This window comes from Columba livia, chromosome 1, assembly GCF_036013475.1.
Source record: "Columba livia isolate bColLiv1 breed racing homer chromosome 1, bColLiv1.pat.W.v2, whole genome shotgun sequence".
Lineage (NCBI taxonomy): Eukaryota > Metazoa > Chordata > Aves > Columbiformes > Columbidae > Columba > Columba livia.
In genome coordinates, this window is record NC_088602.1 from 164,189,801 (window position 1) to 164,257,667 (window position 67,867).

At 38.0% G+C, this 67,867-nt stretch overlaps 2 protein-coding genes across 9 annotated transcripts; both read right to left on the minus strand.

Annotated features, from left to right (window-relative positions):
- Positions 1–4,801: 4,801 nt before the first annotated feature.
- POC1B (POC1 centriolar protein B) lies at positions 4,802–60,183 on the minus strand. 8 transcript variants are annotated; one of them, XR_010468266.1, is made up of 13 exons: positions 60,022–60,183; positions 59,776–59,860; positions 50,680–50,851; positions 49,707–49,886; positions 48,306–48,413; positions 47,307–47,422; positions 46,795–46,928; positions 45,976–46,044; positions 41,468–41,620; positions 35,443–35,521; positions 34,394–34,480; positions 7,106–7,288; positions 4,802–5,868 (listed from the first exon to the last, which is right to left on the minus strand). XR_010468266.1 is itself a non-coding variant. In XM_065042373.1 (13 exons), the coding sequence occupies exons 1-12, from the start codon at positions 60,034–60,036 to the stop codon at positions 5,764–5,766; spliced, it is 1,407 nt and encodes a 468-aa protein (XP_064898445.1). In that variant the 5' UTR covers positions 60,037–60,183; the 3' UTR covers positions 4,802–4,971; positions 5,747–5,763. The 8 variants fall into 8 exon arrangements, 7 of the variants coding, with proteins under 7 accessions (XP_064898445.1, XP_064898458.1, XP_064898438.1 ...); XM_065042373.1 differs by lacking the exon at positions 35,443–35,521 and having other exon boundaries at positions 4,802–4,971; positions 5,747–5,868; XM_065042386.1 differs by lacking the exons at positions 34,394–34,480; positions 35,443–35,521 and having other exon boundaries at positions 4,802–4,971; positions 5,747–5,868.
- GALNT4 (polypeptide N-acetylgalactosaminyltransferase 4) lies at positions 54,724–59,533 on the minus strand. The gene has a single exon (XM_005508310.3). The coding sequence runs from the start codon at positions 59,319–59,321 to the stop codon at positions 57,570–57,572; it is 1,752 nt and encodes a 583-aa protein (XP_005508367.1). The 5' UTR covers positions 59,322–59,533; the 3' UTR covers positions 54,724–57,569.
- Positions 60,184–67,867: the final 7,684 nt, after the last annotated feature.

A 67,867-nucleotide genomic window follows, 5' to 3' on the forward strand; every position in this document is an offset into this window, starting at 1 on the left:
TAGGTGTAGCGTCACTCGATTTTAACAGAATAGCCCCACTAATCAGTGCAGAACTTGGACATAGTCAGAAACCATCAACAACCATCTCATCTTTCTCTTTCAAGTTGCTCTTTTTAGGCTCTAACAAATATCCCGGGTCTTGTGCTCCCAGCATGTATCACAGGGTGAAAATATTAAAAAAAAGAATGATTAAAAATGTTCAACAAGTGCACTTATGAGGAAGAATTGCTGCCAGGAGCACTCTGTCCTTTTCACCACCAGAGTGTACTGCATCTTAAATGTTTCTTTTTGCGATGTGTGAGATTAAAGGCAGCATGAAGCAGCAAGACCTTTTGCACGTGGCTCACCTGGATCTTTCTTAGAAGAAAGCAGAGAAAGGATTTTACTGCTTTGACCTTCCCTAACTTCTGTCTTTATGACACTTGTTCCTGACGTTCAAATAAACAGCACACCGCTGCAAACATGCTTTGCTTATCAATCTTATAAATCTTCTTCTGAATCTTACAAGAGAATTGATATTTGATACAGGTGTTGCAAAAGCGCAGTGAGCCTTTGGCTTCCACTGCGGCCAGAAAAGGCTCCAGGGACACCCTTCAGCACAGAAACTGGCAGTTCCTGCTACTTTCTCTTTGTCCTAGTGTTTTATCTCTCTAAAAGGAGCAGAGATTTCCTCTGGAGACCAGGAGGAGCTAAAAAAAAATCAAGACAGAGGTATTATTTCATTACAATACAAAGCACAAAGGGATGAAAAAGATGGCTAATAGTTGTCTTTTCTTCTTCTCTTCTGGCAATCGCTTCTTCTTTAGCAGCTTTGAAGAAGTTTTGAAGAAGCTTTGAAGTTGGGTCCCTCTGTTTTATCTAGGTCCATAAGGGCGCAGGACATAAAAGGACTTAAAAACCAAACAACTACTACCCTGAGTTCCAGAATCCTTTTTTTAGATGGCATCAATACCCTCAGCATTTCTCAGCCCACTCCTGCCTGTGCGAGTGCACTGAGCCCCCTTGATGACCAAGTCCACGCTATAGGCGTGTGAAAACGGTGTGATCCCCATCACCAGCAGACTCAGTACTCCTGTTAATGCCAAATTTTCTGTGGGATTCCTAAATTAGATATTCCTGCACTGGTTTAGACCATTTCTGCTTCCCAGACAGCCAAATTTCACATTCAGCTCTCTTCAGGTGCGGGAGAGGGAGTTTTGAAGGAGGTCAGGTTGGGCACATGGACCCAAACCCTGCTACAGGTAGCCTAGAAATTCTCAGAACCCTTTGGAATTACACTATCAAACAGCAGCTTTTCTGATCCTGACACACCCAGATATTTTTTTTTTCCTGTTTTTAATTAATTTTTGCTGCTGAAGACAGGGAAGATGAAGGGGAGCAAGGTGAAGAGCTTAATCTGATTGTGTAGCTTCGTGGCAGGAAATGTGTTAGTGAAAATAAGCAGTTTTTCTGCTTTAAGTTGCATTTACAAATACACTGGTGGTACCTTCTCTAGAACTGCTGACTCTCTTACAAAATAAACATTTTTGAACAGAAGACATGCTTTGTCTTCTGTAAGATTCCCCAGAGCTCACCAGGAAAATTCTTCAACACTGATAAATAAAGGCCTTACTTTCATATTATTACAACATTTAAATGTAAGTACAATACTAAGTTATAAATATGCTCTGTAACAGGTAATAAATGCAGCTTACCACTCACCGACTAGTTTAGAAGGTCTATTTTTTTCTGCTAGATTTAAAATTTCTGGTGAAATTGGTGAGGAGTGCACTCAGCACATCTTGTTAGCTGAGTCAATTGAAATTGCACCTGTTCTTGGATGCAAGTCACAACAAATGCAACCCATATACAATGTAAAGAAAAGGACTTGTGTGCACTTTTTCCAATTAACATCTGCCTTTTGGCAAGTCATTAACCTATTTTCTCACAAAGGAACGGCTTCAATTGTATTATGCATCCGAAGCGTGCAAAAGTCCCTGAGGGGGCACTCTGACAAAAACATACTGTTCCTGGATCCAATGTGAACATACATATTCATTAATTGTTTGGAGCAAAGAGTACAGAATTTCTGATTTTTACAAGCCTTACAAGGCAAACAGGTTACATAAAGCTGTGTCCTTGGAAATACATTCAGATCCTGGCTACCCTCATTCAGTAGAAAATGCAAGAGCAGTTTTGTGCTGTGATATGGCAATGAAAATAATTCAGCAATGTTCTAATAAGACTTTTAGGAAGAAAAAAAGGAAACTTGTTTACCCTAAAAATAGTACAGGATATTTATTTAAAGAAATGTTAACAAACAAAGGTGGGAATTTGTATTTCTCATATCTCTCATGCTACAGGGACCTGTTCAGGCCATCCTAAAATGGTGAGAAGAAGCTATTCTACCACTATTTCTGCAGCTAGAAGATTAATCAGAATTTAAAGCTACAGTTAAGTTTCTCATCTTAAAGATGATGATGATAAAACAATGAGTTATTATCTTACACCCATAAAAGCAAGAAAAAAGAATCCCCCAAAGATGGGAAAGTTGTTCAGACACATTTGCCTCCAGAAAATGTTTGTCCAAAACTTTAAGTTTATAAAAAATGTGTCAGCTATATGTTCAGATCAAAAGAAAAATTGACACGCCTTAAGGTTTGATGTTGCAACCAGGGGAGGTTTAGATTGGATATTAGGAAAAATTTCTTCCTGGAAAGGGTTGTCAGGCATTGGAACAGGCTGCCCAGGGAAGTGGAGGAATCACCATCCCTGGAGGTGTTTCAAAGGTGTATAGACATGGCACTTAGGGACATGGTTTAGGGGCGGCCTTGGCAGTGTTAGGTTTATGGTTTGACTCAATCTTAAGGGTCTTTTCCAACCTAAATAATTGTATGAAATAAGATATAAGACACAGTATTAACTGACAGCATTTCTTTCGGTTTGGAAGAGCATTTCTGTTTGGAAATGGCTGTAGAAGCCCATACAATGAGTTACTGGGCTACCGCATAACACTTTGAAGTTTAAGGAATTAGAAGGTGGGTTCCTCCAGCAACAGTGTCCCAGCGACACCAGGAGAGGTTATTCCTGCTGCGACCTTCTCTCTCTCCCTCACAAACCTCGGGGATCTACTGCTTGTCATTCAGACATGGGTGTTAGTGTTGTTAATAAGTAATTGATGCATTTTTGCCATAGCTGGCCTAGATGCCGGAAGTAGTCTTTCTCCAACAGGACAGCCTGTTTACATTTACTATCAGAGGGATAACTTAGCTTGAGGAAAGCTCAACTGCATCAGGTACGTGGTTCAGCTTCTTCAGAACACATATGGATTTTCAGTACTTCACTGCAGTCTGCAATACAGATATACTTTTCATAATCATTTAAAGACCTGTGCAATTATTTTTTCACATGGTGCAGAAGCACAACTAAGGCTAAACAGCTCTAGCTCTATAAGATAATTCAAATTAGTCAAGTTACCAGTTATTTGCCAGAGCACAAACCTTGGAGTAAGTGTATCTAAGACTTTAAGCAGCTTCTTCAGGTACTTTCAAGGGAAGTTTCTCTGTTCCATAGCTTTATTTGAAATTATATGGATCAAGAGAATGAGATAACTAACCCACATCAAAGTTCCTTTAAATGAAACACAATGTGAACTGGTTGCGGTTGTGTTTTAGGAGAGCAATGACAGCTTGAAAAAAAAAAAAATACCTCCATCCTTTCCTCAAAAAAACATCTCAAGTTATACAGACATCCCAAATGTCACGCATGTCGAGTTTCAATGTCAAGAGGCCATCTGACAGAATGGAAAGAACACATCTTAACTTGGAAATGTTATTTTACCAGATTTACAAACAACAGAGGAATAAACTGGATTAAGTAGTTAATGCTCCAGGTCATAGGTACTGAAAAGGAAGGATTAGTGATAGGAACTAAGGCAAACAGGAAAAATTCAGCAGAGATGTTATTAAAAAAAATACAGAAGTAAAACAAAATTCCAAATCTTCTTGATAAATAATCCTGAAAAGCTTAAGAAAGGAAAAAAAAAAAATCTACAGATTTAAAGCACATATACATTCCAATCAGAGAAAACAAGAAACAAGCAAAAGTTTTTAAAAGCTACATGGTATTGTGTCTTCTAATGGAGCAAAGAAAATGCAAAGGCCACAACAACATTTGCAAATGCATAAAGGAAAGTACATCTGACCCAAAAGACAGCATTTACATAACTACAAATTATATAGCATTATAAACAATTGCGTATTCAAAGGTCAGGCTGTATGCATTGAAATATGCTGGACCATCCTTCCACAAAAAAATCTTCAGCTAGAATGTTGCATTGAAATAGTTGCATCTAAAGACACTGCTTCTTTGTGATAAAACAGTGCTACTTAAGACTATGCTGAAAATACACGGTACTTGCTGGTAAAATGAGGGGATATCTGGCTGTCTGAAGGTGATCACTATGAAAGAAAGTTATAAAAGAAAATTTGGCTGCTCGTTGCTTTGACTCAAACCGCAGTAGTATTTGCACAGTGAGCTTCTGTACTTAAGCTGAACTCTCTTGGTGTTAACAAGGTTCAGCCTGGGAAATGCGCTTTACCTATATACAGTCAGTTGCAGAACTGGATTAAGATGCTCCCCCCATTTCAAGTCTCCTGTTTTTCAACATACAAAATGTGAAGTTGCAAAAGTGGATGACTACCAAGTTTTGATTGTGGATTTACAACAGGTGTTCTGCAATTGCAATTTAAAAAAATAGTAGGTACATCTAAAGCAGCATTGATTTATTTTCTATTAATAACACCCACAAGACCTCCAATAATTTTGCTAAAAATTGCATTTTTATTAAAAATAAAACCAAAATCATCATACATTGCAAAGTCTTTCCTCTTTTATAGCTTCATTCATACCGCATTAACTGATGGGGGACATTCATAGCACGAAAAGCTTGAGCACCTGTGGAATTCTTTGGAGAATGAGAATCTTTTGTACCTAGGATATAGATTTCGCATCATTTTATGTTTGGTTCAAACATATTCTTCAGAAGTATGAAGCTGATTTTTATTTTTCTAAATATGAGAAGTGAATTTTGATGGGGATGAGATAAGCAGAAGTGCTCGACTGCATCAGTCTGGCAGCTGAATTCACAAAGATGCAATTACAATTTCAAAGTTTAAGTAACTTCATGTTTATAGCTAAAAGTTTTTACACTACATCTTCTTGCAATCATCACTAAAATATTTAGAAGATAGAGAGTAACTGTTGCTACTGTTTTGTGAAATATCTGAGAGTATATAAGGGACAAAGAAAACCTCTGGCATTCTTGGAATTAGGGCTAATTAGGCATTATATAATGTAGGTGCTTGAGTAATGTGGCCTTAACACGAAGAACGTTTTTTTCACAATGCTTACCTGAATTAAAAAACCTGCATAGTACACTTCCAAAATAATTGCTATTAATCTAAATATACATAGTTTGTTGCTTAGCCATATCTAAAGATGTTATTAGGTTGAAACAAGAGTCCTGTACTGTTCAGTGGGAATGATTTTAGAAAAATATCCATTTTGGCTAGGCTACATTTCATTAAATATAGAGCCAGAATATCTGCCTGCTAACCATGTTTAAAATGTGTTGTATATTTTTTTTCCTCACTTGTTATTACATTGACTTGCTAGAAAAGGAGGACTTTTGTTTTGCTTATAGCAAAATCCAATGAAGTAACCTTTATTATTTCCTTGTGAATATATGAAACATATTCATCAATACCGTTTTGATTTCATCTTTTATTCTTCCCGCCTTCCTTGAAGTAGCATTTGTTGCTGATTTTCTAAGCATTCTTTCAATTTATCTTCAGTCAAAGTCAGACGTTGTTCCAGGATTGAAATAGTCTGCATGAAAAGGACAGTAATTTAAATTTGGTTTTGTACTACTCACAGAGTACTATAAAAGTGTGCAACATAGTAACGTAAGAAAAAACATTTTAACTCAACAGGAAAATATATCCAAAGACAGCTTTTCCTTAGCTATTCCCCTGTTTACAACTGTATTTAAAAATAACGGCTTTGTATCTTTGGAGATTGTCTGCAGCTTTAAAATTGTTTTCACAAATATTTTCTCTAAGACAGTGAAGTGTATATGTGCATACACAAATGACTTTGGGATACTATGCAAAATTTGCGTCCAAATTTCAATAGAAAACCAGCCATCACTGGTGACCCCAAATGACATCTTCCAAAAAAACCTAAAAGAAACTTACAAGGCATCCTCAAAAAAAAGGAAGTGAGAAAAGAAAGTACCATTAAAGGCATTCTCCCAGAGATTACCTTCATCAGTAAATGTAGCTTTCTGGATACAGTCTAGCAGTTTCTTTTTAGTCCAATTTACTACACAAATCATTTTCAACTGATAACTTGACTCCATACTTCTCAAAACTTATTTCTTCAGTTAACATATATATTGGAAAAGAATGCAGAAAAAACCAACCCTCAACCAACCCTCAGCCACTCCCTTTTGATTTAGCTTCATGTTAATATATCACAGACTACAGAGTAGTATCTTAAAATATAGGTTGGCTAAATCTGGATTACTAAAAACTGTCGAGCATTTGTAAACAAGTGATTCAGGGTTGCTGACTGAGACTAGTATTTATGCATTTTCACTGACACTGGGAATTATTCCACTGCTTAGTTTCTTACCTAAGCCAACACCTTGAACACTAACTTTGAAAAGGAATTTAATGGTACACTGCCTATTTAGTTTGTTCATCCCTGGCTAATACATGACTGTTCAAGGTGGAACCTGATGTCTGCTCAGTAACTGGCTTCTGGTAAATCTACGCTAGATCTCACTACTGAAAAATGGTGACTCTTTTCCTCCAGAGTTACAAAGACAACAATTATCTTTATGATTATGTAGCAGGAAGCTTTCATTTAGCAAACACAATACATGTGATCAACATTTGCTGAAAGGAAAAAAAAACAAAACAGTCACTTAACTATACAAGTATTCAAAATAACCCCATAGACTTTAGTATTCTGACTTATGAACGTGGCTCTTGGTTTTTTTTTGTCCGTTGACAGCATTATAATTTTCCACTGCAAGTATTACCTGTTATTGCATACTTACTAGAGTTAAAACATCCAGCTGCCCCACAATTTGTTCCAAAGCATTACCCAGGGAGGGGGAGATGCCTGTTTGCTTGTCCATGTCATGCACAGCTGATCTGACCTCATTCTCTGTCTTCCTTTTCGAACTTCTTGGCAAGACTGAAGCAGGGGAATGCTGCAGATCCTCACTGCTGACATCATCCTTGAACACAGAAACACCATTTGAAGATTCAGTTGCCTTTGTTTTCATTGAATTGTAACCACACAATACAGGCAGAAAGGTCTGGCTTTTAACTGAAAAATAAAACTAAAAAATCTATTTATACATCTATGTACATACACAAGGGCCTTCAGATTTGCTTCTTGTACCAGGTCCAATTTCTAACACCTTGATTTGTTATGACCTAAGAGAGAATTTCAGCTATGATGGATGAGGCAATAAGAGAAATCTCAGCAATCTTTAGTTACATGTTTCAGGTGCATATGATTGAGGAGCTACATGCAGTACTACTAGAGTTTGAATTAAAGCTTTGATAAATACTACTGCTGACTGGAGTTTTCTTCAAAAATATAGCTCTAGTTCACAAAGGAATTCATTCACAGCAGTCATATGGACAAAAAAAAAAAAAATCCATATGCAACTAGATGATCACAAGGGTTCCTTCCAGCTTCACAGTATGAAACCTTTGTTTAGTATGAATTAATCTCTTTTTTTCCTATAATAAATTTTTAAATGTCATTTTTAGTTGTTTATTCAGTGGTATTGCTTTTTGAGAAACTGTTTCCTTCTGGAAATGGGAGAAGGAAACAACAGAAAAGACCTGCACAGTGCAACATTCAGAGATAAACAACTTCAGTGTATAAACATTGTTCCAGGGTAACTGAGAAGACATGATCTTCCCAATTACTTCTGGTTTTGTTCATGCCTTGAAGTTCTTAATGGCACTTCTGAGTCACGGAAGGTTAAATAATCACTAATTCATTGGAACGTCCTTCATAACAACTTTACGTGACTTATCAATGACTTTTTGAGTCTTCTTTGAAAACTTCTTATACCTTCAGATAATTTTAGTTTATTTTTATACTAAAATAAACTGAGGTAGCTAAGTTTTATTAACTCTAGTTACATTTCTAATATCCGTTACATTTACAAAATGACACTTTTAAATGGTTATGGTTTAACTGTTTCTCTGAAACATATAGACAGCTGATGAAAATAGCCATTAGCTATGAAAAGGTTAAATTTAGTCTTACCTGATATATTTAAAATACGCAATATTTGCAATGTAGTGAAAAATATATTTATCATGTAAAACTGAACAGTTTTTCAAGAGAAAAAGTCTTGAAATCAAAGTCAGCCATTAAAATAAATTGTCACAAAATAATCTTGTAGAATGTAAATTGCTAGGCAGAATTAGTGACAATCCTTTACAAGATTACCTAGGCATGTTGATGAGTTTCTGTCAAGAATGATTTATGTGTAGTTGACCCTGCCTTTGAATCAATCAGGATCAGAGTGATGGATTAAATACCACTACTATGATAATGTCATGATTTTAAATATAAATAAAATTAAATCGTAACAATATTATCAGGAACTGAAACTGCTGCATTACCCTCAATAACTTTCCTGTGTCTTCAGTTGCATCCTGCACAGTCCTGACCAACTCTCTCTGGACTCACTGTGCTGATTCTCCTAAAACTTCTCTAAGTGTTGGGCTTGTTGCTATCTACATCAATGAAAGAGGACTAAGCAAGAGACAAGTTGTGTCCACCATTTATCTGGAAGGGCTTTTCTTTTTACTAACAAAGCACAAGAGCAAACAAAAAATGCCACACACACAGCCAGTAGAAGACTGTGGGTCTAGGGAGGGGAAGGGCTGAAAGCAGAGATTGTGGTGGGGTAAGAGGGTTTCACATCTTAAGGAAAAAGAAGAAAGTCTCACCACTCTCTCTGGGTTAAAAGCTCCCTCATGCAGTTAAGCTCTGCAAGCACAGGTCTCAGCCCCCAGGTATGAACTCCTGAAGTGCAGAGCATGGGGTTGATAGGCACAGGGGAAGATACCCATGCGTATACTTCAGACCTTCACTTACAATGCTACAAAACCACATGGGACCCTTCTCAAGGTTTGATAGTACCATGGTATTTGATGATATGCCACTTTCATTGATTCCATTATGATGAAAGAAACAGAAAAATTAACTAGAAGATACCTCCGGTTTCCGTTCAGCCCTCTTTTCTGTGCTTGGTGACTGATTTATGCAAACAAACTAAGCATGTCAAGTCATAAATGTCTGATGGAACTAATACTGAAATCCAGTAGTGATTTATCTTGATACTGGGTTGTGTCAAAAAAATAAAAGTGTGCCAGACATCAAACTACTGATTTCAAACATTAAACATCAGAGGCCATTCTACAGAATGTCCTAATGGTTTAAAACATTTGCACTGGACTACACAGAACTGGCCTTCTCAGTCTAGGGTTATCTAAACTCATGGCTCAAAGCACAATGCTTTGTCAGCTATGATGCTGCCTTTAAAAGGCAGGAAACGGTGGCAGATAAGGGTACTCTCTCCAGCCATGCTGACTGAGTCTTGTCACTGGTCAACAGAAAGCAGCTTTAGTTCAGTGGCCAGGATGCTCAGTCAGGAGCAGGTAAGCTCTGTTCCCATGAGAGGCTTTATGTATTTAATATTTAATAGCTAGGGGCTAAAATGAATAAAAACTCCATAGGATAAAGGATTTGGACCCAGAACTTCTCCACTCCTCACTACCTGTGAGGAGTGGAGAATTACATCTTTCTCTCCAGTACCATTGCAATCTCTTCTCAATATGAAAAATCTTGTGATGTCAACTTCAAATTATTCCAAAGAATTGTACCTAGTGAGGGAGTCAGTTGATAGCACAAAATGAACTAGAATACAAACAGTTTGATTTTTCAGACAAGGCAGGCTGTAAAAAAAAAAAAAAAAAAGACAAAAAAGAATTTCCCATTTAATTTTACTTTGCTTTAGCTCCTTGCTTTTTAGTATTAGCAGTCCTCAAAAGAAAGTGTTCCGAATATCTCCGAATATTCTGTCTCACAATGTATTCCATGTACTTTTAGATGAGCATGAAGAATATAGGATTATTGCATCTTAAGACTGTCCATATCTTCCCTTTGCAGATTTCACTATATGAGATACCATTAATTCAATCCTAGAAGAGCTCAGATCCACTGTGTTATTTCTGACTTACCAAGTTGTAGCTGAGGTCCTTGGGAAACAGGATTAACAGAAGCTTTTTGGTACGTTTTCTAACTCACAAGATGGAGACAGTTGCAAATGCTAGTTAACACAGAAATTACTAAGCTCAAGTTGGCGTTCAGACGTTAAAGAAAATACATTGCCATTAAAGATTTGCTGCCTTACAACCAATCATACTATGAAGACAACTATCCTTGTATTTAACTACAACAGGAGAGTCTGTTAGAATAGACTTCTTAGTGAGATTTCTATAGAAAGATGGTGAGATTACAGAAACCTTGCTTCTGTCTGTAAATTTGACTGCTTGCCCAGAAGCTTCCAAACCTCAACCAGGATTAGTTAAAATCTATAGAGAGGTAGGGGGCTCATGGATTATGTTGCAACAAATTTCAGGAAAATTGGAGGCAGAGTAGATAGAACACATTGCAGACAAGATAGAACTCAAATGTTATATATTCTGCATGGCAGCAGTGAACCTGCCAGGTTATCACCTGCCTTACGAACCACAGGCAGTTGATAAGGGAAGTTAAAAGTGTCAGTGATAAACAGCCAGTTGGTGCAGGAACAATTTGCAAAGATTATGCAATTAGTCTCTGTAGACACCTGTATGTGTCCTTTGAAAATTTTGGTACCTTTTGCTGCTTTTAATCAAACCTAATGAAGAGGTGGGGTCTCAGAAGTAACTACGTTTCTGAAAGCTTCAGGAAACAGTTTGCCAGTTTTCCACCTGAGGGTAACGTGGCTGTACAAGTTCACGCTCCTTTGCTTCGAAGGCAAATGAGGATGTGAGTTCCCGAAGTGCGAGAAAGACCCTGACTGGAACCCGCTAATATCAATGAGTGCATTGGAAAGGAATCTAGCATAGTTTGTCTAATATTAATAAAGCTACTTGTACTACTGTTTTGAGAAGTAAATTCATTGTCTTGCAGTTTGAATGATACAAGTAATTAAATAACACAGCCAGGAGAGACGTAACTGGAAACTTCAACTGATACTCTTTGACTTTGCCCACAGCATATTGCTTTGCAAGTTCAGTGTCCTAGGGATAACCTACTAATTGTCAAGTACTTAAAAAAATTAAAAACCAGATTTAACATTCAATGGCACTCAAAGATTTGCTACCTGTGATTTGAAGTTATTCGGATTTAAAATTAATTTACACTAATGGAGCTGGAGAGGAAAACAATCTGAGGTTAATAGGCATTGACAAGTTCTTCTAAAACAGATCTGCTCTGAGGCTGCTGTTTCACAGTTTCTTTTCAAACAAGCCTCCTGTACTTCAGACTGAAAATGAAGTAGAGATTTCAGTGTAAGCTCCCACAAGGTGATTACAAATTTTACTATTACAGCCAATCTAGAAGGATTCTTCCAAGATAAGGAGGAAAGCCGTCAATTCAGGTTAACAGATCAAATGCTAAGCTACCAAAAATCTCACCAAACATTTTTTTCTTACAGTCAAGTTCATCCAAATTTCAATGTTTCAGACAAATAGGCTGTGAAAAATGCTTTGTAGCTCAGTAAATTGCCACTAACATTGCCAAGTCATAGTATGGGAAAAGCGTTCTTGTAAAGTGGGTTAAACAGGAAACTGAGATTCTTTGGTTATATATTCAAAGTCATTTAGGGACAATGCGACACAAAAGTAATAATGTAAATAAGGCAGAGGCCTCGATGTTTATAAAATCTGAAAGGATCACACAAAGTTAAGCAAATAATTGAACTTTCAAAATTTATAAGAGCAATGAAATTACAGAGTTTCAAATTCTCAACTTATCCAAGTTGTGTCAAAATGGCTGTAATTTTTATCCTATCCTGGAAATTTGTACACATTTTTAAAAGCTGTCAGACATCAAGTATACTGTTATATCCATGAGGTGCCTGATTTATATTTTAACTGCTTCTAGTACTCAAATTTACAATCTTGCTCAGCGATGGGGCCAAAACTGCTGAAATCTAATGCAACACCCAAATGCCAAAACGTTACAAAGGAGTGACACTAGTCTTAGTAGATTTCCTTTACTCTTAGATACCAATCAGTTCACGTCCACCACTTCCATTCAATGTAACCTTTTTAATAAAAGGTATTTTTAAAGGAACTCTTTCTAAGCAACAGCCTATTTTACACAAAGTGTTTCAAGAACTAGATGCTCCCTTTCCTTCAAATTAGCCGCTTTCTAAAGTACTTCATGTAATACCAATTCAGGAACAACAATTCTATATGTTGCCAGCAATGTAAAAGTGCCTCATAATTCAAAAAACCACAAACTGTTCCAAAAGACTTCAAAATTATAGCTTATTCTGAGAGAATACATTTCAATAAGGCAATCAATTTTAAATTGTTACTTCTGAAAAAGCTAAAAAGAAGATGAAAGTGTGTACAGTGTTTCCATTCGCAGCCTGTTAGTAATAAAATGGACTGACATTTGGGCAACTTCATGTGTGTTACAAATACGGAGGAGAAGGACCAGATTTAATTAATCAATAGGAAGTTATTACCATGACATTACCAAGCAGATGTTCGGTAGAAAATTAAGTTTAGTTATAAATGATGTCACAAGCAGCAAACCATAATTGCTCATCTTTGTTTCCTGTCAAGCAAAATAGCTAAAACCCTATGGGTGGTACTTAATTGAACTGTGAAAAATCCTTACATATAACCTTATCACCTCTGCCTATTCCCAAATGTTTCCCCATGAAACAGTCACAGATCAGATAGAAAGAAATGCTGCATCTCGGTCTCCTTTCACTTCATGGTGTATAAGAATAGAATCTGAATGAAATGCATCCCTATATAAAGATGCTTGAGGAGTTTTATTTATAGAGAGAAAAAATTCCCTCAAGGAAAACACATGAAAAAATACAAGTCTCTGTTACTTAATTGAAAATCATTAGTCTTCAATCTTCTAAGAGCTTCAAATTCAGAAAATATACACAACAGCTTCCAAATGAATATCTTAATGATCTTATAATTAAGATGGGCTTATATGAAAAAGTGACATTAGTAAGCTTCCTAATGAATCACAAAAATTGGCATGGTCTGCTTTTTAAAAATAATCCTTTTGAATTTTGAACACATGGCACATTTCCCTACTAATATTACAACATTTCTGATACCGTGATTAAAACAACTACAAACAATTAGTCATACATAGGGCATTAAGCTCAAATAGACCCAAGAGCAAAGGCATAACAGAGTAGTTCTTACAAGGCCTTGTTTTCCTATATTTCATGTTTTTATCAAAATCACAAGAAGTTTCTCAGGAGATTAAACAGAACTATCATTATCACCATTTTTTTCCTCCATCTTGTGAATCTGCTCTTGAACTAAAATGGTTCACTGTGGATACGCTAAGTTGTACCGTTTGGGAAATGTTTGGGGTTTTTTAGGCCATATGTATTCACTAATCGCTTCTATTGCTTTGAAAGATTTTTTTGTTTTGTTTTGGTTTTTTTTCAGTCAATGAGTGATCCACATAAAACAGAGCTCTCTGATCTATTAGGCTAACACTGAGTATGTTAAATCACAATCTGTTTTATCAGTTCCTACTGCAGAAAACTTCCCTGTCATTTCGGCTGATGCCAGCACTCTTCATTTCCTCTCCTCTCGCACGCACATGAATCAGCACAGCAAAAACCCACCCTGTGCCAAACTGCAGTTTTCTGCCCTTTGCTATCTGATAAGGTAGCGCTGGTATAATCTAATTGCCAACTTTAATCGAAGTTTCACATTCAAGCAGTAAAATACAGATAAACGATGTTGCGCATCTAAAACAAAGTTCTACCAGGCATTTCTAGCTCAAGCAGATCTCTTTCAGAACAACTCGTAACACAGAATTTCACATTTAATTGAAAGTCTTTCATGGTCTCTTATGCATTTCAGTCTTCTCAATCTCTTAAAAAATGCCCAAGGTAAAAATAAAAATTGAAAACACTTAATGTAAGTGCACCTCTTCCAATCTGACAAGGAAATATTTTGTCTCCCCCTCTCCAGCACGGGTATCGTCACTGAAAGAAACACATTCATCAGTTCAGAACTTGACCACCAGTGGTGGTATCAGGATACAAACTCACAGCTAAAAAACAAAGCCAGATTATCAGGCCGTATTCCTTAGCAAAAAAAGGGCATTTTCACCTAAAATGGAATAGCGCTTTCTTAGTCTTAAAAATAACAAATTCAGCCTTAAGCTAGCTGAGTTTATAGAGGTCACAAGGTCAGTGCAGTACAATGAAAACTACTTGCTCATTTTTTCTTCTTTAAATATCAGTATGAAATTAATGGAAATCCTGATGCATTTACAGCTCGGCCAAATTAATCAGGTTTATTTATTTCTATCAGGATTAGAGCTATGTTAAATTTAGCATTGCTGGGATAACATAAAACAATAAAATATTCTATTCACAGGCACTTCTCAAGATATCCTGAACAGATAATTTTATGTAAAGAAATCTTATCATACAAGTGTTCTTTCACACACATAATGAGAAACTGGATATGTGGTTTTGTTATGTCACCTTTTCCCCAGAAGTTTTATTTGCCTTTGCTGCTGAAGGTCTGAGAAGACACTGTAAAACAGTGCACATCCTATGCACCAAGTATTTTCCAATCCCACATGTACAGAATCTAGTACAGAACAAAAAATTTTCCCCATATTCCATTAATGTCAAGACAACACAGAAAAATAACCAGAAATAAGCCTTGTTTTCTCCAAGAAATATAACAATCTTATTTCCCCAACAAAAAACTAATAGAAGTCCACACATATTTGAGCGCATCCAGTTAGAAATAAATAATATTTCTGAAATATTTTTCTAAACTCTTTGACCATTAGGAATACGTAAGCTTTACTCAAAACCTGAAAAACTGATTATTTAATTTCTAACAGAAATAGTTGCCTGCACAGTCAGAGTCTGATTCAGTAAAGGGATGCACAAAAACTAAATAGTTATGCTCTGTTTCCACTGGATTTAGATATACCTAACGCCTAAAATTAAATACAGTACATACATAGGGTAAACTAAGCAGCTTGTAAAGGAAAAACAAAACAACAAAATGCACAGCCCCCTCAAACATGTTCCAATCAAACCAATACATTTTAAGGATTTAGAGAAAACAGGATTTCCCCCCATAAAGCAAGAAATAGTGCTGAAAAATTAATAAACAAATAAATGTCTTGAACATCCCACTCAAACTAGACAGAAATCATTAAAGGTTCAGTTTCCAAAGGTGAGAAATTCCCTGCCAGGAAGTCAGTTCTAAATATAACAGTTCAGGAAGATCACATTCAAACACTTTCATAAATTATAAAAATATTTGCATCACAGTCTGGTGAAGTTCCCATGGAGTGGAAAAGGGAAAACAAACCCTCCATTTAAAAAAAAAAAGAAAAGGAAGACCTGAGGAACTACAGGCCAGTCAGTCTCTCCTCTGTTCCCAACATGATAATGGACCAGATCCTTCTGGAAACTACGCTAAGTCACATGGAAAATAAGGAGGTGATTGATGACAGCCAACATGGCTTCACTAAGGGCAAATCATACCTGATAAATTCGATGGCCTTCTACAGCAGGGTTAGAGCGCTAGTGATAAAGGAAGATCAACTGATGTCATCTACCTGGAGTGGTGCAAAGCATTTGACACTGTCCCACACAACATCCTTGTCTCTAAATTGGAGAGACACAAGTTCGATGGATGGATCACTCGGTGGATAAGGTATTGGCTGGATGAGCCCACTCAAAGAGTTGTGGTCAACAGCTTGATGTCCAAGTGGAGACCAGTGATGAGTGGTATTACTCAGGGGTTGGTATTGGGACCGGTGCTCTTCAACAACTTTGTTGGCAACGTGGACAGCGGGATCGAGTGCACCCTCAGCAAGTCTGCTGACAACACCAAGCTGTGTAGTGATCAAGGCCAGATTGGATGGGGCTTTGAGCAACCTGGTCTAATGGAAGGTGTCCCTGTACATGGCACAGGGGTTGGAACTAGATGATCTTTGAGGTCCCTTCTAACCCAAACCATTCTATGATTCTACACCCACTAAAAACAATATGTACCCTATGGAATAAATGTAAATTAAGGTAATAAATGATCTTCAATATATCTTCAGCAAGGAAGCTTTGTAAAGCTGAGGACAGGTAACATGAAGCCATAGAATCATTTCTACCTTTCACAGTTACAAAATAACGCAGACAATTTTAATTTAGGGAAATAACTTTGGATTGCATGTGTGCACATCCAAGGGAAAATCTTGTAACTAAAATCAGTGTTAAAATTTCAAGTGATAACTTGGTTTTATCCATATAGAGTCCTAATAAAAATTATATTATGTACTCTGCTTGAACTTCTTATCCATACTAGGGCAGGGAAAATTTGAAGGAGGGCAGGAGGAATACTTGTAACAGAAACTGGAAACACAATTAAATAGATACTAGAAATGACAGCAAATGAACAACCCTATATGGACATGGCCTCCTTTCTAATACTATAAATAGAATATTCTGCTATATTTGAGACTACAATTGCTAATGAATAACGAGAGAAGTAAAAAAGCCTAGGATTTTCCTAGCACACGGGCAAATTCCCTACACACCAAGTAGCAGATTGTGGAGGGTCACAGAGGGCATCAGATGAATGGATCACCAAACACATGGAAGGACAGAGGCAAGGTTACCTCAGAGTGTGAGAGCACAGCATCCTCACCAGGAACATGTCTACTCAAAGAAACAACAGCCATGCCTCTGGATTGCCTGCTTATGACTTCATTCTGTCTTCTTCCCCTTACTGAAGAAACTGACTGACAGTCTCTGCTGTAGACCGATAGCTGGCTAAATCAGTCTAACTGAAGTTTACAAAGAAACAATAACTGGTAACAGTATGATTTATTGTGCAGAGTCTTAAACTATATATAAGGGCCAGCACTTCATTTATCTTATTCAAATGGCTGGCAAAGTCACCTAGTATATTAATTGGTATTGTTCAAAATGAACTGACAATGAAAAGAAATCAGTCAACAAAACCCAAGGAATTTCTTATTCTTGATAGCATATTCACTCCATGGAAAACCAAACCAAAACCATTTTTAAGTTTAATTTTTAAAACTAAATCATATGCTCTACAGTATGTGATTTCTCTAAGATAAGTGTCTCTTATAATTACTTAACTTATTGGGCCAAAACCAATATTGATCAAGTTACACTGTATGTGAATGAGAAGAGCTAAAAGAACAGACTTCTGTCTCCAAACTCCACCTCTCCATAAGAATGAACAAAAAAATTACTGAAGATAAAAGCCTGAAAAGACAGACTCTGCCAGGACTAGAAGGACTGAAGGACACGAGTAACCTCCTCCTAAACCCAGAGGAAAGCTGAGAAGAGCTGCAGTTCCTGTGTACCAGGGGCCTGGTGCTTCAGTGGAGCGGGAGGTCGCTGCACAGGACAACCAACGCAGAGCAGGAGGTAGCTCTCTGTGCTGCAGGGCCTCCCTCCATGCACATACATATACTGCGTTAGCAGAGGCCCCTGCTGTGGAAAGAGCACATAAGATCTTTTTGCCAGCCCATACATAAGCGTATACTCATACATATCTACACAAAACCTTCTCTCAAAGTTACAGGCCTCTCTCAAAGCCAACAGAAGCTCCTTTCAGTTGGCACAGCAGCACCTGTACCAATGGTTTTTGTCAGGGTAACAGTGTCAGTGCTATGGTACAGTTGGGGTGTTTTTTCATACTTAGTACCAACATAACTCATGTCAACAGAACTATTACATAGACCAGGCTGATGTGGCCCCGGGTGAAAATGAGTTTGACACCCCTGGTACAGACAACTCTAGCTTACCTCCCACATTAGGAGATGCTAGGAGGTGCAGGGTGTCCACACAAAGATTTCACGGATAAATCTTCTTGTGTTAGCTGAGATCTGGCAGCTTTGACTTCCCTTCAGAGCAGGGGATAACGACAGATGCATATGCCGCTTCACTGTGTGGCCACTGACAATACCACCGGGATTTTACTCCTACTTCCATGGAGCAAACAATCTCCTTCAATTCAAATTATTTACAAGAAAATATCAAGGAGCAGAAAGTATTAGAAACTATGTTAGCAATCCAGTATAATAGAGTCCAAAGTTAAATCCAACAGGGCCACAGCACAATTTCTTGAAGGCTTTGCCAAAGAGCCAGATGCTACTACTAGAGGGGCGTGGGGGAGAAAAAGCAAAGCTCAAAGTTTCACAGCTCAAAACTCAAATCTCCTGACTATATCCAGGAAAAAAATACCTTACTATGTAATAGAGGAACACTCTTCCTCAGCATTTGACCAAGGCTTCTGTTAATAATGGATGATGAAGAAAGTTTTGACAAGGATGTAAAATATTCTAACTGTAGTGTCACAAAAACAATTCCTCTAACAATGAAATGAAGCTTCAAAATTTTCCTTGAAAAGTCAAATTTAAGTGCTTTTGTTAGGTTTCATTTAACACCTAGAGAAAGAAGCAGAAGTCTACACTGAGCTATTTCAGTGCTCAGCATCAATAATATGCTGAGGATTTGGTCAAGTTGTCCAGTTTCTCCGGGTGAAAACAATACTCAGTGCTGCTGAGCTTAGTTCAGAGGTGGGATTTTCAAAAATTGCTTTAACAGCACTAGAATAACTTTATACTTAAGTCAGTTGAGGTTTAAAATTTACTGTGATAAGAATGAAATTAGAGAACTGTAGAAACTGAGAAATTTGAGAACTGCATACAAATATCCAAGAAATGTTAACTTTGGAGTGGTCTGACATGCCTGTTATACTCTTAAAAATCATTTATTTTAATTAGTGTACTACCACAAATTTCTGTCAAAATACACACAGTGTTCAGCACCAATTAAAACACTAAATGTGTTGGCACATAAGATTGGTAGGTAGATAGGTTCTGCTTGGCTGTATTAAAAAAGGAATTCAACAACGATAAAAATTACAGGAAAAACATTAAGGTTGCCAATAATAGCTTTATTTTGAAATGCTTCATAATTTTCTCCCACTGTTGGGCTGTGACAGTTGGAACTTTGAGAAAACCAAAATAAACACCTTACTGATTTAAAAATATGTTCTGTAACTCTGCCAGCTCATTAAAATCAGAACTCAATTAAAAAAAAAAAAAATCTGTGATAAACCAAGACAGTGGGTTTCAGTGCTCAAGCAATTCATTAGCTACCAGGCTCTAAAGATTGATCGTCTCCCTATTTGATACTTGGTATTCATATTTTAGCCAATTTCTTCCTACTTTCAGTGACAAAAATTAACAAACCATTGGAGATGACTAACTGTCAGCATGGGGTAAATGGCAGGGTAGGGAAGGGTAGGGATAGTGGCCAACTCAGCAAGTTTCAATTCCAATAACATTTGTTATTCCTAAATTTCGCAGGAATTAGAACTAGGAACTAGAAAAAGGTCTTGGTCACTAAGTCCAGTCTTCAGGTATGAGAAAGAGTTTGCATCTATACCATTCCCACTGAGCAATCTCTTATTTTGGAACTGACAACATTTTCCATGCGGAATTTCTTCAATTATTATTTAATTATTTATTTTAATAAAAAAAAAAAAGAAGAAGAAAAAAAGAAAATAATAAATATAAGGCGAAACTTTTTTATACAGGTTATGCTCTAGCCAAGCAAAAGCATAAAACCTTCCCACTTCTGTCTCAACAGATGCTCTTAATATCACAAAGGTCACATCCACAATCCCATTGACTTTTTAAAAAGTAAATACGGATAAACTATTTTGAAAATAATATGAGTAGTTAGTTAAAATTTAGGGGTGTGTTCTCCACTTCTGCAAACGATGCTGGGAGAAAGTCAGAATACAGAACCCTGAGGCAACAGGAAGGGTGGAGAAGGAAAGCGATGACTTTACAAACGGCTGATCCCATTCTCTCAGTTCTTTGTGTGAGAACATCCTATGGATTAAGATCCCGATTCAAATTATCAGTAATGTGACATGGCTGGCTGCTTTGCAGTCAGCTTTTCCTCCCTGCCAACCTGAAAGGAGAGGGGAACAACAATAACAAAAAAAAACAAACAAAACCAAACTACAACCCCAAACCACTGTTACAAACTCCTGTCTCTCTCAGCAGCAAAGTGCTATGAGACCAACAGCTTGTGCAAGTTCCACTTCATGATCCTTACAGGATCCCATCACCCCCGAGGTGCAGAGAGGCAGTTGGCAAACACAGCAGAAAGGACACAACCTGGTCTACTGTTCATGGCAATTCACAACCTCATGTTCCAAGTTCAGTCACTCTCACACCTTATTACTCTTTCTTGATACAAGAGTAAACTCAGCTTACAATTTCCACTTTCTGTAGCGATGCTCATGTGACAAAACTGAGGTACTACAAGCAGCTCTACAACTTACGAAAAACAAGACCGATTCTTACTCTTTCATTCAGCAAGGTGTAGCATCTATTGCACACAAGAGGTTCTGAGGACCAGGTTCACTCTGCATTGGCATATCTCTCTTCCCTTAATGTACACAAGTTGAAAATAGTAGCGCAATTTGTGTTTTTTAAAAACACATCACACAGGGTAGTAAAATACATACACAAAGAAATACAACTAAGGAAGTGTTGACTGGATGGTCGGGTAGAGAGGTGGACTGTGAACTGACTGAAGGAAAGAAGTCAGAGAGTCACAGTCAATGGGGCAAAGTCTAGTTGGAGGCCTATATCTAGTGGAGTGCCTCAAGGGTCAGTACTGGGACCAGTACTATTCAATATATTCATCAATGATTTGGATGAGGGAATAGAGTGCACTGTCAGCAAGTTTGCTGATGACACCAAACTGGTAGGAGTGGCTGACACGCCAGAAGGCTGTGCTGCCATCCAGAGACCTGGACAGGCTGGAGAATTTGGCAGGGAAAAATTTAATGGAATATAACAAGGGCAAGTGTAGAGTATTGCATCTGGGCAGGGACAACCCCAGGTTTTAGTATAAGTTGGGGAACAACAAGTTAGAGAGCAGTGTAGGGGAAAGGGACCTGGGGGTCCTGGTGGACAGGAGGATGACCATGAGCCAGCACTGTGTCCTTGTGGCCAAGAGGGCCAATGACATCCTAGGGTGTATTAGAAGGGGGGTGGTTAGTAGGTTGAGAGAGGTTCTCCTCCCCCTCTACTCTGCCCTGGTGAGACCACATCTGGAATACTGCATCCAGTTCTGGGCCCCTCAGTTCAAGAAGGACAGGGAACTGCTGGAGAGAGTCCAGTGCAGGGCAACAAAGATGATTAAGGGCGTGGAGCACCTCCCTTATGAAGAAAGGCTGAGGGAGCTGGGTCTCTTTAGCTTGGAGAAGAGGAGACTGAGGGATGACCTCATTCATGTTTACAAATATTAAAGGGTGAGTGTCACGAGGATGGAGCCAGGCTCTTCTCAGTGACAACCACTGATAAGACAAGGGGTAATGGGTACAAACTGGAACAGGGGAGGTTCCACTTAAATATGAGAAGAAAATTCTTCACAGTGAGGGTGACAGAACACCGGAACAGGCTGCCCAGGGAGGTTGTGGAGTCTCCTTCTATGAAGACATTCAAATCTGCCTGGACGCCTTCCTGTGTAACCTGATCTAGGTGTTCCTGCTCCGGCAGGGGGATTGGACTAGATGATCTTCCAAGGTCCCTTCCAACCCCTAACATTCTGTGATTCTGTGAAATATCACACCAGAATATAAGGAAATATAAATATATATACACATACTATATATATACATATATATATATATATACACACACACACAAAGTGGTGATAGCAAGAGTATATGGAATTGTGTCTCCATGCAAAGTACAAGAGAATATATCTTTTCCCATACTCTAATGAAAACACACAGCATCTCTGATCCTCCCTGCCATTTGTGTCTCTGCTTCTTAAGGAAAATAATTTCTAATAATAATAACAGACAACATTAACACAAATATTTTCTACTGATCAGTCAGGTTAAGCACCTGACACACGTAAGGTACTCCTGTTAAGAAGTGCAGCTCATTCTGAAGCGTGCTTGCACTCCCTCATGCTTACGGTCACCTGGCGCTTCCGTTCCAAGTAAAGTACATTTTTCTAAATAGCTTGGTTGTATGGGTTAAGAGTTGAATTAAGGATATAACTGAATTGAAAGAAATATATATAAAGCTATAAATATTTATTAAATACTAAACTAGCATTAATGAAAAACTGCATTAAATAAATACCACTGGGGTATAGAAAAGAAATATAAACACAACTATGCTAAAGGGCATGTAAACCAGAATATCATAGTCTAATGTTCTCTTGATTAATTTCATTTGATTAAGGCTGATTGTGTGCTTACAACTGCACAGGGGAGCTAAACAATGTGTAATCCATTGTACAGTATCAGTTATGACAAGTAGTGGTCTAGTCAAGGTGGGGAGATACCACACTCGGTGGGATATGGAAGGAGGCACATCCCTATTGTGTGCCACATTCCATATTTGATGTTAAAATGGCAATAAAACCAAAAGCAGTTGGCACTATAATCCCAGATCAACAGCTGGCATTCCGGTCCTAAATAACAAATTCCTGTTGGGGACCTGGAGACTTCACAGATAAAATATACTGTTGCTTTTTACAACTGTAAAAGGCAGAATAATACAAATGACCATAAATTAGAAGTGATCAGGATAACTGAAGGCCTCAGCAAAAAACTCTATAGCCATTAGAATTAGGAGCAATAAAAATGACATTTTAGCCCTCTTTCCTAAGGAAACAATGCTGAGACTATCATTTCCACCTGCTTAAGCCCACACCTCACTTTTAAGTTTCAAACTTGTAGCAGATTTAAGAGGGTCTGATGAAGAGATAACCTAGAAAGAACTGATTTTATCTAAGTTTCCTGAGAAGAGATTGCCAGTCAAAGGAGAGAAATCATTAAGAAGCCCCACTGGGTGAAAGGCTCTGGCATAAGTTTACACATTATTGGAGACCAGAGAATACATACAAGAGAAACAGAACTTAGAATTACCTCAAAGCAAGGGAAAAAAGCTTCAAATAAAACATTACAGTCAGCTTTGAAACACAGATTTGTAGGAAGTTAGTCTACATTGTTTCTGTCACTTAAGGATTATTCGTACATTACAAATATAAGGAAAAAGGTAGTCCTAGCAATGGCATACTTATGAGCTAGAAGTGTTAAAGAGTGATGCAGAAAATTTTTGAAGTAGTTAATCAAATATTTTTATCTTCCATTTTGGAAGATAATAAACACTGTAACTATAATTGTAGCAAAATACTTTCTATATTCCAACCACAGAAAAAAAACCAAACTGTTGAACAGTTTACACTGTATGCAAATATTTTAAAATCCTGGGTTACATAGTTTGTACTCAATGGTTCTGAAACAACAACAAAGGTAATGGTACTGATTTTTAATATATCATAGAATAATAAAGAAATACCAGGGGAATGGGAAAGCTGACATTCCATCAGTAGTTAGAAAGGATAAACAGGATAAGGATGTGGTCACAGGTCACAGTCAGCTTGGGAATTGTGTCAGGGAAAAACACTGAGAAGTTGATTTAGGACATATATAGCAAAGATTTAAGGCATAACATCAAGAAATCAATATGGTTTGAGAAATAAATAATCTGTCAAAGTAATAATGAAATATTCAAACTGTTCCTGATAGAAGTACTTTTTAAAAAAACCCACATAATACGCATGCTACAATTTTAATTAACACATTTTAGGTTGTAATGCACTATGAAGTCAATTATCTAGCTAGTGTTCCTTCAAAACCAGTTAAATCAGAAGATTACTACAGAATTATGTTGTTTTTAGTGATTATGCTGAAATCCATTCTTGTTTTAGTCCCATGCAAAACGTACCAGCGATCTGGAAGCTCAAGTTGACGGACAACACAAAAGGCATACTGGAAACTACTAAAATAGTCAGGATTACGTGGAGATCTGACTTCATTCAGCTGTCCAAATGCAACTTTATGTACACATGTAAGATCTCACAAATGAAAACACCCTAGAGTAATATACTATAGAAAGCAGAGGTGTTGAAAAGAATTGAAATAACATAATACATAACTGAGTGAAATGATGAAACTTTGATTTATAAGGTTGAGTGAAGACTTACAGTAACTTCTTACACATAGTTTAACTAGCTGAAAGTACTGAGCAAAAGGTAGTATTACACTGTTACACTACACTGGCAGAAATTGCAAGTATGGACACAGAGAAATGAGGAAACACCTATAAGAATGAATCGTGGCTTGGAAGAGTAATATTTTCAGTGAGGAACATCTGACACTGGTTTATCTAAGAATAGGTTAAAGATGAAGTAATTAATTTTCTTAAATCTGTGCCAAGAAAGGGGGTTTCCTCTAGAATAAAAATACTGCAATAGGCAAAATTCAGAGTAGTATCGCAATGCCTGCACTTCAGGTACCTGATGTGCACTGAGGAAGTGATACCTTCGCGCTCAGGAAGTACAATCACTCAGATCCACCTTTTTCTTTTTTTTTCTCATCCCCCAAACACTGTTTATTGCAAAATGCATAAGGGCGATGGAATCCAGAGTTTCTCCTCCAGAATACCCTAATCACCGACCACGGACTGCTTCTCACTTGCTTTCCTCTGATGCCGCACACTTTGAGCTTTTACTTTACAGTGCTTCAAATTCAAGCACACAGGATGAAGCTGCCTCCATTCAACTTTTGTCGCAGTTACCTGCTGTTTAAGTTACAGCCATGCAGACAGAAGAAAGCAAGCTGAATCCTCTTAGGCTGAAAAACTGAATCCAACACACCTACCACCTGAACAAAAGGAAGCCATTATTACCACCTCCTTAGTTTGTGTTTTTCCATTGCATCTTAAGAAATATGTTCAGATGCATCACGCGTGAAACACATCTGTAGATGTTCCAGGACAATCACATTGGATACACGGGTCCACAGACACTGGTCAACCCCAGTTAGGTTACAGCCAGCACTAGTCTCCTACTTAATGAGAAAACATTATTTGGAGATTATTTCCTTTGTGCTGGTATTAGTGTTCGGATAGCTGAGCAGCTTAGTGAATTGACTTGGATGGAATTAACCAGACAAAAACAGTTGTTAAGTTAAAATGACTACGAAATCATCCTTTAGCATTGTCCTACCTAATTTCTGACTCCCAAACTATTTTGGTGGAATGTACAAACCAAGCTGCTTTCAGAACTTTTCTATATCAAACATCTAACTTATGAAGGAACATTTTTGCCCTTGGTGCTGAATCTTATTTGAAAAGTCTCAGTCTTGTTTTAAGCAACCTATGAAATTTTTGGATCTGCCTCAGAGTTTCCATTATCTCACATGAAGCAAATAACTACATGTCTTACAGCAAACTAGATAGTAACACAGCATGGTTTGCAAGGAGAGATGTGTTGTATTAGAAGAGTTGATATATTTGGAAAACACTCAAACAAGCTTTTAGGCAGAAAGCACCCACTGGGTTTAGATATCACTGTAATCTAAGTGATAAATACAAGCACTGTCACTTAGGAAAAATAAGAAAAGACTTAAACAGTATTGAAGTGTTTTGCTTTTATAACAAACCTGCATTAATCATTTTGAATAACATAAAGTGAAAAATAAATATAACCATTATATTCAAGGTTCTACCACAGTTGCAAGCAGGCTGTGCTAAACTTAGGCTCCAGTAGTATTTAAGAACAGAGGGTAATTCAAGGGCACTATTTTAGCTTTAGTATCTTGTTTTCTGACATGCTTGATCTGTAGCACAGCTCTATTATCCAACCTAAGATAAACAAAAATAAAACGCTGCAACCTTCTCTAAGAGTCAGGCACTGTGAACTAATCCAAACATCTGCTTCTCAGTCTCACAACATGTGCAATTTTAGAAGTATAAAGTCCCATGAATACTAAGAAGTTCAAAATTTAACTTGTGCTACTGCATAAAAAAAATAAAACAGGTGTTTAGAGAGTAACAGAGCTACTGAATGCTAACTTCATTAACTTCCATTAAGCTAAATGACTCACAAATGGCATGTATATCAGTAGTAAATCATCATCTAGGTCAGCAGGAAGCTCATTATGGACTGACAATCCAAGTGACAGAAACACTTTTCTACAAGTGCTACAGTAGTAATTTCCTGTGTGAAAGGCTTGCTGCTGTTCCGGCATTCCTCAGGGGACAGTTCTTCTCAGAGGATGTTACTCTTCCCCAGGAAGAGGAAGGAACCAGTTGTTATTGGATGTGTGGGCTGATAGCTGTCGGGCATTTTCTGCATGCCACAGAATCAGCTGTGAGAACTGTGAATGCAGCTTAGATTCCCACCCAAAGCAGGGGAAAACACTGCTTGGGCAGACAAGGTCAGAGCGTACACTTACAGTATCTCAGGAAGTTGAAAGAGAAATAATACCTGGAACTTCCATCCCTCTAGTTCCCAGAAATGTGCTGATTTGCTACAGGAACAATATACAGACATGGATCAACTTGAAAAGAGTTCCTGAAGCACTGCATTGTTGCTGTAAGATCTTACACAAAGTAAAATATTGCCAGTTCTGAAACTCATCTATAGCAGGACAGTTATCCCACAAAACAGTACCAAAAAATAGTCCAGCAACTGCGTTTGTTAAAAGTGTCACTATTGGCAAAAGCAACAAAATTGAACAAACTGCCTTGTGAGGAAATTAAATATTGAAACTTAATCTTTTACATGGTGAAGGCGGTGGGATATAGATTTTTTTTTCTTTTTTTCCCCTTTTAGGTCCCTCCTCTCCTGAGCTTCCTGTCCTACAGCAACTCAAGTTCCCCCTGTATGTGCTGTGACACTCTTACAGGGCAGGTCACCAGTAGCTGGCCCATGTCTAGTTCACTATCAGTTAATTCAGTGTCACATCCCACTGGCTTTTTCTTCAGTGGCAGCACTAATGTTTCGTTATTTTACTAACTGCTTATCTCCAAACTTAGTTAAAAACAAAACAAACACAAAAAACACACAACAAACCACAACACTGACTATTGGATTAAAATAATATTAGGGAGATAGGACAGAGACAGATAAATAAACAGTGTAATTTCATAAGGTACACTTCCTCAGGAAAGCAGGCTAAATATAGTATAGGAAATATTATATTCTTGCACTCTCTAGTGCCCAAATTGAGAATTCTGTCTCCAATGAAAACCTGACTTTCTCTCAAGCTCCAGTTCACTCAAAGAATATAATGAAACCTATTAAGGAACATCAAGACATGTATTATTACCTAATTATGTAGCAGCACAACACATTTCCTGTTCTCTCCTTGTAAACCAGCAGTTACATGCTGTGTTAGAATAGCACCACTGCAAAACACAAGGGCCATTTGGGTCATATTCTTCTTTTATTACAAATGTTGAGTTCACCTTCATGTTATTTGATGCTAGTGGTATCAAAGCGTATTGCTTTCATGATTAAGCACACAAATCTTTTTAAACATGCCTGCACTTTTAAAGAGGCTCAAAATGCAAGTTTAGAAATTCACTGTTCAATGTGCCAAATGCTTCAATCCCCTTTTGGCACTTGCGACAGAAGATGAGCTGCTTTGTTTGTACACACCACACTTTCGGAAGGCCCCAAGCTGGGCATCAGAACAGTCCATCTCTGCGGCCTCATGGTTGTTCCAGGTGGATGAGGTGCAGCCTTTGGGAGGAATGGGAGACTTTCCTTCCCTAAGAGCAGCTGAACCTGTTTAGCTGCAGAGCTGTGGGGAGAAGGCAGCTCATCCTCTTCCCCCAGTCCCACACACTGTACCTGCGTAGCATGTAAAGAGTAGAAAGGTCTGTCTGGAGTGTCCTGTAAGCCAAGATGACACTAAAAATTGCTTGTCTAAAAACAAGATTGGACAGAGAAAGATTAATTTGCAAAGACACTAGAGTGGAGTTTACAAATTTTTATTTTACCACACTGAACACTTTGAGCTCCTCTATTTATATTAATAGAATTTATTCTATGTTTTTATAAGATCTAGCATAAGAGATTCAGAGCCTGTTTGAGAGCTCTTGCTATGCTCATCGACAGAAAAGGTGTAAACAGTTTTATGCCAAAACTTTGGAGGAAGACTATTCCCTATTTCGTTTGGAGTTCAGATCACAGAGTTGGCAGTTTATTCAAATATGCATTTGCTGGTTATCAGAAGAATAGCAGCACATGAAAAAAAAATCTACAGCTACTCAGGGAGTGGCCTTTCTTATTTCTGTCTCTGGGAGCAAGGAAGGTAAGGAAATGGGAAAGGCTGGGAACTGTCAATTTTTATCAAAGCCCTTCTACTGGTGGGACCACTCCTAAATGCAGAATTCAGTTTAATTGGCAACTGAGTTTTGGACAAGAAACACAAACAGGACAATTTTATCTTTTTCTTAGAGGACAATGATTCCAGTCTTCCTTTCAAAGGGATAGCACGAGAACGTTCCTTCAGTGGAGAAAAATGTATTAATATCACGCAATGATCAGAGTTTAAAGTGAAGGGCTGAATGTCTGAGGCCTCAAGGAAGTCTGATATCCACGAACCACAGAAAACTGTTGTGCTTTTGGCTGAACTATAACAAAAAACAAGGGCAACTACTGTGCACAGTGAGGTGCCATATAAGTTTTGCTCTACTGGCTGTTCACTTCTGAACTGGACTTGGGCCCCAGAGCAAATGATCTATGTATAAAATTCCTCTTCTTTCCTTTCTTCCCTTTCCCCTCCCCTTAACCTCACTGAAGATAGTTGATATTTATTTCCATGTAAGACTGGAGACGAAAAGATGCAAATCAGAATAAATTTGAAGTTGTATGTTAAGGAAAATATGCAGTGTTTTTAGCTTTTAAGATAAAATTTCTTTTGTCATCTTCTTCTACAGCAATCTGGAGTTGTGCTAAGCCATGCAAGGAAGAGACATTATTCCAAGGTCTTTTCAAATGAAATTCCTGTGACGAAGAACAGTTGTTTAAGCCTTCAGATGTACACAGATGGAATAACTAGATGCAAATTCTGGATTCATAATTGCTGTCTTTGCAAAATATATCGGTTGTTTTCTGGGTTGGGGATTTTTTTTTGTTATACTCAAAATAAAGGCAGAAAAAAAAAAGTCAAAGACATCTAAACCCTGACATACATAGTGCAGAAGCAACATGTATAGGATAAATTGAGAGTACAGATACTTAAATTTTTTGCATCACAACACCTACTACAAATGCAGTTTATACGCTGACTTACTCAGAGGGATAGAAGTTGCACGTACTTTTATTTGCTTTCACTTTTTACAAGTGTGGGGGGTGGAATTTATTTGGTCACTTTATTTTAAAACATAGGATGTTTCTTTTGCCTCAAAGAGGATCAATTCTTATCTTTCCCTTTCCAATAATTAACTTAGTCTTAACTTCGTAGAAATCGTACTGTAAATGAACAATAAACTTGTCTTGTTTTCACTGTTAACTAGCACTGGAAAAGAACAGCAAACATCTCCCAGCCAGTGCAGACATTCTGACTTCCAGATTACAGTACATTGCTTTGCTTCTTCCAAATCCTGTTTACATGAGCAAGGTCATGGGATGGAACATTAGAGAGCCTGTACAGCGATTTCCTGCTGCTATCAGTAAAAACTACCAAGACATCATCAACTTTCTCTTGTTCCCAACATCTTATCAGGGACCAGAGATTACTGATGTATTGCCTTACAGACTTAAAAAACTCAACCTCCCTAAAAACTGTAAGTAAAATCAGAGGATGAAACAAGAGGAAATAGTCCCAAAGGAAAACAAGATTTCCAGTTTCTCCTTTTCAAGAGCCCAAAAAACAAAGGCAACATTAAGCAGCTTGATGCTCTGAGAAGGGGTGGGAGAGAGACAGTAATGTATTTGGGGTCTTCAATGAGATAGAAAGGAGAAACAGCCACTCCACCCCCAAACCCTGACCCCAATTCAGTGAACATTTCCAGAGTGTAAAAGGCTAGAACACGCCTCACTTTTAATAACTGCAACATATGAAGGCTCTTACCATTGTAGAAGTCAGGGCATTACACAAATACCAGTTAGTTAAGCATATATAGCTTGTGTTCATACTGGTTTCAGTAACACACAGGAGAACTGAATAAATGAATCATCAAATTCAAAGCTATTTTTCTGACAGTAATAATACACAGACAGGAATTCTTAAAGTTTTTGTAATTATAGTTCAAAAGAAAGCAGCTCCATACTGAAGATTACACTGAAGTTTTTCCACTGACACAATGATCATATTCCCTTCACTAAGTTTACAACGGAAGTTGCATCAGTGTGAATCTTTGATGAAACCAGGTTTTTCTCTATGTTCAAAAAGAACTGGCTTTACAGCTTTAAGACAGAACACACGCTGAAAAGATAAATTATTAAACTCTCTGAATTCTAAACATGCTAAGTGTTTTCTAGCAAAATCCCTATGAGAACTTCCATATCTCCATATCTTGGCTTAGTCTTTGAAGCAAGAAAAAATGCCTACTTATGTAGGTTTTAAAAATTTAATTACTTTTATTAAGTGTGGAAGTTATGGATTGTTGGCTTTGATGAAGCAACAAATTAAAATTCCTTGAAAAGAAGAGGAGGAGTGGAAGGAAAAGAAAATACCAGTATTTCCTCATATAGATACAGCTCAAAATAAAAATGAATTGCTAAGAAAATATCTAAAAATATATTTTGAATTCCCAATAAAGAATCAACAGTGTTAAATTTTCAAACATTTCTTTTTCAAACCTCCTCCAGGCAGACTGTTGTCAAGAATAGATACAAAGTGATACATCGCTGAACCTTAATTATCTGGAGTTTTGTGTCCTGTTCCAGGCTCCTCAATACAAGAGAGACATTGACATCCTGGAGCAAGTCCAGCAGAGGGTGAGCAAGATGGTGAGGGGGCTAGAACACATGATATACTAGAAGAGGCAGAGAAACAGATTTGTTCAGCCTTAAAATGGAAGGATACAGGGAGATCTTGCTGTCATCTCAAGTATCTAGTGAGTGGACAGAGAGAAGATAGAGCCAGACACTTATTAGGGGACCACTGTGATAGGACTAGAGGCAACACACATGGTAGAACATAGGAAATTCTAGCTATATTTTATATAAAAAGAAAAATTCACCAGTTAAACACCAGAGCAAGCTGCCCAGAAAGGTGGTAGAATCTGCACCCTTACACATATTAACAAATGAAGTGGAGCTGATCCAAGTGGGCCTTGCTTTACAGGGAAGATTAGATGAAATTACTCCAGACATCTCTCCCTACCTATACTGCTCTATCATTTTTATTAACAACGCTTTACAGAAGAAAAGGAATACCTTTTTGCACTGCCACAAAGCATATTATGTTCCAATAGCTGAAGAAAAGATTCTCAGAGAGAATCTTTCTCCTACTTTCTGGAGTAGCTTAAGATCTATGGGAGTTCTCCCGCTTATCATTAGGAATTTTGATAGCCTTTCAACAAAACATTATGAGGTTTTGTATAGACTTCCAATCTCCCTGAAGATCTTCCAGGGGTGGGGGGGGTGGCGCTTCAGGGAACTCATCACTGATCCTACAAAGGCTTCAAAGTCGTTACTTACACCAGTCTTTAAACACTTGAGATGGTGATCCAAGACAGGCTGTGCCACTCTTCTTCAGTGGAAAAAAAAAAAATCAAAGCACATATGTTGATTAGCTACTTCCAGAGGCCCAGGGACTTGACAAAGTGATTTGTAAATAACCCTTAGGGCCTTGTTGTGTTACATGCATGACAGATAAAGACGCTGAACAAGAAACCTAAAAGATATGTAAACGCAGAGTGCATTTTTCTCTCCACACATATCAGAAGGGCAGAACTGTTTAAGCTAGAGAAAGACACTTCAAAAAGAAGAAATAGGTATAGACAGGACATTTGTAAATTAAACTGGCAATCTGATGAAAGATTTGTAGTCATTTGAATAGCATTCTTCCAGTAGAAGTAGGACCAAAAAGCCATAAGCAGCTTTAAGATGGGTCCTGACAAGTTTGCAGGGAAAGAAAAAGAAAAAATAGTACAGTGATATTGTCTTTGATAACTGTTAGAATAAGAGAACCTGGGGGGAGGTAGAATCAAGAGGAAATCCAACAGTGAATGTGGAGTGGGAAGAAATCCAGCATCTTTCTCCCTTTAATTCTTATGAAGAACATATGAAGCCTCAATAGAAAAGGCCTCTATACATTAGGAAAATCAAGGCAGCTTCAGATGGAAAGGTTAAAGTCACGGAGATGCAGAACCTTTGGAAACATGACACAAAGAGGCTAGATGACCAGTCTGATTAAGAAACAAGTCCTAATTTCTCAAACAACAGAAGCTGCTAGTGGAGCAGACAGACACTAGACAGGATGATGACACTAAAAGATGAGCTAACATTAGAAAGTAGAGGGCATCAGACAGGTTGGCTAAGTTAGGGAAAGCATTACTTACTATGGGGAAGGAAGGATGCTAGTGGTAGAGAACACATGGAAATGGTTTCTGGATTTGTGTCAATAGTGGTGCGTTGGACAGGCAAGTTGTCTTTAAGGCTGTAGTCCAAGTAATGAGGATACAGAAAAAGTTACTAGGTGAAAAAAAGATGCAGATAGTGAATGCTGAGATACCAAAAGGTGAGAATCAATGGTGAACAGAAGATCAAGATAACAGAAAGAAAATGTGGTGATTACTGACACAGTCAAAAAGCACGAATCTTGAAGTGAAATTTTTGTAATGAAATGACTGTGAAAAGCCAGCCAGCCAGGACAATGTCTCTAGTGGGCCAACTTATTCCTACTATGAGTTCTAGGCATAAAGTTTTATAAACTTCTTTCATATTAAAAAAAAAATATAATTAAAATTATTGGCAGATTTATAGCTATGTAGCAAAGAATTACAGTGTAATAATAAATTTGAATTCTGTGATCAGTATTGAGAAAGTAATGAACACAGAAGATTTTAGTGGTATGTAGCCAATACATTATACCTACCATAATAAACTGTCAAGCCTACTAAAGAGATTCCTGTAAGCCTGCAAATTACTTTTGACAGAAATTAACTTAAAGAACTATATTTTCATGTTGAAAACACAACTGCTAAACCTTAAAAGATAATAAATTCTTATATCTTAAATATAAGTTATTAGATGATTATTTGCCTTGAAGCAAAAGTTTCTCTTAGACATGGACCACTGTACCATGATCTGCACTAAATGATCTCAAAGAATTTTATAAAATACCTTCACAACATACCTTTTTATAAAGCATTCATGACAAAATAGAACAGTAAAAACCATACCTGCTGCCTATTTATATGTATTAACCCTTCAGCCACACAAACTCTTGTTCTGGTAACTAAAATTGCCCAAGATACAATTTGTGCCTTCACAGGAACAGATTCAGAGCTAAAAGAGAAATTCTCATTTTAACCTAATTCAAGAACAGTACATCTTTTAGATTTCATACCAGGAGAGCATATTTCTCCTCCTACGAAACTACCGCTAAAACACTGCCTTCCTTTCCTCCCACATGCCATACCAATGTCATATGAAAAGCTAACACTAGAAGCATCTAATCATATGATTCTGTCTTAAAATGTGTTACTTTTTTTTTTTCCTCCTCCTAGAGAGCTATTAGATGCCTTAAAAGGAGAAAAAGTAAAACATCGCTTTTGGATTTTTATCAACAAGGCAACTATTCTTTAAGTTTCCCATTATTTGCAGATCAAGACAGAGTTACCAAAAGTGTTTGAGAATAAGCCACAAATTTTTAACAATAATATTTAGCTATATCAATAATTAACATGGGCTTATAATTAGAATGTCTGCTTAGGTATATAGGTTAAATTACTGAAACCTTTGCTATTACACCATCTTCTGGTTAGCCTTGGGAACTGCAAAAGAAAGCTTAAATTGAAAGTCAGGATATCGAGCTCTGTCCAGTTGTCAACTGTTAAAAAAAATATATATTTTATTCATAGAGACAGAAAAGAGCACATTTCCAATAACATGTTAGTTTAAGCTATATCCTGTCTTCCTGCCGCCACCCATCCCTCTCAGAAGGCAACTTACTGGAGTACTGAAAGATGAAGAGGAACTAATCTCGATGACAGGTGGGTCAAGTGTTTGTGTATTAGTCACATCAAAGGTAGGGTTGACCTGTTGAAAATTAATTATAATAATTATTATTTCAGCACCAATGGAGAAAGAGAAATAAGACTGAAATAAAAAGATCGTTTGATACATTAAGGCATCACTCTTCAATAAGGATTGGAAACAGGCTTTAAAATTTGTAAAAATAAAGATAGAACATTACCCCCAACCATGTAAAATGCAATCATAATTCTGAAAAATAATCCAGATACACATTTATTACAGAGATATAATTTATACTTCATAAACATCCATCACCCAAAACTAACTCAGGGATTCCAACCACAAGAGGTACAAGTATTAAGAAGTTCAGTTTTATGGCAAGTCAATAAAAATGAAGTTACAAATAGTACATTCATTTCAAACTAGTAGGACAGCTAACTCAAAACCTCCCCAAAGCTGAAACCATGTAATTAACTGTGACCAATATTGATGAACAGTAGAAAGTATTCAAACTTCCCAACTCTAACTGCCACCTGCAGGTGCTTTATGAAGTTTTTGCATATGTTCCTGCTAAGTTACAGTGCCTCCTACACTTAAATTATAGTCTGTACTATATTAAAATGTAGTACTTAAAGCAGTGAACAACCTCAGGCAGTCAAATCAACACTGGTACCGTAGCACAGAGTGGAAATAGGGTAAAGCTAGAGTTATATGGATTACCAAGCTACCACTGCTAGTGAAGTTTTAGTACTGGACTAAGTTAAATGTTTTCTGTAGCTACAAACAAAAAAATTATGGCAAGCTGTAGCTATCATGTGCTTGCAGCACCCATATTGTCTGCTCTAGCTTGCCTCTAGTTCACAAAAAAAAAATTGTTCCCACTTCAGCTAAAATAGGCTTAAAAACTATTCCACAGATCTTCAAACTTCTCCAAAACACAAGCTTCTAGCATGCACTTGTGTGTAACTACAGCATTCATGTTCCAACCACCCAGCTTCATGATACCAGGATTCAAAGAACCTTACACTTCAATGGCTGGCATGTTTGCAGCATACTATCGGCAGCTGAACCTGAAATCTTTTCCTGACATGCATCGTTTGTGTCCTGAAAAGGAGAGGACAATCAGAATAGTTTGGGTTGGAAGGGACCTTCAAAGGTCATCTAGTCCACCCCCCCTTGCAATAAGCAGGGACATCTTCAACTAGATCAGGTTGCCTACAGCCCCATCCAGCCCGGCCTGGAATGTCTGCAGGGATAGAGCATCTACCACCTCTCTGGGCAACCTGTGCCAGTGTTTCATCACCCTCAATATAAAAAAATTCTTCCTCATGTCTAGCCTGAATCTCCCCTCTTCTAGTTTAAAACCATTACCCCTTGTCCTATTGTAACAGACCTCTCAAAAAGTCTGTCCTCATCTTTCTTATATGCCTCCCTGCACCTACCAGACTAGACAGAACAGGGACAGCAGGTGCCTATCACCTATCAACAATGTAGAGAAGTTACTGCAGTATTATTACCAATAGCTCTTGGATCATCTTCTTTGAGATAATATCTCCTTGTTATACAAATCAGAGATATATTGTAGAATTAGTTAAATATTTTTCTTTATACAGGGCTGCTAAATAAATACATGGTATGATTAATTTCAGAAAATGTGCTCCTCATGGTGAAATGTCATATCCTGAAGCTGTAATGAAAGTCTCCTCTGCATATAGTCCTGCTTAAATCTTTACCAGAGATAAGGGGAATTTGAGGGGTATTGTAAACACTGACTAGGGGTGCAGGAACTGTTATAGGTCATATTAAAATATATATCTCTATATACAGATATGTAAAATCATGAAGCAACAAGTCAGAAATGCCTAAAAAAAAAAGAGAACACAAAATCATGAAAGCTTGTAGCTAAGCCCTTCTTATAAATATTTTTGTTTAATATTGCACTAAAAATTAATGAGGTAGTGAAATGAATCTAAGTGCAAAAGTTCCAAATGACTTGGCATTTCCTGGCAAGGTGATATAGCTAGCTCTCAATCTCACCAAATACATTTGGAAAAAACTTAGCTTTAAAAATGAAGAAAGAAAAACCAGAAGACTAAAAAGCAAGGTAGAGACAACTGTCATATATTACTGATTTTCCATAACACTCTAAGGCTTTCCTTTAACTATCTGGTGAACTGATATATATGTATTTTCATTATCTTCTTCCAGTATGATGATACAATAATCACATTTTAATCCATAACACAAAAAAATATATATTTGAAGGAAGGTTTCTACAGAACCTTTCATTTAAGAAATTAGAGATTTCTAAAGACTGAAGTGAAGCAAAATCAAAATATATTATTTGAAAAAAAGTGAGAGGCAGGAATCAGGATCACTGCTTAGGACAGAGAATTAGGGGAGCAACAAAAGCAGCAGGCCCAGTAATTACATGATTCTCAGCCATATGCTTTAAGTAAATGATTATGCCACTACAGATATCCGTCTGTTGATTTTAATAACGTATATCCAATCTCAACCCCCCATTCACTTTAATTCTATTAAACATTTATTTTTTATATAATACCAATGTCTTACGAAACACATTTATAAAAATTGAAGAGGAAGCTTTAAATGTCTCTCACAAAGTATTTCTAGGATGTAGCTAGCTGTGAAATAGTCTCTCCAAACACACCAAGAAGAAATTCAACTTTCAATTTGATTAAATACTCTTCTTTTTGCTAGACTGGAGCCCTGGAGCCAAGCAAGCTACATATTCTTATTTCTACTGCCACCTAGTGTACGTTTGGATTCCTTCATCTAAGAAAATACAACGAAAGTTACACTGAAAATTTTAAGATGAAACTAAATCAAGAGTAGCTTTTCGTGCTCAGGATATAAACTCTATACATTTTAATGTGTTAAAAACCTCACTGCTATGTTTTCAAATGAAATGTATTTCTATTTTCCATCCACTTCAATGGGGTCTCTAATACATAAAAGATTAATTATGTACAAACATGGGAAATTCAGAAATACAACTGTCACCAAGTGGAATACATTTGTTTTGGTATTACTTACTAAACATAATATTTCCAGATATCCTCAAATGAACCTTATCTCAGAGAAATTACTGGTATTTATCTCAGGTAAATACAGACATACTGCTAGACATCTCTATTTGAGATGGTCACTCAAAATTACCTCTATGGTCAATGGAAAAAAATAGATGCCTTCAGAGAACAAATAATTTACTTAGATTTCTAAATTTTCTAAATAACTGTAGTGATAAGCTTTAAACCTCTACTTACTTGAATATTCAAGAATCACATTGATCAGTGCAGTTGGAGAACAGTTGTAAAGATTTATAAGTCAAGAACATGAAATTCAACAGTTAACATTCAAGTTACTGCTGGTCTGAAGAAGAGGAAACACAAATAAGGAATTTCTTGTAAAAGTTAATTATGCTTCAGAAAGTAGGCAGGGAGAGAGAAAAAAAATAAGAGAAGGTATCTTAGATATTACTGGCTCTGTGTACATCTTTAAAGAGCGAGTAAGGAAAAGTTCTGAGAAGAGGTGAAAGTGCGCTCAAGCTCCATGTTTCAGCTGCTACCCTGAACATAAAATACCAGGTGAAACCTGCAATTCTTAATGCCCTTGTGGGAGCTTTTTCATTGAAAACTGCGATTGCAAGTGGGGATATGTGAAAACACTATAACTGTCTCTCTGAACCCAGCTAAATACATTCTAAGCCAAGCCAGCTCCATTTTGTGAGTACTGTTTTCACAGAACTAAGTTCTGGAATATCAGGGACCTTGTCACATGGAGGCAAGCAGGGATAGAGGAACAACAACTCTCCAAAAGCAGTAAAAAACTTGGAGAGGCATGAAACACTAGGAATTAGAAAAGCATGGATAGAATTACTTCCCTCTTGAGTTTTACCTGTACATCTGTTGAACTTTCTGTGTTCTATCACCTTGAATTTTGTCCTAAGGCAATCCATCTTCACTCCTGCTATAGAGGGGACTAAATTTAAGCAGCTCAGTATAACTCAGGGCAATGTATAACACATCTCAAGTGTATAGATGACATTGTAGTGGCTTGTAGGAAACCTTAAAAGGTCACCTACACTTTTAAATATCCAATATTTGAACTGTCTGCTGTGACTCTTGCACATGTTACCAAGTCTCTTACAAATACTGTTACTTCAATTTAGTCAAGATCAATCATCTTCTCCAGTTTCTCATGAAAAAAAAAACCTAACCAGAAATCAAGCAGTTCTGCATTTTGTCTGAGGTGCAGAACAGGTATTAGGAAAAACTGTGTCATTTTAAATGCTATGCAGTACTGGAACAGATCCCCTAGAGAGACTGGGGAGGCCTTGTCTGTCCTCAAGGGCCCCCTAACTAGACAAAACCATGGCTGACTTGATGTACCACTGGCAACAAGACCAGACCTCCAAAAGCTCCCTCTAACTGACACGTCTGCAATTCAAGTCCTCCTTTCCCTAGTATATTAGAAACACGATGAGCCACAGAAAAGTGAGGGTGATGTTGCAATGGAACTGCCTAGTACTAACATTCTCTCTATTGCCTGTTGCTAGAAAGAACTTGGGATGCTTAAGAAAAAAAAAGTATGTTTGTTTGAACTGAGAAGAGAGACAAAAATATTTTTTTTCATTTCTTCTCCAAACAACAGTATAGTACCATGGAGCTAGAAATGCTGTATTTTTCAGTTACAGGAGGAAATATTTAGGAAGACGCAACGCTGAAAAACTTGAACCATAGCGCTACCAAAGCATGTTACTGCTGGTGGAATTTTTCTAGAAAAATTATGTCTCCATCCAGATGGCGAGGTCCATTCTTCCTCAGCACAACAAAACAACATAATTGTTGCTGAGACAGACAAGAAGGGTAATAAAAAAGGAAAAGAGAAATAACATTTGATCACTTTAACACTGTCTAAACTATTATATTATTACATTAATTCTGAAAATAAGCTGGGATGATCCTAATCATTATTATTTACCTTGGAAATATAAAAATATAGTACATTACAGTAATATCAGTTTTGTTGAAACGATAAGCACTGTTCTGCCTCAAAGAATATAATATACCTCATGTTTATTTGAGACCAAGATATTCTACAGATAACGTGATGTTAATAGCAAACTAAACACAGTAACCTTATTCTTGAAATCCTGAAGTCAGGACAGAAAAGATACCATAGGAGTCCAAAACGTTACTATGACAAACATCAAAGTTATAAAAACCTTTTACTACTAGGGAGCAGCTAACCCAGAAGCCTATAAACTACAAATGTTACAGGCATGCAGAAATGCAAACATTACATTAAGTGAAATCTGTCAAAGCTACCTGATAAATAATTTCTTGACATTCAACCACCAAATTTCCTTTATGTGCCCTTATAGTGTTGGTAATGAGGTGCTTCCTAGACTTAATTTAACTTAAGCCTGAATTAATTAATGCTTTCCAGAGCTCCTCAATTACCTGGGACTGGGGGGGTAGGGCGAGCAGTGGGTAGGCAAAGAAGAAAAACCAAAAACAACTGGAAAATTGCTTTAGAGAATATTCATACCTTCACTAAGCATCTGAGCAGAAGTCTGGAAAAGCTGACCTGAAATGAAAGCAACTAAACCCTACAGCTATAAGCTCCTGTGTTCATTTAGCATGCGTTATAACTGGATGCCATTTGAATGGGTCTTAGAGCAAACTCTTGATGCAGCAAGAGTGGTTTAAATCTGCTGACAAATGCTGCGATTGAGTTTGTTCCAGCACTGACCACCTATACTGAAGGATGCTACCAGTTATTTTCATTCATTGACCTTACAGTGGATGTGATAGTCTGGCAGAGAATTTTGTTTATGAAGCTTCTCATACATGCAATTGTACTGCTCTTGTTCTGACCAAAATAAGCATCAGAAAGCTTCACATCCAACTTGACAACAGAACCAGACACACGAAAATATTAAGTGATGGATTCTATTAAGGCTCCCTTCCTCCACCAAAATATTTTCCATCTTTATACTAAAGTTGCATACACACACACAAAAAGCTTAATATCCTCAAATCTGAACGTTTTAAAAGTCTGCGCAGGAAACAAACGCCATAGCAGCAGTGTCTGCATTTTATATGAACAAAACCAGGCAATGTTGAATTTCTATGGGACTCTTATTAACCTATAACAGCAACTAAAAAGTTCCTAGATTTACATTAGATACAGCTCTTGGACACTAGAGGTACCTGGAGAACATCAAAAAAGAGATAAAAGTACGGGGAACCCCATGTAGAAGCTAGCCAGACCTACCAAGGACAGTCACTGGGGTTTCAGCATAAACGATGGTCTTGTCTAAGGCATAGTACTGTTTAACTTTATAGCATAGCTTTCAGACAACCTGACAAAAACAGAACTTTTCAAATACTGACAGAATATTTGACATTTCACTTCAGTTCCCTAATTCCAAGTACTTCCAAGGGTTGCTGGTAAAAGGTTTGACACCTAAGTAGCTGCAGAATGAAATTATCAGGAAGTCAGATGACACTGACCTACTGCTCTATAGTGCCACAAAATACACTACAAGCCTAGAAAGGTTTTCCAAACTTTTGGTTAGATATCAAGATCTTCTCACAATACCTAAAGGACTTGCAAAGAGGGACAAATAATCAAGTTATTACTTGCAGTAATAATGCCACCTTGTCCAGCTTATAATGATATATTTTGAGTAGCATCCTAAAGCTCACTGAAGATTCATATATCTTCTGCAAGTTTGCCATATTACTTCAGCAGAAACCAGACATAGCCTAGGTTTTGTTTAAATCAGGTGTGGAGTGCAGACTTACACAAGGAGCATTAAAAGAATTCACCAGGATAAATCTGACAGCATCATCGAGCCTAGTAACCTTAATGTGGATTCATAAGCAATTGTCACTTCCAAAATATTACACATAACAAAAAGTTCTCTAGTAAACACAGAACACATTCAACCATAAATGTTAGGCAGTATTTACAAAAACTTCTGGTTTCCTATGTTAGAGTACTTCCTGCACTCACCTCAACTGACTGAAGTTTTTCATCATGGAGATGAGGTGACCTTGGGTAAATATCAAGAAGATGAGGAGGATCATCAATATGTGTTCTTCTAATATGGTGTTTAAGAACTTCTTTATAATCAAGTGAATCAAAGTTGGTTTTCCATAGTAATACCTGTAAAGAAGCCATCATACCGACAACTACTTGAAACCTATTCAGTGCCCAAAACTTAACTATTCAGCAAAGTCTACTATTATACTAATAGATCACAACATCAGAATGAGCCTGCTGTCATCACTTAGTTTGATGTCTACTACAACGCAGGCATTTCCACAGAGTATCTTGTACTTCAAGACTAATGGGAATGGTTCAATCTACTAAAAAAAAAAAAAAGTAGATGTCTCAATAATCATAAAATAAAGCAAACTTCTGTCTCACTGCACTGTACTAAGCTATTTTTCTGCCATACCAAGGGGTCAAATACTAGCAAATTTCTGTTCCCTATAAAGGCTTGCCAGTCAAACAAAAAAGTTTGAGGTGACAAGAGAAATGACAGAGTACCACAGAACTCTGAAGCACCTGGTTCCAGTGCTTTAGCAACAGGAATCTATTTTCTGAACCTTCATCCAATGACATTCAAGTTTGACACAATATACAACAGTCACACCATGGCCAAATGCAGAAGGTAGTAGAATGCAGACGTAAGATAGTTGAAGGTTGTCCATCCCGCCTTATAGATAGACCAGGAAACCAAATCATAATGCACAATATTGATCTTATGTGACAAAATTATATATGTAAGTAATTTAATTAAGTTTACTACAAGTTTACATTATTTGAGTTTTTTGTTATTTTAAGTGCTAACGGAAAAATTAAAATAAAAAAGATGGCAGTTTCCAAAAGTCCACTGTTGATTTTTATAGCTGCTCCCTAAATTAGAAGAAAAAAAGAGGGGACCATGCTCTGACTTAAAATTACTCACCTGTCCAAGCAAAAGTATTTTTGACAAAAAAATATTTTTCAGAAATTAATAAACTATGCATAAGCAGCACAAATCACTTTTTTTTTTTTTTTCCACAGAATTTCAAGCCGACTAAATCGTATTTTTAATATATTCTTAAGTAGTTGCATTGTTACAAGTTCATTTCAGGTTTAACATCTTTCATGACTCTGTTGAGTGGAAGACCCTAAATATACACTGGGAGACACAGTGCACCCATAAAGATAGACCCAAACCAACTCAGACATTAGTAACAGTGAAAACTGGCATACATGGATCTCAGTACAAACTGTATAAACCTGCCTCAGAACCTGGCACTTGCAGGACAGTTAGGTGTTAGATTAGCTGATTCACAACAGCTCACTGTGCTATAAGAAGGAGGTCCTGTTTTCTCTCTCTCGCCTCTTCTCAGTTGTGTAGTTCCACTACCTCCATCCAGCATAAAGTTATTCACATTTTTTATGTGGCTTTTCTCCATTTTTTCAGGCTAATTTTCTACTGGTTTAGCAATTTGACCTGGCTCAAAACTTAGTGTACACAAGGGTATAGGCAGGAGGCAACAGAAGTAGGGCCTTTCATCAGTAGTGATCAATTGAGCTGCTCAAGTTCTAAGTACATTTTATATGGCTCTAAAGTGGAAGGCCATGCTGCTGCAGCTTCATCATTACACGTAATAAAATTAGTAAAACCAGCACAGAAACACCTGTGTATGCCTTGAATATCTCAACTGCAAACAGTGTAAAGGCAATTATGTACAACCCTAGAAAAATACTTATTCCATAAGGAAGTATTTCCCTTTATGTCAAGGCAATCCCCAGAAACAATGACTTGTCTGTTCTACATGGCAAGAACTGAACTAACAGCACAGGCTACTATCTTCCAAAGGCATAGGTATAACTTTGCTCTTTGACTTAAAAATAAGAGTAAAATGTCTTATGTCTTCCATGGAACCAGGTAAATGAAATAATCTGTCATGTGCACATACAGCCAAGAAGTGTGAGGAACACAAACTTCAGAACTACCTGTTCAGGGTTTTTTTGATTGAGGAAAGAAGCAAACAAGAAGAAACAAAAGAAGTATGCAGTGCTTGTTTCAAATACTTGGTATGTTTCTGAACAAAGCCATCAGCTGGCTCTGCATCAACCGGAGAGAAATTTGAAACTAAAAGCAGATATACTGGTTCTCCTTCTTTGATGGAAAAAAAACAGATTTTATCTGTTGTTTGAAAATGTATTGGTCTTGAAATAATACGCGTATAGAGCAAGTGATCTGTGATCACAACTCATGCTGAGGACAGACAGTATCTTTTAGATACTGCATGAGGGACAGAAGATGATCATTTAACGGCCAGTCTCTGTCCATCAGCTTGACATTGCCAATCTGACAGCAGAACTTTTCAAATGAACACACCCTAGAGTAAACCAACTTAATTTTATCACAATCCTCCTGGCAGACCTAGAAGGCAGCTGTGGACAGGATGGCAAACAAGGATGTTTGTGGAGTACATATGCGCATACAACAACAGAAAAAGTACACTGAAGAATAAAGTTACATTTACTGTAGATAAAGATATATACATAGGCAGTTACCACATCATGGTTAGTACTGCACATTTTAAAAACTGGAAATACAAAAGTGGAAGTAACAGCAAAATAATTAGCTCTCTCCCACCAGAACATTCACAAGAAAACGTGAAAAACTTCAGACATAAATGCGCCTTTATGTAAGGTAAATAAAACCAGGTTTCATTACTAGACCTACTAGGACTACTTTTTAAATTCAACATTTACCTAAAAAAGCACTTCCTGATGAAACTGGATACTCACTCATGCATTCAGCATGAAACCACTACACCAAACTGCTGAGAAACTAAATCATCTTAAAGATTTTGCACTATGATACCTACTTATTCCATGACCCCACGTGCCACCAGCCCTACAGCATAGAGGAGAAATGCAATGACCTGGCTGCACTGAACATGAATGTCATTCAGGGGGCCCCAAATTCAAAGGAGCCTTGCAATAAGAAAGGCATTCCCAGGTTATGCTGGCATTTATTTGGGAGGCTGAGTCAGGCTTAATACTATAGGTCCATCATCAGTTTCTCCAATGAAGCTTCTGTCATGTGACCTAGTTTAATATATGCACTTCCCCACAAGTTAAGTACAATATACCAACTGTCATAAAACTCAAAAGAAAGTACTCATGAAAAGTAAGGTCAGCAGTTCAGGATTACCGAAAAATCAAAGTTTCCTCTTGGAACTGAAAAATTATCATTAAATAAACCTTTAATATGGAAAACAAAAGATTAATGGCTCAAAGAATAAGTATCTTTTCCCCATTCTTGGTTGCATTTTTGTTTTGTTTTTCTTGTTTTTTGTTCGGATTTTGTTTGTTCATTTGTTTTGTTGTTGTCCTTTTCTTTTTCCGCTTGTAAAATTAATGTTGGAAGACTGCCAACATTTTAACTTTTCCAATGACTGCAAGTCTTGGCACTGCTACTTACTAATGCCTTGCAATTGAAAGCAATTTTGTTTTGTTTGAGTACTTTCAAGTCATTCTAGAAAGTGTGCTACTTGAAGCATCAAGCAAAAACCAGAAACAGACTGTATTCTTCCCAATGATACTGAATGTTTTTAACTGAAAAGTATTTATTATTTTCCAAGACTGTCTCTGTTACAAGCTGAAACACATTTCTGATGCCACAGAACAGAATATAAATGTGATTTGTGGTAAATTCAAAAGATCTTCATTTCTACAGCACAGCTTTCTGTGTCTACATTGAGCTTTTAGCTTTTTATAACAGGAGACAACAAAAAAGGCAACTACTATTAAGGAACATTTCAGACTGTGAAACTCTAAGCCTTGGGCTACAAAACTTTTTTCTTTTTGGAGAATGTGAAGACCTTATAGTTACAAAAATACTATCAAGCTTGGAATTTATCACAGCAGATGAAGATTAGTTATATAATTTGGTGTTTAATGTCAAACAACTTCTTTGGTTTGAATGCTCAAACAACTCTCTCTTGTATGAAATCCAGTACCTTGCTGTTTCACCAATGTAAACTAGCAAGGCTAATAGAAGATTTTTTTTCCCCCGAAAGTGTTCCCAGTAGTACAGCTTAATTCTTATGATTACAGAGTAGTGACTTCAAGTAAGTGAAAACCTAATGGAGCATGTAGGTGTTAATACTAGTTGCAACACAAATGTTGACACTGAACTACAACACAAACTATTTCTATTTAAATAACTTTCTTTTATTTCAATATGTAAAACAGAAGTGGCTAGTATTGTGGCGTTCTCATCATAACATCCAAGTGAAAGTAGTTAAAATAAAGTTTTAAAATTATGTATTTATCTTCCCCCCCCCCCTCAAATTTAACTTTAGGCTAAACAAAGTCTATATAACACACTCCTAGACAGAATGCATGTCAGCATACTGTAAATACAGTATGTCACAGTAACATGCTAATTAACTCTCATCTACTCTAACAACCATTAAGACATTTGAAGAGAGAATATCACAAACCTGAGCATCTGCTCCACCTGAGGCAAATTTCTCACCACCTTTTGAAAAAGCCACTGAAAGTACGGGTCCCTGAAAGGGAAAAAAAATAGCACACAGTAAAATTGTGCTATTACTGTAATCATGGTATTTTAATGCAATCAAAATGCAACACTTGTGCCATTTCCTAATATAGATTTTTCAATGTTAATAAAATAGGGAACAATTTAACTGCAGTGAAACTTTTGCAAAACAACTTGATTGAAGAACATTGCACACCTTTGTAAGATGCTGCATCAATTATTACAATCAATACTAAGAAAATAGTGGCATTTTCCTTAGATTTTATGTTTTAAGGCTACAATGAAAAAGCAAATATATATTACATTACTCAAGACAATATGTTTCAGTGACTTATTATCAAAAGTAAGGCTTGTTTTGCATTAAGAGGAAAGCGAGAAATTGTCTACCATTCTTAACAAAAGTTATCTTCCATAAGCTTACTCCTCCTTAGAAAGCACCGTTTTTCAATAGACAAAGACTAACATGTCAAATAATTGATTTTGATAATAAAAAGAGCGAATTATTAATTAATTCAGAACATGGTCTATGATGTAGCATTAAGCATGCATACAATATTAACAGATTAACTGCATGGTCATAGGTAAAAAATCGATGCATTTCTTTATCACTTGTGACAAGTTGTATAAATACAACATTTGGCTGTCCTGTAATCTGCAAGTTGCAAGATGCAAGACACAATGGCATTAATGTTACTTTCCCATTGAAAAGATACTGAACAACCTATTAAGATGTTCATTTAAATAAGGTTTTTGTGTATACCTTGTGTCCATGAAGAGTGTAAATAAGTCTTCCTTCTAAGAGGTCCAAAATCTTAAGGGTACCATCAGTAGAAGCAGTGATGAGATAGTTACCAGAAGGGTGGAACGATACACAATTAACCCCTGCTCTGTGAACTAATTTACAGAAGACAATATTCAAAAGACTATAGATATCTACTAATAGGAAATGTACCCTTTATCTCTTCACTCTTTTTTACTTCCCAAACAACAACCTACTTCATTTAAGGGAAAAAACAAACAAAGTGCTAGGACACAGACCACTCTGCAAACTATTTCTATTCTAAAACTTAAGAGAAGCATTGCAAAGGAATAATCAGGATTCAGGTTGGAGTTTTAGAGTTGCTAGACTGTAAAAAGATTACTTTACAAAACACCAACATGACCTGTTTGTACACTTCCCCCAGTAAGGAAAGAAATTGTACAATCTACATAAATCACATTTCATTACAAAGAACTCCATCCTAAAGAAAATACAAACTATGTTGTTTTTACCTTGGTAATGCTGCAGTAACTTTTTCATTCGAATATCCCACAGTTTCACTGTATGATTGGAACCTGCAGAAGCTATACAGGTACCGCTTGGGTTGAAATCCACAAAATTTGCAAATCTAAATAAAATTAATGAGAATAGAATGACTACATGTTTCCACAGAAATTTTTGGAGAGAGATATATCTAGAAAACCTTGTTAACACTGAGTTGCCACAAACTTGTGTGAAATCCACATGTATGGAAACTCATGTAAGGTATTTCAAGCAACTGAAATAAGCAACAGAAAACAAGATGTGCCTGACAGATCAGATTGCATAATCTGGCTTTTGTTAAAAAGATAGTACAACTGCTCTGACTCAAACCTTCACAGCTTGTGTTGGAGTACAAAGTTCCTAGCAAAAAGTGCTGCAAAGAGTTTGTAAGCAGCAAGTAAAATAATTTTGTCTAAGAGCAGAATATCCTGCGATAACCTATTAGCTTGGAAAAAGATAAAGATGGCAGCAACAAAATTAGCAAAGCACATACACAAGATTAATATTCCACTGCATTTCTTAATTAAAACTGCGGCTCCAAGATGTTTAAGAAAACTTCAGATAAGTAAAAGCAAGTATTTTCTAAACCTAAAAAGGCAGGTCACTGAAGTTAACAGAACACTGTTTTCACCAACAAGTGGAGAGTTCTTGAACTTCTTGTTGGAGCATTCAATAACAAACAGCATTACTGAAATGGGGAAAAAAAACATGAAAGCATTCAAAAATCCAAGAGCAATCTGAATTCTCTCTGGCTTATTTCTTGACTAGGGAAAAACTGGATAAGTGCAGCCAGTCAACCTCTTCAGAAAAAAAAAAAGTGAAATTATTTTTGTTTACACAGGTGGTAGAACGAAGTTTGGTCTATTATATTTTCAGATACAACATATATATGTTAACACCGCAAAACATGGATTTCATCTCATTAAAACTACACATTTATATTTCTCCTTTTTTGTAGTAACACTTACCCTTCATAATCTAAGAAGCTATCAATACAAGTTTTATTTCTTGTATCCCAGATCTTAACAGATTTATCCTCACTGCAAGAGGCTATTAGTCTTCCATCAGGGGAATACCTGGAATATGCAAATGAATACATTACTAAACAACGGATGCTACCTGAATGAGCATTAAAGATGTAATTGGCAAAACACCAGAACCAAGAAAGTCTGTTTGGAATTAAAATTTGTAACATTCGAAGAACATTTGAATTTCTCATAGTCTTCACAGAGTAATAAAACCTCCTCCCTCCACTCCTCCCAACACCCTCCTTATCCCCAACCCCATTTCACAATAAACTATGATTTTAAACATCCATAAGCAAGAGAAAGGGGCAGGGGAGGAGGTAACAGGAGGCTAAGGCTATCACTTCAGATGCCAAAGAGATAATTATAAAAAACTATAGGCAAAAAGACAAAGAGGACACAGCAGAAACTTGTGTTCCATACATATACATTAACCTACATATACATTCTCCTGTGAGTTCTCGCTAGACTTACGAACTGTCAGCAAAATATTAATTATTCCTAAACTGGCAAACTAGGTTTTTAAATAGGAAAATTGATTTGTCTATAGTTTCACCAATCCTTATTATTTCTCATATTAAGCAACTGCACAGGGACATTAGAATACTGTACAAGAACTTCCATATACCATTTCCTAGAGCTTTCATTTTTCTTCTCAATGATCAGACATGTCGGAGCTTTGTAGGGCTCTGCACCTCAGCAGTGTTAAAGTTCTTTCTCAAGAGGTTTAAATCAGGCCTCTTAGCTGCAGATTTTCCATTATTATGGAAAGAAAAACAAAACATACACACAGAAAAGAAGAATCTTTTCTTGCCTTTGAAGAGCTGCCCTGCCTTTAAATAGGGTGAGAACCTTAACCTGCAGTACAAAGACCATTTCTTTTACCTTTTCTAATTATGTAAGCTTAACACATTTTGACTCACGACCATTCCTTTATACCGCTTTTGTTCCAAGAATAGTTGACAAAACCCCTACCATGCATAACAAAACTAGAAGCAAGTGAATGCTGTGAAACAAGTTAATACAGCATAAAAACATACAGAATTGGAGAAACAGACAGGATACTGACTGAAAATAAATACAGATGACCTTATTTGTCCTTTAAAGTAAAAGAATTGACACACAGCAACAGATTTTGTATGTACACATGTTAACATAGAGCAAGCTTTCATACTTCAACTAGGAGATTTATATGTAACGTGCGTAAGACTGATTTATTCAATTGCATTATTAGTGATAGATCATTTATGCACAGATTTTTCTTCTCCCAGTTCTGCCCTAAGAACTAAAAACCCTGTGTTAGAAGTTTTGCTTCTTTACAAAGAGAATAAAAACAACACTTACTTGGCACAGCAAACCCAATGAGTGTGTTGGAATAGGGAAAACAAAAGACGCTGATGGCGAACACTCCATATTTTTATTGATTTATCATTGGACGCTGAAACTAGAAAGTGGCCATCATGCGAGAAGTTTACACAACGAACAGATGCTGTATGACCTTTCAGTACCGATGACTCTCCATGACTGCAAGGAAAAAAAAAAAAAACCACAACAAACAAACAACAAAAACCTCACACAATTATATTGAATTGAAAGAGTTTAAAATGCCACAAAACTCAAAGTTAACATATTTGAAATCTTATCCAAATGAAAAAGCAACATATACAGACTAAAATATTAGTGTTGTCAATAATTGTTTGCCTTATTTGTATATTAAATATTAGAGCAACAGATTTTGAAGTAATTGTATTTAATATGACCAATTTTAGAAGAGTGCAATTAACTAGCAGTATTAGCTTCCATAGGGTATTTGAACTAGCATTTACTATGTTTTTTGATATAGTAATCTACAAAACGCTTAAGAGTTAAAGTAACATCAGTCTTTCTAAGTTCATCCTGAATAGCTTGTAATCACTGCAGCTTGAGAGGAGTCTTAAAAGGCAAATTCAAAATATCTTCTTTTGCAAAAATGCTATTGTTTCCTTTATCACTTATCTCCCCAAAATGAAGTGCAGCCATGCAATCCTTATTAAAAGGAATACATCCTTTAGGCCAGAGAAATTGTACCAAGCATAGTTCTACACGCATTAAATTATCACTACTGAATTGCCATATTTTTCTGTGGAAACCATAGAATATTAAATGAAGAACAAAGTAACACAGTAAAGAACTGTGTTGCTTGTACTCTCAGTCTCTATTCCTGTCAATGCCCCGTCAGGGATATGGAAAGCAAAAAGAAACTTTTATTGGGTAAACACTCCAACAGTCAAATTTGCATTAATGAAACACACAGTCAGCATCACCCAGTTGCACTCACATGCAAGGAATCCATAGTCTGACAGTACGATCTTGAGAAGCCGAAGCAAGAAGCTGCCCATCTGGTGAGAACTGGATGCTGGTCACTGCTTCTGCATGGCCTATGAATTTGTAAGCTCTGCACTGTGCCTTCAACTTCCACACCATGAGAAACCTATCCAAAGAGGAGGTAGCTGGCAAGAAATGCAAGATATATCAGAAGTCGGGTCACCACTATTAGAAAAAAAATCGGAGCTAATGACTATGGACTTGGATTCACCAGTGAACTTACTGCACGTCAGTGGGAGGGAGCAGTTATTGGGTTTTAATGAATACTTGGCCAGAGCAGAAGCCTGACAGCCAGCAATGCCAACACCAGGCTTTTGGAAGGACATGAGAAGACTGGGAGGAGTAAAGGATAATTCTGAAAAGGTAGTTCTCCCACATTTTCAGCAAACTGGCTTACAAGTACTTTAAATATCTAGAACAACAACAACAACAAAAATCTAAAGCCAGACATCACACACATGTCATTAAGTATGAATCCAGATCTGGCATTACCAAATCCTGAGAACAGGAGACATCTTCACTTTGATCTCGGAGATGGAATTTGATTAAAGTATGAAGTGTTTAACTCTGATAAGACAGGCCAACTTAAACTCAAAATATAATATCTAACACTTCGGGTATCTAAAGTGAATATCCAAATACGATAATCGTATAATCTTATTTAAGTACCAGTTTTTTAATACTAACATCTATCCAGTTCAAAATGTAAAGTCAAGTTGTCAGTCTGCTAACAGAAAGAGACGAACTTTTTTTTTTTTGCAGTCACTTTACAGGTGGACCTTATTATCTATACTGGAAAAAGCAGACAAGGCTTTTACCAGAGCTTGATCATTTTCAGGGAACTATAAGCAGCAAAAACAACGAGCAGTTGAATTGAACTGACGAGTGTGATATTCCTGCACCCCTATACTCTTCATCTCTGCTAAGTGCTAGCAAGCAGATCATAAATAAAAACAAGGGACTCGCACTCCCACCCCTCATTTATAAAATTCCTACCCCTAGTGCAGCAAGTGAGGGAGAGTAAGAACAGGGACCTCCTGGAAGTAGAAGAGGACATGAAAAGGATGGTTCTTCCCTTCCCAGCCTCTTTCAGGCACCAACATAGTACAGAGGAACTGAGTTTGTTTATTAGCAAGGCAAGCCTCAAGCAAAATATTAGATATTAAACTCTCCTTACTGATTTGGCACAGGAATATTATTTTTACTCCCAAAAGACTAGATTCTGGTAAAAGATGTGGGACCGGACTATCCCCATGCCTATATCAATAGCCTTAAATTTGACACTAAAGTACAGGATATTACTTGCCTCCAACTTTTCAGAACTCTATTTCACAGCAGGCTGTTTCTAATTGTACTTCAATGATTTATTTCTTTCCTTTTGCTACAGAAAAATGTGACCTAGCATGGTATAAAACAGAAAGGAGGAAACAAAATGTAAGCTAAATAGAATTGAAAGCATCACATTGGAAATGTGAAACAGACAAGACTGATGGTTTCTGAAAAAAAAAAAAAAAACAAAAACAAAAAACAAAAACAAAAACAAAACAACAACAACAAAAACCTATCAAGTACCTATGGTACTTTCAGTTCTGAAAAAAATGAAGGAACTATTTCAAAAGATAACACTACAATAAATTCAAAGCCTGGTTTCTTGTAGCTTCCTCTCTCACAAATGGATTATCCTAAGGTTAACGAGACACGCAGGAATCTGAAGTTCTTCTTTCACATGGACATCCACAAGAGTCTTCCTTGTTGTCCCTCTGGACTCCCTGTTGCCTACACTCATCCTCTCTCCATCCTTAGGTAGGTTTCTCTCTTGAAGCCACTCACTTATTACCATGACACTCCAAGGCTATTATTATCACCAATACTGAAGTTTCAGCCCAGCTGACACCACCCCAGGGCTGACCGAGAGGAGAGGTTCAGGACCTGCACAGGAAAGGGTGAGTAACTGACAGATCTATTGCAGAATTATTTTAAGGCACACAGACTGACGTGACTCTATACCTGAGCAGCACAGGAGAGGCATAAACGCAGACAAAAAAGCTCTAAACCAAAATTCTGAAACTTTTTTCAACTTTGGCCCCCATCCTGCCAAGGAATCATAGAATACTTATGGTTGGAAGGGACCTTCAAAGGTCATCTAGTCCAACCCCTCTGCAACAAATAGAGACATCTTCAACTAGGTCAGGTTGCTCAGAGCAATGTCCAGCCTGGCCTTGAATGTTTCCAGGGATGGGGCACCTCCCACCTCTCTGTGCAACCTGTGCCAGTGTTTCACCACCCTCAAAAACCAGGTTTGGTTCCTTTACTGTTAACAACCTCAGCCAAGCCACACTATTCCCTGTTCAAACAGGTTAAAAATCAATTTTTGTGCATATGGCTAACACATAAGCATTTTGCTGTAACAGCAAACATTTTATCTTTGCTAACCACAGGCACTAAATAAGAGTCTACAGGGTAATGATGTTGCCAGCAATAATTTCTACTATCAATACTAATCTTAAACAGTTTTATACATGAAAAACTTACTACTATTATAAAATAAGCTTCTCTAGTTCTCTTTGTATTCCATTTTAAGGGATTTTGCCTATTTCATAACAATGCTTCTCCATTTTACTCAAGCACGGTATCTTAAGGATTGCTTCTTAATCCTTTATGCATTTTGCTTCCCTCAAGTTCATGTTGTCCATGTATTAAAGTGTTCAAAAAGAGGAGAGCGAGAACTTTCCAGGACAGATTACACGAGTTCCTACAGCAACGAAGACCAGACTCAGTTGATGCATTCTGTCAGCACTTAAGTAAGTAAAGGCAGCACTCTACAGTCTGACTTACAGTCACCAGACCACCAGTAAATGGTCCACAGCAGATCTCCAAGGACAAGTTAAAGTACTGTAACTGAAACAAAAGACATATAGAGGGTCCAGAATAATTTGTTAGGATGGGCCATACCACAAACAAGTCTGTTGCATGTGCTCCTCAGAGAAAACACTACATAGCCAGAACCATGTTTAGAGAGGTGAAAGACAAAAATTGTCCTTGCTGTCATAATTAAAATAATTGATCAACTGCAAAATATAACAGAAAGCAAACTGAAAATTCACACTGATCTGACTCCAATATGGAATGTAGTCCGCTTTATAACTTCAGTGGTTTTTTTAAATAATCAGTGCTTTCTGTACCCACCCAAGTAGAGCTGACACATCTCTAGGTAATTTGCTTTTCTGGTGATGAGTCATAACAGAATTAAATACCAAAGAGTGAAGACTTGGCATTATGCAAAGGCCAAGTTTACACACCGCTTTGCTGCAGTTCTCTAAACAGATATCCAGGCTTTACCTATGCCATGAAAAAAATGTTATGGTATTTGCAATGATGCCAAGTTCAGTTTACAAGTTGTGAATATTTATGGTATACATTTTCATATATACACATGTATGTATGAAGACACAAGGTGCCACACTGTAGAATTACTATTACACTCCCATTTCCCAGAATACCACAGTACCGACTACAAGTTGTGCAGAAGATCAGAAGATCCATACTTAGCCAGGCTTTAACATCTAGTTGTACCTCTTGGTCACCCTTTTTTTCCCCTCAAATACTTAGGAATCCCCAATATGATTAATTCAGTGCAAGAATTACAGGTCAGACAGAGTACAGGGCTGTGCGTATGACATGCCTATGAATATTCAGACACCACCCCACCAAAAAACCCACATGCTTCACAGGAACGTTGGAAATTTCAGTGTGATAAGGCACAACGTCACAATACAAACACATTTAACAGTGACTTGCAAGATTTCATTCTTGGAGGAAAACAATTACTAATCAAACATCTTTCAAGGGAACCAATCTGGAATTCTAAGCACAGTGGATGACTTACAAGGAACTTTTAATAACTCCCATAAGTTCAAGTTCGTGGCAGTTTTTTATTTTATGCTGCATATACAGACGCAAGCAGAAGGGACTTAAAGAAGCAGCACACTACCCAACATTTAATTATCATTCTGGATTTTATTTTTTTCAAAATAAATCCCAGAGCCCTCCCACATTTATTCAGTGTTAAGTCTACATTCAATTTCATTTAAGTCACCTAAAATCAGTAGTTTATATACAAGTGCTCCCCAAATTTTCCAAGTCCAACAACATAGAAAGTCTTTCAGAGTTTCAGATTTTCCAGAAATCTGCATGCACTGAAAACCATCTGAATTGGAATATTTCTGAAAAATTCCTGCAACTCAGTTCAAAATCAGGGAAATGTGAAATGGCAAGGTTTTTTTTTTTCCTCTCTATTTAGCTCCTCCCCCAACCTTTTTTATTCCCCTTAGGAATAAATTGAACTTTATTTATTTTAAGGTCCAGGTTATTTACTTTTGCTTGGTTTTTCTTCCTTTTACTTTTGTTATAACTACAAAAATATAATGAGAGGTGACGGGCAAATGGAGTAAGGGTTCAGATACATTAAGTTATTATCCCTGTAAGAGGCAGATTCACTTTGACTTATTGCTTAAATAGATAAGGAACACTTTGTCAGTTTTAACATGAAGGTAGTTCTTTATATGAAATGTAGTTTTTGCCAAGTCCTAGAAAAGTTAATTGTATAAAAGTTGCATAGTCTATATTCACACCATTAAATTACTTTCATCTGAGGAAACATGTATCGCACATAAAACTTGTGCTCTGCCATGTAGGAGAATCCAAGTCTTTTTCTTGTTATTTCTATGGAACATAGCAGTCTACAGCAAGCTTTTCACAAAAGCACATACTTTGTATAATATATTGCCCCAGCACATAATGACTGGCTGCTTTTTGAAATTTGATAAATGGTTCATTACTTTTACATCTACGAAAAGAATTCCTTGCTGCAAAGTGGAATGGAATTTTTCAGGAATGTCTCCCTTATATAGTAAAGAAGTTCCCTTTTTCTAAAAAAAAAAAAAAAAAAATGTCAGCTCAGGGAAAAGAAAAAAAAAATTGCAAGTAACAAGTAACCACCTAAAAATAAGTTAAAGACTTAAACCAACCCATGCCACACAGTGGCAAGCATTCTTAGCATAATTCAACACTACATTACCAGCTCCAAGTTTTCTCTTTCTGTTCCCCTTCTGTCTTAGCCTCCCTCCACCCAGATCGCTCAACTCTTTGAAACCACTAAGATTCAAGAATACACCTTAACTTGCTCTTGTTTCATTTTTGGCAAGTCTTCACTTATTTCAGGACTCACTTGCTCCCTTTTAACCCTTCTTCCTACTAACACCTGCAGCAAAAGTACACCTACTACTTTCTTTAAGTATCCAGACTCTTATTGCTTATTAGCTCAAGTTCCTACCTACCAGCCCCAGGTCAAGAATTACTACACCATGGCTACTGGAAAACATTATCACTTCACTAAAAACAACAACAAAAAAAAGCCAGAATGCCTGACCCATTAAGATAAGTGTTCAATTTAAATCATGTAAAGCTAAAAACATAGATACTAACACAAGATTTTTTTTTTTCAAGTACACAATATATCTATCACATCTACTGTCTATAATCACATTCAAAACAGATTAGTGACAGAATTCAAGGATCAATATTCTTCAAAACTCTACATAATAGGATACAGAAAACACTCTAAGCTGTTCTCTGAACCACCTAACCAACAAATCTTAGTTTCCTCCAAGCAGCCCTTTACTTTGTTAACTCCCTTCACTTCAGGAACTCCAGCTTCGCAACCTTACTCGAGGTCTCCCATGGTACTGTTGTGACTAGAAAGAGGCATCAAATGCTGCATTATCTCAAAACTCTAACTAGGGCTGAGGTATTCCAGCTGTTGCCAAAACACGATGCAAAAGAGACCAAGTTTTTTCCTGTGTCTCCTTCATCTACCCTGCTGGCAGACCTAAAGAAAAAAAAAAAAAAAAAAGGGTACATAGAACAGTCACATTAGCTACATGTCCCTAGGATGCCAGGCTTAACATAGAAAAGCTTACTCAGAGGCAAAATAAAATGTATAGCTAAGAAACAGCAGTAGTTAATGCAATTCTGTGCTGTCTCTCCTCCTCCATTACCTTTAAAACTGATTTTTTTACTTGTAGCCATCCCCATTTCTTCCCATTTGTGGTACTGCCAGCATGTCATTGGTTCAGCTGCTACCACACTCTTCTCTAAATGCATGAGAGCACCTGACTCACCCTCATGAGGTAACTTTGAGACTAGGCACAACACTGCAAAACAATGCCAAAGCCCATCTACTAAAGAAACTTCCTTTTCTTCAATGTAATATAACTGTCACCCCGAAACCCCTAGGAGAATGTAAATGCCCAGAAAACTGCAGACCACTACAAGACTTAAGATTCAACCTGCCACATCAATGTCAATTCAATCACATGCTACTGTACCATTACTTATAGATACATAAGTTATGAAGTACCTGCAATATAGGTCAGTTAATTCCTCTGCAAGAACCTTAACTTTTACTTCTGTAAGTAAAGATTCTTTACTGTCACGTATCATTACCTTGCAGGTCTAATATGTATTTTTTAAAGAAAATAAAATCCCTTCTCAGTCCACTCAAAAGCCTTTGTTTTACCATAATCAAGACAGACCAAAGTAAGAAAATAACAGATCAAAATTTTACAAAAATAAAAGGCATTATATCTGTATTCAATTTTTTAGAAACTAAACCCCAGTATTTACTTTTGCTTTCCATAGAGTTCACCACAGCAGATATACTTTCTACACCACTACAGATGCATCTGAAGACATTCCAAGGTAAACGTCTGCATGTTGCTATCTGCTCACAAATGTAAAAAGCTTGGAGATCTCGGTCCATTAGATTCATACAACCAGCAGTGATTATTTTTCAAATTTCCAAATCTGATTTTTATCTGCAGCATTACAAGTTCTCATTTGCACATCAGCACGTCCCTCAGCTGTACGATAAGCAGTAAGGCACTTTCCTGAATGAGGATGATAAATAGTCCCATCTTCTTTGAAATGCCATATAATAACTTCTGGGATGGGAGATCCATCTTTTGGGCAGTTCCTCATAGTTATGAAGTCTTCATGCTCAGGGACTTCAGCGCATAGCTCAGTTACAGAGTTAAATCGAATCTCCTTATTTGATGTGTATTCAAAAAACTGATTGCCTCCCTGACCATGACATCCAAAGAGAGAAAGGTGAGCCCCAGTAGGATGATTTTCTGGCAAGGCGTAGTCAAGGCACTCTGAAGCTATTCCTGCACTGCGGATAGCACCATGCCAGCCAGGACGATCTTCTGGTACATGCAACTCCGCAAATATGTTTTTTAAATACCAGTTAAAACTCTTGCATTTCAAACGCTCCCTTAGTATCTTCCTTTCAGAAAGATCTCCATAGTTTTCTTTTCTTGCTGAAGGATTCCTGTTGTAAAAGTGCTCTTTGTACTCATCCATCCACACCTCAGCAGCACGTGCCGTGTTCTGAAGGAAATTCGGTCTGGCATAGGGTGCGCGCTTTGGAAACACATGGCCTACGTGGGAGCATGGATGAATTTCCAACATGCCTCCACACTGCCAAACCCTAAATGATAATTCTAAGTTCTCCCCTCCCCAAACATCCATTCCGGTATCATAAGTACCCAAGTACTCAAAATACTTCTTGCTGACAGCAAACAAGCCACCAGCCATAGTTGGGGATCTGATTGGGTCAGTTTCAGATTTGCGCCTAAGACGTTCATGTTTAGGCACTGAGTGCCACTGGAAAGTTAGCCGCCAGTCAAAGCCCCCGATCATGGGTTCTGCTGTTTGCATGTAGTATTCAAACGTTTTCCAGTCAATGGTGTCAATGACAGGACAAACAATAACAGTCTCATTCTCAGCAATCCTCTCAAGCAGTGGTTCCAGCCAGCCAGAGACACATTCACAGTGACAGTCTAGGAATGTGAGGACATCACCGGTGGCAAAAGTAGCGCCAATTAAGCGTGCACGAACCAGTCCTTCTCGTTTGTTGGTTCTTATCAAACGAACTCTTTTCAGACTGCTTATGTATTTTTCAAGATCAGTCTTCAAATATACTTTATCACTCAAGTCATCCACCAGTATAATTTCTTTTAGAAGCACTGAAGGTGATGTCTCAAGAACACTATGTATTGTCCGCAGCAATGTTGACCAAGCTTCATTGTAAAAAGCAATTATTACAGATGTTGTAGGCAGTCTTCTGTAGTTGTAAGACTTAGCTTTACAGCCACTCAGTCGATTATCTTCAATGTGCCGGTGCAGAGAGATTTTATCACTCAAGTAAATGTTTATCGCATACTTCTCAATCAGCTCTTCTTCCTGCTTCTTTTCCTCAGAACTCAGCTGCAGGCGAGAAGGCTTACCCCACTCTCCTGGGGAATAAGGATCAGGCGGGGATTTGTCATAAACTGGACGAGCCAAATCCATAGCTTCTTCTGCTCTGTCAGAAAAGCGCCTCTCCCATTTCCCTTTGGTGATGCTCTCCCCGGCGAGGGAGGCACCGAAGGAAGAAACCGACAGCTCGACCACGAAGTATGCGATCATCAAGAAGCCGAGAAACACACAGCTTTTACGGACCCACGTCCATCTTCTCACCAGACGGATCCTCATCGTAGGCAATTAAAAGCAGCCCCAAGCTGAGAGGAGCTCCCTGACCGTGACCAGGACTGGGGGGCCCAGCTTCGGGCTCGGGTCGCCGGCCGAGTTTGCCGCCAGTCTCTCCGTGGCGGGCCCGGAGGTTTCCCGGGGGGCCGCGGCGCAGCAGCGGCGGCACGAAGCAGCCCCCCGCCCCTCCGGCCTCGGCGCTCCCCTCACTTACTTCCTCCTCCTCCTCCTCTCTCGCCGCGGGACAAACCCCTCCTCCCGCCTCGTGGTTTGCTCAAAAAGTTGTCGCTTAAGGAAGGGGCAGAGACTCCTCGGCCCGCCCGGCCGGCGGGGGAGCCCAGCCCACCCCGCCTCCGCGCCCGGCGGCTCCGCCGGCTGAGGGAGGGAAGGAAGGAAGATAGAAGGGAGGGAGGGAGCCGCCCCGCCCAAAAGCAAACAGCGCCCGGCCCCCGGCACTCACCCAGCCCCGCGCCGTCCGCATTGAAAGCGACGCCCGTCACCGCCGCTCTGTGGCCCCGGAGAGTCCGGATCAAAGCGGGGTCCTCCTGGGAGAGAGGGTGCGCACCGTCAGGCGCCGGGTGGGGGCCCCGCCTTCCCCCCGCCCCTCCGGAGCCGTTAACGTCCCGCACGCGGTGGGGACACGGCCGCTAAAGGGCTCTGCACCCTCCGCCGCCTCGGCTGCCCACGCCCGCCGCCGGGCCCTTACCAGCGCGGAGGCCATGGGCGGAGCGGGACGCCGCGGCAGCGGTTGCCGGAGCGGCGCGGCGGCCCGTCAAACCCCCCGCGCTCTAGTCACGGCCGGTCGAGCCCCGAATTCATCCGCGGCGCCAACAGCGCGTCTTTCGATCCGCCCATTCGCCGGCCGCCGCGGAGAGGCGGTGAGGCTGTGGATCCGCCCCTATCGGTTGTATAGGTGCTCGACTCCCTGTTAAAGGCGCAGAGCCGCAGCGCCCCTTGCGTTGCGTTGGGTACGGCGCGTGCCGTCGTCGGCGCCTCCGTGGGTGCTGGAGAGACGGGGCCTGGGGGTCATTATTTGAAAAAGAGAAGTGGTACTCGGCACTGGTGAGGTCCCACCTTGAACACCGTGTTCAGTTTTGGGCCCCTCATCATAAGAAAGACATTGAGGTACTAGAGAGATTGCAGAGGAGGGTGATGAAGCTGGTGAGGGGTCTAGGGCACTAGTCTGATGAGGAGCAGCTGAGGGAACTGGGGCTGTTTAGCCTGGAGAAAAGGAGGCTGAGGGGAGACCTTATCGCTGTCTACAACTACCTGAAAGGAGGTTGTAGCATGGAGGGTGTTGGTCTCTTCTCACAAGTAGCAAGTGACAAAACAAGGGAAAATGACCTCAAGTTGTGCCGGGGGGGGGGTTAGATTGGATATCAGGGAAAACTTCTTCATGGAAAGGGTTGTCAGGCATTGGAACAGGCTGCCCAGGGAAGTGTGGAGTCACCATCCCTGGAGGTGTTTAAGAGGCATTTAGATGAGATTCTTAGGGACATGGTTTAGTGCTAGAGTTAGATTTGGTTATGGTTGGACTCGATGATCCTGAGGGTCTCTTCCAACTGAAGTGATTCTGTGAAAAAAAGACCAACCCTCAAACCCCATTTTTTTTCTTCCAGCCGGTGAGGGAGCACGCTGGTGCTGGGCTGGTTCTTTGCCGGCATGCAGCACAATGCCCGGAGCTACACTGTCGGTGTTCGGCTGGGCAGCTGGAGGAGGCCGGGGCCATGGGGAGGCTGCGCGGGGCCTGAGGTGCTGCTGCCCTGGCTGCAGATGGAGCGGGCTTTCACCTGCCTGCTTTTGAGGAACTGTTCTTTCAGGTTAGCTGACAGCAAACCTGAAGAAGCGGAATTTACAAAGATAGTGAAGGGCCTGGCCCATGTTACCTCAGTTTTGTGACTTACACATCGGTGCAGGAAAGCACTGGTTAACACCTCATACTGGTTTTGCATTAAGCATCTTCAGTATTGTCCTCTGTTTTTTCTCATTGTTTCTTAGCCTATTAGTGCTTTCTAGATTTCCAAGTCAGTGCTCAGTTTTGTACCATAGAGGTATCATCCTTTAATACTTTGAAAAAGTACAACTAGCTTTTTTTTTTTTCTTTAAAAAACAAAACCAAACCAAACATGAATTTTGGTGTTACTAGTGCTGTGAATGTTTATGCAGCTTCATGTAAGCTAGGTAAGGAAACTAATCTCACTGAAAAAATACTGCCTCAATAGCTATGCTAATAAAAATGAGATTGGCATCATTTTGTAAAAGGGAGGGCTGTGACAGCAAAACTGTCTTTTGATATGAAAGTCTTCGTGAAGAAGTAACTTATACTGCAATTACTTGTATTTTTTTAATCTAGCCTGCATTTTACAGAGTTTCATCTGACATTAAACTCCTACATCTAAAGAAACAGGTCAGTAATTAGGCCAACATGCAAGATTTGTCAGTTATAGGACAGTTCCAAATCAATTGCATTTAACCAAGAAATGCACATTTAAAATAATAATTTTATAAGTGCTGAAAAAAGCAGGATTATCACAAGTATGTAAGAAGTTTTCCATTAAAATCTGCTAGACGCTTCTTATATTGATGTTTTGCAGACTGAAAGTTTGTCTTTACAGCTTCAGAACACAAACTCTTTTTTTTAAGTGGTGGGACAGGATACATTGACTTTAACTTGAACATAACTACACCTACAGTTTTATGTCATTATTTGTTCTTGTTGGTATTGGTTTTTGGGTTTTTTTGGTTTGTGGGTTTATTGGGGTTTTGTTTGTTTGTTTGTTTGTTTTTGTTGGTTGTTTTTTGTCTTTTTTTTATACAGCTCACACACCTATCCTTTTGTGTTAGCTCCCATGATTTAGTTATCACAAAGAAAGGTGTAACACTAAACAAAGCTGGTAATGAGAAGACTTCAGTGTCCCACATTCTGTCATGTTGCAGGAGTAGTGAGTTAACTAGTTAAACTTAAATTCGCTTGGCCTCTTCACCACTATTGAAGTCTTCCAGCCATTTCTCAACTGTTTCTCTGTCTTTTTTCTTCTGTGGTTTGTCAGCTGTGAATGAGACCTCTCATCAGGGAGACAGCCAAGCTACATTTAGATCCTGTCCCTCTGGGAAGCAGGTTTAGTACCAAGCTTTGGATGATCTTAAGTTAGTCTGTGTTCTCATTTTCTCTTGAATGACATAATCTACCCTCTATGCTCTTGTAATTGTGTATTATGTTATCTCAGTATTCCTGGTATGTTATGTTCTCAGGTTCATTTGTATTCTGGAAGCTTCTTAAAACCCAGTGGACAGAAGTATATGTTATTTTATTTACAAGCTGAGCTAAATGACAATTCTGTCATACTGAATCTTTTTCCTTTTGCCTTCTTCACAGCTGCTATATTTCCTGCAGTTCAGTATCCTTTTCTCATTTTAGGGTGCTAGCAATAAACTGGAATCTGTACCTGCCCACAAAATTCCTGAATTATGAAGTGCCAGCTGACAGGCACAAAGCAATGGACAGACTGGGGTTACTGAAAGAGGGCAGCATCCCTCTTTCTACAAATTGCTGGAAGAGCATTTCTTGAACTGTGGGGCTTACAAGGTTAATCTGTTCCTCACTGCTGCTCCTCATGTGAGAGTGTTTTGAAGACTCCCAAATGCTTGTAGGAAGTAAAGTATTCCCTTGCCACAGACATATAATTAGCTATAATGATTGTCGTTATAAAGCTGGCAGGTAATAGTTTTTATGCTGATTAATTTTTCTCATTAGCATGCATAGTTTTTATTTTTAGAATTATTGTAACTCCTAATAATTTAATACAATTATGAGTTGGCATTGTCTTTTTAAGGTTGAGAATAACTGTTCTGCCACATACAAGTGCGATCTACTATATTAAGTTGTTGTGCACTGTGATGGCAATGATAAATGATGCTTCAGAAAATATCTTCCAAGTGTCACATCTCACTAGGCTGTTGTTTCAGCAGCTGTGAAGCTTTTTCTCAGGTATTGAGTTAAGGTAGTATATGTCCGAATAGAAATCATATACACAGAAGAACACTAAAATTGCAACTCATGGTCACTGCAGGAAAGTACCTAATAAAAATGTGTGTAGAATTCAAGGACACATGGATGAACATAGTACCCTTTGTGCATGTATGTCACACATAAATTTCACTGATCACTTAGGATTTCATAATAAATGAGGTAATATGTGCACAAGGGACAAATGTAATATACTAGCCCACATAAAGTACTGTTGTATCTAAAATGAGGACTTTGTAACTTTAATGTTAATGTTAATGCAGACTTCAAAATAAAACTGAGGGCCTCAACTTTAGCTACATGGGATCATACTGGGAGCAGCTGCATTAGCAGTAGAGCTGCCAAGAGCCCCAGAGAGGCCTTTGGCCCTTGAGTTGTTGGCAGACAGGGGACACAAGCAGACAGTGGTGCTCCATGGGCACTGGAGGGAAGTGTGAGATAAGCTTTGCCAGCATCATGCATCCACCTACCTGCAGAAGAATGTAGTCTCAGGGCACAAATATTTAATTATAGGCTGTCTTGCAGCTGTAGAACCATTATATTAATACCTTATGCCCCCAGCATATTTCTAACCTCTTATCCTATGTTTTTTTTTCTCCTACATCAAAATGGCTATGAAAATAAATATTAAGACTGTGAAGTAACTTGTGGGTACTGTATTTTTTCTAGTTTTGTTGAAACTTTCTTCTCAGAATCCCATTAAAGTCTGTTTGCCAGTAGCAGCAAGAAAATGGAAAAGATGAGGATATCAAGTATATACAGATAGATTTGAAATGCATGGGTGATTTGGAGTATGTATGATGTTATTAAAGTTATAGTCTAAGAAATATAGTCCAAGAATCTTTCTGGGGTCCTGAGAGAACTGGCAGGTGTAGTTGCTAAGCCATTCTCCATCCTATTTGAAAAGTCATAGCAACTGGATGAAGTCCCCAGTGACTAAAGAAAAGGGAACATCACACCTAGATCCCAGAAACTACTGACCAGGCAGTGTTGCCTCTGTGCTCAATAAGATCATGGAGCAGATCCTCCCAGAAGTTATTCTGAAGCATATGGAAAATTAGGTGATTAGAGACAGCCGACATGGCTTCACCAAGGGCAAATCATGCCTAACTAACCTAGTGGCCTTCTGTGATGGAGTGACTGTGCCAGTGGACAAGGGAATAGTAACTGATGTCATCTACCTGGACTTCTGTAAAGCCTTTAATATGGTCCTCCGCAATATTCTTACCTGTAAGCTGGAGAGGTACAGATTTGATGGAGGGACTATTAGATGGATAAGGAATTGGCTGGATAGATGCATCTGAGGGGTTACAATCAGAAGCTCAGTGTCCATATGGAAATCAGTGATGGGTGGTGTCCCTCAAGGGTTTGTTTTGGGACCAATACTATTTAATATCTTCATTAAGGACATAGACAGTGGGATTTTTAGACAGCAAGTTTGTGAATGACACCAAGCAGAGTGGTGAAATTGATAGAATAGAGGGACAGGATGCCAGCCAGGGGACCTTGACAGGCCTGAGGAGCGCAACTGAGCAAACTTCTTGAAGTTCTACAGAGCCAAGTGTGAGGTCCTGCACATGGCTCATGATAATTCCCAGTATCACTACAGGCTGGGGCATGAAAGTATTGAGAGCAACCCTGCAGAGAGGGACTTGGGGATACTGGTGGATCAAAAGCTGAACATGAGCTGGCAATGTGCACTTGCAGCCCAGAAAGTCAACCGTTTCCTGGCCTACATCAAAAGTAATGTGAGCAGCAGGTCAAGGGAGGTAATTCTTCCCCTCTACTCCACTCTGGTGACACCCCAGCTGGAGCCCTGCATCCATCTCTGGGGCCCCCAACATAAGAAGGACATGGGCCTGTTGGAGCAGGTCCAGAGGAGGCCATCAAAATGATCAGAGGTCTGTTGTAGCTGATAAATATTTGATATTTTTCCTTTCTCAGCGTATAGATTGTATTTTACGGAAGGCCAAATAAAAGAACTGAAAATACCTGAAGGGGAACATGTGTAAAGGAAAACTGCATAATTTAAAATCAGCACTTTAAACTAAATAACTATCTGCGTGAGAAGCTGAGGGTTACAATTACACTGCCAAAGAACTTGTCTTAGAATCATTAGAATTTGTATAAAAGTAGGTGTGTTATCCAAAGGGATTTTTCCATTTGTTCCTTTAATTAGACACTTTTGTGTAAAAGATATATATCTTTCTAATGACTCCAGAGACCAAATTCCTTTATGTTTCTCCCTAAGTACCCAAACAGCACAGTAAATATACTGACATAGTAATATGCAGCTGAAGCACAAACTGAGCTGCATGTAAATCTCTTTAGTGTTACTTGCAATATCGGATAATAGCTCACACTCTCTATAATGTGTGTGCATTGTTAGAATCTGAGAATGTTTGCAGGCACCAACTGTTTCCTGATAACAGGACTGGTTTGACTATGGAATTTTCTGGCATGATCTTCTTATGATGTTTTATAGCAGTGGCATCACTACCTGGCTGGAGACCCACATGCAATTCCAAATTTAAAGAACATCTCTCTCTTTCTTCCATTTGTTGTTTTTGTTTGTTGTTGTTGTTTTAAAATAATGTTTTAATGGTTGATCAATACATAATATTTGCTGTGACACCAGTAACATGGATACGTATTTTGTTTATATATGTTTATTTATTTCAGTGAGCTTGTGGCTAGTTTTTTTTTAAAAGTAAAACAAATAACGCAGTATGATGGCTCTTTGGAATAATTTAATACAATGTAGCAAAGGTTAGAGCAAATTTATTAACACTTCAGGAGATGCTGTATAGAATGGTGTTTATAGAGTGTGTTTATAGAATATCTTCCATTTAGTATTGCTTAACAATAGCATCATTTAGGGTAATGCAGATATGAACTGCAAGAGTGAGTTGATGAAAACAGATGAACAGTGAACTGTTGTATGGAGATACTGACCTTGGTGCCTTGGTGAAGTATCTGTTCAGGTATGTGTCACAAGGCAACATGTCACGTAAAGAAACTAGTAAGGAGAATGAACTAGGGGATGGAATAAACAGGACCAAGAGAAACTAAAATAAGAAATTTAAGTAGAAAAATGAGCTCTTGATATCTGAGCTTACTTAATTTTAGGAAAAAATGTAATTTTTCTTCAAGTCTGAATCCGTGAAACCAAATTTTGGCTTAACTTACAGATTTATGGTTAAAAGGTGGCAGTAAATCCGTTTGCTGGGTGTTAAGGAGGAACTTGGTGTTTGCACATTGCAGAATTAATATTAGCAGGTATTTCATAAGTTCATGTGGTTTGTTTTAAACTAGACTACACTAAAACTGTATGGGTGAGGTTTTCAACCATTAAACTGAAGATATAGAGAATATAAGGAGGGATAAAACCTTAATACATCACGCTTGACTCAGCTTTTTAAGAGGAAAAATACTATATGCATTTGCTTTAAGCAAAAAAATGTAAAGAAGCACTTGTTTTTAGTACCTCAAGTAACAACTGATCAGTATTTTTCAGGAACCCAAAAAGCTGTTAGAAACACTTGCAAAAATACCCTCTTTTCCCTTTGTACGTAGATGGACAAACAGGGTATGGAACAGAAATGTGAAGAAGTGAATGAAAGATGTTCAGGTCTGAAGGCTGTGTAATAATCCAGAGCATATCAGTAAGGGTGGGTAGTTTATTATTTTATTTCTATTTTCTGATCTTGAAGGAACAAAACAGAAAAGGATGCATAGGTGTTACTATAAGGCTTCAGGGAACTTGGATGAAAAATTAAAAGATGCGCATATTATAGCAAAAAATGATCAGATGTGTGAATATTGTGCTTTTTACTCAGAGATTGTGAAGCATTATTCTAGTTCTTCATTTCTGTAGAAACGTACACAGTGATGAGGCTATTTGAAGGCTGCTGTTGAAAATGTGGCCTCCAAAGAAGCAAATTTTAGGGGAGATTTTAGCAAAATCAGAAATAGAATTCACGTCTGACTCCCAGTTCTGATTTCAAGGCTCCTGCAAATTACTAGTGTATCTCCAAGGAATACCTACAAAAATATGTAGAAATAAAATTCAGAGTTGTAAGAGTTGTTCTTTTAAGTAAAGTCACTTGCTAAAATTACGTATAAATGAGTATAACACGGTCCCACTTGGCTAATGATATTTTCTGTTCAAAAATCTTGATATTACACCATATTCAACCACTGTTTTGTGTCATGCTTTGTTCAAATCTCATTCTGTTGCTTTATGTTATGTTAAGACAGAAGTAGTCACTTCCGTCAGCTGGTTAAATTCATACTAGTAGTACTGTATTTGTCTGTAGCTTTTGTTTTCCACTAGGTATTTGTTGGGGTTTTTTTTGGTATCAGTGTTAAATGGAAGAACAAGGGAATAGCAGTTTCTGTGTTTCTTGCATTGCCTTGGATTTGGTGTTTTACAGCAAGAGGTATACAGGTATGTGAGCATTACCTGGATTCACAGTGTGGTTTAGGCCTGAGTCAGAGCTCAAGGGGTTTTTAAAATTATCTC

Coding starts and splice junctions, on each gene's coding strand:
- GALNT4 (XM_005508310.3), bottom strand. CDS start 59,321: ATGAGGATCCGTCTGGTGAGAAGATGGACGTGGGTCCGTAAAAGCTGT.
- POC1B (XM_065042373.1), bottom strand. Junction 41,621..45,975: donor CAGGTGGAGCAGATGCTCAG/GTTTGTGATATT, acceptor GCTTCTTTACAG/GTATTACTATGGAAAACCAA. Junction 5,869..7,105: donor AGCTGGATGTTTTAACTCTA/GTAAGTATGCAA, acceptor CTTTTCATGCAG/ACTATTTCAATCCTGGAACA.